Below are 72,089 nucleotides of genomic sequence, written 5' to 3' on the forward strand. Positions count from 1 at the left end.
CATTTATCGTTAAACAATCAAAATTGAGTCTTAATCAAGCTTACAAATGCTCTTTTGTCAACCCGAGTACAAAACATGACCAAATTGCAAGTTTTAAAATTTTAGGGCCGGTGTCGTGACATCATCTCTTCCACATCGTGACATCACCAAAACAGTATGTCACATTATGACCTCCGACCACTCAACATCGTGATGTGACTCACTGTCAATCGACGTTGCCATAAGGTAGGTTGCTAATCGGGACATGGACTTTGTTTTTGGAAAAAATGAACCATTTGGTACCTATTTCAAAACTTCCAATTACAACCACTCAAAATATGCCAAACAGGTTCAATACTCATGTTCAAATTTTCAACAAGACATTCACTACTTAAACATCAATTAAACCTAAACATTTCCATATCATTAAGGCATACCAATCACAAATCATTCAAACATCTATCTTTACCTATGCCATACAATTATGAAACATACCATTTTATTTCATTTCTCTACACTTATGAACTTTGTGCACATATATGACATATATGCCTTAAGTTCAACCATCAACCATAAGAATTAGGCCACATTTTTACGATCATGTTTCAAACTGCAAATGTTCAAATTCATTTCCATTTCATTCAATAACCAATTAAGCTACTATTTCTAACTCATTTCGTACTATTCCACATGCCATTCATATACTTATTGAATATCACATCTTTTGCATAAAAGAATATATATCTCCAACACCATAGGCAATACCAAAACACCAATTCAACATGGTTAAAACAACTTGCCATAAGTAATAACATTTACATGTTAATATATACACCATGTCACCTATATACATGTCACAATTCTTGACTCAAAATGACCAAATAACTACCGAATAGAGGATAGTGTGACCTTTGAAGCGGTTTGGCTTGACGTGTTCCGCAAAGTGATGATCTACAAGGAAATGGGAAAATAAACGGGGTAAGCATATAAGGTGCTTAGTAAGTTCATAAGTATTAAACAAAACTTATATTATCTTTCAATTAAATACAATAAGCTATCATAATTTGACATAGTTTGCCTAGACATGACAAATCACAACATCAATAAGGTGAGTTTTAGTATATAATCAAACCATGTAATATCACAAGTATTTAACATTCCATTTCATGTCACAATAGATAACAACTCAAATCTCATTCAATTAAAGAGTAATGTAATCACATATATATATATATCAATAGATTTATAAAAAAATCATTTAATAATCTTTCATTTGAACATAGAGTTCATTTCATCTCATTTCATATAAATTGTTTCGCCCAATGAACCCTAGTAAATGGACTCGGATACACAAATAACTATACCACACTAGTTGCTCGTCCAAGCTAAATATATTCATTTCAGGTTACCCGTTTGAGCTAAACATTTATAATTAAACTTTCATTGCTTGTCCAAACTAAGTATATATACTGTCAAGTTACCTGTCCGGTCTAAACCTTTAAAATGACATTAGGTTACTCGTCCGAGCTAAACCTATGTCACATGTATTTAAGTATCCACAACAAATGCAAAACCTCGATAATATCTCTAATCAATCCTGTATAAGTGTGCACAAAATCCTATTGGCATGCCAATCATTTCCTAACATTTACTAAGTTCACCCAATCATCTTTTACACATATAAACATTTATTTAAAATTTAGTCCAATTCTAGCCTTTTGAATCAATTCACCACCAATCAACCCACAATCAAATAGACATACACAAATCAAATACATAACAACTTAAATACATATATACCATATGAAATTACCTGGTCAAATCAACAAACAAGTAGAATTTTTAGGGACTAATAGACAATTTTGGCTTTTCTCGATTATCTTTGGTTTGATCAAATTCTCAATCTATACAATTATTCCATTCAATTCATAAATATTGAAAATTTATACACTATATCATGACAAGAATGAACCTATGAAATTTCATTTTCAATACCCTAAAGATTTACATTTTATTCAATTTAGTCTCTAAAATCGTAATAACTATATCTTTCAATTTGAACCTCGGTTTGAAAATCGACTTTAATTACATCCTTAGGGACCCTCTACTATCTATTTATACCAAAATTTCACCTCAATTTCACATTTTATTCACTTTAGTCCTTTTGTACAAAACTAATAATTAAACATTACAATCTAATAATTTTCACATCTAAGCTTAAAATATATTAATTTAATACAAATTTCTTCAAGAAATCAATAATGAAAATTTTAAAAACCTTTAACAATTCTACAAATTGGTACATGGGCTAGCTAAATCAAGCTTTCATGACCTCAAAAACATAAAAAAATACAAGAAAAGGACTTAAAATTACCTTAACATTGATTGTCGAAATTTTTGACGTAACAAACCCTACCTTCCTTTGTTTTCATATGCTTGAACAGTGGAGAAGAAAAAGATAACAATTCCCCACCATCTTATCTGTTTATAGCTTGTTTAAGTGTTAATTAATTTGATTTAATTAAGTTAATCTTACTTTAATTAGTTTAATTGGTCCTTAATCATAAATTAGTGGATTCTTCCATCATATTCCACTAAAACATATTATAAAATGACTTAATTTTCATTTCAAACATTTAGCTAATTGTACTTTAAGCCCCTAAGTCTTTGGCCAATTAAAAACCTATAACAATAAACTTTTACAATTTAGTCCCTGCACCAAAATTAAGATATTAATAGACAAATTTGATGGGCCAAACTTTAATATTATTTTATACTAACTCTGTAAATATTTAGATTTCATATTACAGACTCAATTTCTAGAAATGGGGTTTCAAAACAGCCTTTTTCAGCACCATTGAAAATTGGCTCTCCCACTTAAGAAATTTTGTCTTTGAAATTTACCTAAGAAAAGATTAGGGTGTTGAGATTTCATAGTTTCTTTCGACTCTCACGTAGCCTCTTCTGTACTGTGATGGTGCCACAACACTTTTACTACTGTCACACATTTATTTCTCAATTCTTTTACTTCTAGAGCCAAAATCTTAATCGATTTTGCACCATACATCAAATCAGGTTGCAATTCGATTTCATAGGGAATCATATGAAAGGGATTGGATCTATATTTTTGTAGCATCGATACATGACATTATGAATCTTATCTATTTTCAAAGGTAGAGTTAGTCGGTATGCTACAGGTTCAATTTTGTCAAGAATATCATACGACCCAATAAACCTCGAACTGAGCTTTCCTTTCTTGCCGAAATGTAAAAAAAATTTCCAAGGCGACACTTTTAGAAAGAATTTATCACCAACTTTTAATCCAATGTCTTTTCTTTCCAAATCAACATAAGATTAAGGCGATTGGAAGCAACTTTCAAATAGTCTCGAATAACCTAAACTTTCACTTCTATTTTAAGTATCAAATTAGTTCCTACCAGCTTCCTTTCACACAACTCTGACCTGCACAAAAGATAGACATTTACGACCATATAAAGCCTCATAATAACTATTGTTGTTAGAAAACTCAACTAATGGTAAGAATCTTTCCCAGTTGCCTTCAAATTCAATTACACAACCATGTAACATATCCTCGAGTATTTGAATGACTCGCTCTGATTGTCCATCAGTCTTAGGGTGAGACACCGTATTAAAATTTAGTTTAATGCCCAGAGCTTTATGCAACTTACCCTAAAATCTAGAGGTAAATCTTGAATTTCAGTCTAAAATAATAGAAAAAGGCACACCATGTAATCTCACAATCTTAGAGATATAAATTTTAGCTAATTTTTCAAGTGAATAATCTATTCTCACAAAAATGAAATGAGTCAATTTAGTCAACCTATCAACTTGTAACGCCCCAAAATTTTAATTTTGGGTATTGTGAATGTGTGACACAAACATCTGTCATCTTTAGTGGTTATGTGTTCTGGAAGTGTTTGGGAGGTCCCAAGTTCAAGCTAGGACTTGGGCAAATTTTGGTATTTTTATGAATAAGCCCTATCTTTGGTCAGTAGGCTTTTAAGTAAAAGTTGGCACATAATTAACTTAATGGGCTTGCTGGTCTGGTGGATAAGTGGAGTGTTGGTGTGAGGAAGGTCATGGGTTCGAATCTTTGGGACGACAAAGGTTGTATTTTTGCTCCTAATTTTGGTCAGAGTTGTGCTGAACTGTGTTTCTGAGTGGTGGACGTGTACTGGGAAGTGAGGGAGCGATTTTAGCAGTGAATTAGGGAATTATGGGGGAGAATATCCAAAATCTGATCACTTTTTCCTTTTTCGAAAAAAAGAGAGTCATTTTTCTCTCCATCTTTCTGACGTTTTCTCTCCCCCATCTCTACCAAATTTTTTTCTTCTTTTCTTCTTACTCGATTATCTTTTATTTTCTTTCCTCTATTGCTGAAATTCCCTTGTTCCCCCTAAACCATTCTTTCCTCTTGATTTTGTAGCGTTAAGCAACACTTGTGCAAATTTAGTAAGTTGTTGGGTATCATTTTAAGAAATTATTTTGTGTTCAATAGTCTAATTCTGGGGTGTGGGTAGTAGCATTTCACGAGGATTAAGGCTCTTCTCGTGATTTCCGTAAACGTACTGATTTGAAGTTTTTGCGGTAAGTGTTCATCATTTTATGAGTAAGTATTTTGGTTTCGGGATTTTGATTAATCGCGAGGTAAGAATGATTATGGTGTTATTTGTTCAATTATAGGCTTTGAAGTGCTCGGGGACTATTTTAGTATCAAACAAAACCAGGTGTGTACCCGAAACACAAAAATAACGGATTCGGCGAAATGCCGAAATTACTTGCTTTTTGGACAGCAGTAGTAGGCTAAATTTGAAAATCACCATAAATTGTGGAAATCAAATTAGAGGATGAAAAAATATGGGATTAAATATATTTTAGTCTAGTTTCTCATAGAAGAAACGAAATAAACAAAAGAATTTCATATTATGAGATATTTGAATTTTAGTGAGACAAGGTCAGAATGATTTTGGAATCCCCTGTCCTGACTTTGGAAAATTATTAAAAATTTTATAAAAATAATTATGGTTATAATTTATATGTTTAAAATCTTGAATGAGTCTACTTTCAAGAGAAACAAACGGGAACATCATCTGAATTTTGTACGAGAAGATAATTAATTTTTAGTCCAAAAAGGTCTAAACTATTATATAGCAGAATAGAGGAAACTTTAAAGAATAAACTGTACTTATTGGCTAAACCAAAAATTTTGAAAATTTTATAGTAAGAAGATATCTGAGTCTGGTTTCAGGAAAAATTTTTAGATCTTAATTCGGAGTTCTGTAACTTAAGATACAAATAATTTAGTAACAATGACTCAAGTAGATAGCTTTGAAGGATCATATGAGTAAATAGTAGAAACACATATGAATAATTAACTAGCACGGATTACATTAAAATAGATCACGAGGCCAAGGGCAATTTGGGTCATGTAGGCAACATACGCGTGTGGGCCTACACGGGCGAACATTATGGGCTTGTAGGCCCATTTTCATTGTTTGATTGATAAGGTTGCACGGGTTGCCCAAGTCGAATGTGCACCTACTGTAAGGTTGGTAAGCTTACCTAGACCCCTAATTGACTGAAATGACTGATATGATTAAGCCTGGTGATGTCCCACTGATTTGATACTGTATGCCCTATTTACATGCATGATATTATGTTATAGCATGTCATATCTGTATATTGCATTGCATTGCATTGGGTTGAGAGATTATAATGTTCGGAGGAAGTGTACTGAAAGGCCTCGAGCCTAATTTACTACCAGCTCAGCTGCAAACTACTGTCTAGTGCCGCCTTCGGTACTACTTGGAGTGTAAGGATGGATGGGTTGATTATATCCCCACATGGAGTGTAAGGTTGGATGGAGATGGTGTGTAGAGGCTAGATGCGTAGGATTTTTATAACTGCATATCTGTTATTACTACTGATACTGTGATGGGCTAAAGCCCTACTGTATGACTGTTTTTGTACTGAGATAGACTAAGGCCCAAACTAGACTGATACTGATACTGAAAAGGGCTTAAGCCCAAACTGTGATTATATGTTTACTGTTTGTTCATTTGTATAGGGATTACACACTGAGTTTACGTAAACTCATGCCTTCTGTGTAATTTGTACAGGTAATCCCCAAATTTAGGCAGGTCGATGTGGCGGAGGACTTAGTGGTGGCCACACGACTTTTTTTACACTATTTATTACCTATTTATGGTTTTACTTTTATTTGGGAGTATTTTGTTGTACTTATGGCCTTTACGGATTTTGGTTTAAATTTGGTTTTTATACAGTTTTATGATTTAAATCTTCTAGTGTTAGGTAAAACTAGGGTTTTCAAATGAAATTAATGTTTTATCAAAACTACCACAAATACGTAAACTGTTTAAAAGCTTCCGCAATAAGAAAATGTTTTGAAATTGAATAACGATTTGTAAATGAATAATGTTTTAGAAATGAACGACACAATTTGAAATTATCATAAGATAATAAAAAAATGGTTAAATAGAAAAGAGGATTTAGCGACGACATATTTTTCAAAAAGTACTACCTTGTGACATCGTCAGATTCGACCATAACGTCTAGGCTGGGTCTGGGGTGTTACACAACTATTACCCAGATTGCATCTTTTTTTCGGCGTTAATGGCAAACCTAATATGTAATTCATGGTGATTCACTCCCATTTCCACCCAAGAATCATTATGTATTGCAATAAACCTAACAAAACTTGATGTTCTGCTTTAACCTGCTTACATACCAGAATTTTTCCACGTATCCTGTGATCTCTCTTTTCATTCTTGGCCACTAGTATAATTGTTTCAAGTCGTTATACATTTTATTGCTACTCGAATGTATTGTGTAAGCACTATTATGAGCTTTGTGAAGAATGTCTCATTTCAACTTTGAAATCTTCGGTACACACAAATAGTTTTTGAAAGTATAGACTCTCATTATCGTCGATACTGAACTCATAGGTTTGATCATTTTCAAAAGGTGTTCGTTTTGCTTGCAACACGGTGTCATTTTTTTTGCAACTCTTAGATCTTTTGTAGAAATACGGGTTTAGCTCTCAACTCAGCTAAACTAGAACCATCTCGTTTTAGAGTCAAACAAGCATTCATCGCCTTTAAAGCAAATAGGGATTTCTGAGTCCAAGCATCAACTACTATATTTATTTTACCCGGATGATAGTCAATAATCAAATTATAGTCTTTAAGTAACTCAAGCCACATGCGCTATCTCGAATCCAATTCTTTTTGTGTTAGCAAGTATTTTAAGCTTTTGTGATTTATGAACATGTGACATTTTAGTGTCTCCAAATCTTCAAAGCAAAAACCACTATTGCAAGTTCCAGGTTATGAGTATGATAATTCTTTTCATGTTGTTTAATTTTCAAGAAGCATAGGCAATTGCTTTCCCTTCTTGCATCAGTACACAACCCAAATATTTGAGTGAAACATCACTGAACACAACAAATTCTTTTCTAGATTCAGGCTGAGTTAAAACTAGAGCTTCTATGCGCTTTTAGAAAAAAACCGATATTCTTCTGTAATCATTTCGTTAACAGGAAGGCTATCATTGAGAATCCATTTTACGAATCACCGATAGCACCCTAAAACCCTAGAAAACTTCTTACTTCTGTGACATTCTTCAGAGTTTCCAGTTAACAATAGCTGAATTTTACTTGGATCAACTTTTATACCTTCAGCTGATATCACGTGACCTAGAAATCCTATTTCTCATTATCAGAATTCACATTTACTAAACTTGGAAAATAATTGTTTTTCTTGCAAAATCTGCAGCACACCTCTCAAATGTTAATTGTGGTCATTTTCATTTCTCAAGTAAATAAAAATATCATCTATGAACACATCAATGAATTGGTCCAAATAATATCGTTGACATTATATCGTTGACATTATATCATTTATCAACTCACCGTCATGACATTGCAATAATATTCTTTTCTGTTTATAATTGACTACATCATCATGAATAGTTAATCGATCCATATCGAGAATTATATAAAACTTATCAGACAACAATGACATCGGATTAGCTAGAAACTTACAGCCTTAGATTTTTAGTGGATAGTTTTTAGAAATTTTATTAACAACAACACTTTGTCTTAACAGTTGGTTACCTAGACATCAAACTCTGTCAATTCTACTAATACATTTCTTTCAGCTACTAATGAGGTGCAAATGTATGAATGCATTGACCCAGGGTTAACCAATTCATGCATGAGTATATCTAATAGAGAAAAAATATCAGCAATAACATTGAGAGTAGTAGCCTCCTCTCTGGCTCGAATAGAATAAGCTCTAGTAGGCACACAAGTATTGGATCTCATTGATGTATCTCTAGTTCCACCTCGGTTAATACCAACCCTACCACCAATTCCTTGTCTTCTACTCCTCTGTGGAGCTAACACCAGCTTTGCAACTTGCTTTATACTAATCTCGACTTTACTCAGACAATATTTCATAAAGTGATTAGTGGAACCACATTTGAAATAAGCTCCTTTTCTTCACACTACACTCTCCGAAGTGATTTTTTCCACAGTGCTCGTAAATTGGTTTATTTGTGTTTCGAACACTTCTTGTACATTTCTCTTGGTTTATTAATGTAGTTTGAGGCCTCAAATAGCTCTGTCTGGACATCTCTCTTGGATTTCCTGTAAGGTGGAAGAGTAATTTCAAAAATCTCTTATCTTTTTAGATGGAGGAGTCGAAAAAGTGTTGGAAAAAAATCCTGTTTGAAAAGGGTTTTCTTGCACAGCGAAAAATAAAAATTTTGAAAATCGACCCGATTTGTGGTATTTATAGAAATAAACCCTGGACCAAAATCATACCCATGTTTTGGATAGACGAATCTTTTTATTCTCTTCTTTAAACCAAACGTTCTTCTCCGCTATTCTCGTACCACGAACTACTTCAAGTGTGGGCTCGAACTAATTGAACCCAAACACAGAACTAGAAATTCTTTTCTTTTGTGGAAAGAAAAAAAATTCTCTTTTCAAATAGAAACCTGTAGATTTTTTATTCTGAGAAAACATATTTAATAGCTGAGAACAAATTCTTTCTATTTTTCAATAGAGTAACAATATCTTAAAGTTGTGTAAATAGTTCTACCGATGCCATCTATTTATAAGAACCTTTTTTGAATTGTAGAAGTTTATTTCAACTAGAAAAAAATTTTCTACTTAGAGTAAGGGTAGGGTCGACAACATCCCCTAGTATTCCTACTAGGTTTGCCTCCCCTTCATATTCCATGAGGGGATTTTGGGTCTCTCTCACTTCGGGTCCAATTACGAGTATGTCCTGGACTTCTCGACCCAGTACTTTGTAATCTGATCCAACCTGATTCTGTTTTTTTATTTCCCAAAATAAACTTTAATATTTATATTTAATTAAATAATTTTCTCATCTCAATTTTACCCCTGGTAAAATTATGACAATTTTACCCCTAGTAAAATTTTTGATAAAATATATTTAATATTTCACCATTCAACTTGTTCACTATTATTAAATGATTTGTTTTCATTTTCAATCTTCAAAATACCTCAAAAACATAAACTTTTCTTTAGATCATTTCTGAGTAATCCATGTTCATTTGCAAATGAATCATTTCTCTTTTTCATTTCCATTTCCATTTTGGGAACACCACATTCGTTTCCAAATGATTCCATTTCTCCATTTCGGAGAAAACCATAATCATTTCTAAATGTTTTTAATTTCTCTATTTTTATTCATTTTGTTCATTTCGATTCAAACACGCAATTCATTTCTAGTTTCAACAAGCTAGCAGAGAGACCGATTGGATATATTTAGTTAAGGCTCAAATGAATTATAATTAAGTTTCAACTTTTCACCTAATAATTATAGACATGTTTAGTCATGAAGTCATTCCACTATAGTATCGTGACTAAGCTCTCCCTAACAATATACGATTATAAAAACAACTACTCAATGCTTGTCCAATGATATTGTCATAAGTGTGTTACCCTCATAGGATATCTTTAATCTGTTTAGGATAATATATGTTCTCCCAATATGATCCTATTGTATCTCATGGTAACCATTACATCTTCCTTCATGAAAAGTCAATTGAAATCAATTAGTAATCAAGTCATTCATCATAAAGACGAACGACCCGTGGCCACGTTTGCTTTTCATCAACCATGCAATGCTAATGAGAGGATATCATTTACCCATGTCTCGAGCTATGAATTCCATTGTTTTGAATGACACTACACACTACAGAAGTCGTACACCCAACACATCAACTTTCGGTTCCTTATCTATTCAAACTTAAACTTTTATTTACATCAAAGTGAACGAGTCTTGCATACATAGCCCATCATCCACTCAGGATTTTGGCATGTCACACTATGAGTGTCACAAGGGAATAAATCCATAAATGGATCCAAGATCTATTCTTCTTGGGTCCAGTCCGATGTATTGTCAATCCAACCAGTTTATGTGTCTATCTTTTGGAAGTTATTCGCTCTGATGCCCAAGACAAATCATCTCCCCAATCGGACATGATAAACGGCATATTAGTATTTCAATCAATTTTCTCATTTTTTATTAGACTAAGGACATGTTTAGGTTTGTCTATTAATACAAGTTGTCTTTCCATATCACAATCCGACCATATGATACCGCTTAGTATTAGTTTAAATATTAGACAAATGAGCTACATTTGCTTCCATTTTACTTTGCATGCAAAAATAATTTGAGGAGAATCATTCAAAGTGTATTAATATAATCAATGAATTTTTTTATTAATTAATATATTCTAAAAAAATTACAAGTTCACAAACTAATATACTACACTCAGGGCACTAGATCCAATAAAAAGATCTAGCCAAACTGCAGTTTCTGGTATCTCGACTTCTCGATTTAGCTTGGTTCTTGTCATATCTCATATCTTTCATTTTCTGGGCTCGCTCAGACAATACAAAAAATTCTTTTAGTTCTAATGCCCTTACAAGCATACGAATATCTTCATTAAAACCCAGTCAAAACAAGTATACATTTCAGCTTCAGTAGATACAAGCTCTCTAGGATACTTGCTAAGGCGAATGAACTCGTGCTCATATTCAACCATTGACATGTCCCTCTAACTCAATTCTATGAACTCTCGTTTCTTTTTTTCTAGGTATAACCGGTTGATATATTTCTTTTTAAACACGGTTTGGAAGAATTCCCAATTCACCCGATTTCTTGGAGTTATATATGTCTGAGTTACACACCATTGATAGGCTTCCACTTTAGGCAAAGATACAACACATCTCAAGCAATCTTCTAGAGTACAACTCTCAAGTTATTCTCTAACCAGTATTCAACTTTCACATGATAATCATCTTTCTTGCCTTTAAATTATTCCACTTGGTATTTATAGAGTTTATCAATCGATGAACGATTTACAAATACAGGGTTGGGACCTTGAAGACAAGGCATTTGTGGTTGTGGTTGTGGTTGTGGTTGCAGTTGTGGTTGTGGTTGTAGAGCTTAAGGGGTAGCTCCCATAAATTGGTTGAACAACTAATTCATCATTTGAAATAAGACATCTCTTGCCTCACTCCCTAGCCCTTGCGGAATGGGCAATCTTTCGGTGGCTCCCTATTCAAAAGTAGGAATATAACTTTCTACCTTATCAGACATGGCTTTATTGGATTTAGCCTACATGGTTTATCTATATAAGAAAGCATAGTCAATTCAGATTAGAAGGCATCACACAATTATATGTTATTATGACATGTATTTCTAGACTCAACACGTGCTACGTTGCAGTCTCAGAATCGAATAAACTAAAGCTTTGATACCACTAAATATAACACCCTTTGCACGACACGATTATCGAGTCTGAGTTGCAGGATACTACATTTGTTGCTGGAGCAACTATAGTCAATTTAATATAAAATATTCATTCGCATATGCAATTCAATGTCAAACATATTCATTTATCATTAAATAATCAAAATCGAGTCTTAATCGAGCTTACGAAAGCTCTTTTGTCAACCCAAGCACGAAACATGACCAAGTTGTAAAGTTTTAAAATTTTAAGGTCGACATCGTGATGTCTTCTCTTCCACATCGTGGCGTCACCAAAATAGTATGTTACGTCTTGACCTCCAGCCACTCGACATCGCGACGTGACTCACTTTTGGTTAACGTTGCGACGAGGTAGGTTGCTTGCTGGGACGTGGACTTTATTTTTGGAAAAAATGAACCATTTGGTACCTATTTCAAAACTTCCAATTGCAACCACTCAATATATTCATCAAGAATTAACTTCACCTGAGTCAAAACATGCCAAACAAATTTTTATATTTTAAGTCATATTTAAACTAGTTTCTATCAAAATTCATGCATGCAAAAATCCCAGTCCAAAAATGTCTCATACCATAGACCATACTTAAATGAAAATTACAGTCCCAAATAAAAATAAAACCAAAATAATTAAAGAAATTTTAATAAAAATTTAAGTGCTAGAAATTCCATAAAGAGACCTCCGAATACCGAATCTGAGCCTAGTCTTGAGGATTATCTATAAGGAGTAAACTAGGTGTGAGCTTAAAAAGCCTAGTGTGTGTCCATACAATATAGCATTTAATCAATCAAACAAATATTCATTTATTACACAATTCAACCAATCTATCATGGCATTGCAACATATGAGTATGGCATGCTAAATGTTCCAATGCAATAATCCTACCCATTCATCCGCTACACACCACAAGTTCCCCAAAACCCATCAACCAAACTCCAAAATAGTATGGGCTTAAGCTCGTTGTGGTTAAAACCACCAATATCAGTATGTAGATAAAACTGCCAATAAAAATAATTGCAGACAAGCTGCTAGTATAAATGCGATAACTCACCCAATCACCTCAAATCTCCGATGCAGTGCACTGACAATAGTAATACAAACTTTAAATGCCACATGGTTCTCCACAGAACCCCTACGCCAACCTCAAAAAACCCACCCCATGCAAATGAAATTATGACATACCATCAGTGAAGCATATCATGCTTATCAGTAAAGTTTTGGTACATTGGCATGCTTATCAAGCTTTTTAGTAAACAGTAACAGTGTACGTCTAGCATACTTTCAATTATCAGAATAAGTGACATGTGTAAATGCTTTCAATACGGTCAAAATTAAATATGGCATGAAACATAGTTTCGTACATATCACAATTTCAGTCATGGAAACATACATGCACATAAACAATGATACACAATCTAGCATGTTATATTTTCATTCAGTTCACATATTCGTCACCCAAACAGAACATTTAACAACCAAATTTTGAAATATTTGCGTACCTGATTCGACACCCCACTTATTAACATTTAGGCCATTCAACCAAACCACAGTCTCCAAGCAAACAATATTATTTAAATGCATTAATTTAAATTTAACTTATTTAGTTTTAGGGAAGACCCACACCTGATTAACGTCAATATGAAGCCCTAACTTAGCACCACAGTTCCTAAGACTTAGATCCGACTAATTTTTTTTTAGATTTGTACATTCCCGAGAATAACATGAGTTAGAACTAGCCCAAAATAACCTTATAGGATTCAACCATAATAGTGAAAAAATAATGACCACTTAGATCTATATTCGAGATTCCTGCTTACTTTTTTTCTACTAACAATGGAGATACAAACAGTTTCTATTGTCACTGTTGATCCGGAATGTTCAAATTCGTCCCTTCAATGAGAATAATTTACAAAATCAATATAAAAAGATCATCTAAAGCATTAAACACTATCGATAAAAATAGGAAAATAAGATAAGAGAAACAACATTAGATCTTACTAGAATCGACACTTACGCTTTACCCATTTCAGCTTTATAATGAACGATAGACAAGTAATGATCCGAATAACCACCACGAGGGCCAAAGAGGTTTGGCCAAGGGTAAGAAAATGCAAAAACCAACAGCGTAATTGAAAGACAAAAATTGATGGAAATTAGGCTTGGAGTGGCAGCAAATGCAAGGGAAAATATAGCCACTTCCAACTCAATGTGTGAAAAAAATGTAGAGAAAAGAAAACCAGCAATTTGACAATAATTTGATGATATTGGTAGCAACAAAATTGGATCAATAGAAGAGAAAATAATGGTAAAAAATGGGCTAGCTTGGGCGGCAACAATGGAGGAGGAGAAAAGAAAGAAAAGAAAATAGAAAGTGAAGAAGGAAAAGGAAAAAGAAGAGAGGGACAACACAAGGGGAAAAAAAAGAAAAGTGGAGAAAATTTTTCAATAAATCGAACTCGAGTCTCTAAGCCAAATGCACTCTCTTCGTATTCTCTCTTAGCCATTAGGTCAATGACTCATTCTTGTCATAATTTTACAAACTCTTAAACAAAAATCATAGCGTGACAACTCTTTGTCCACTAATCCAATTTCCTTCTAGCCCGATTTTCGGGATGCGACAACTAAAGTATATTACACTCGGATGCATCGAACTGATTTACTTTCACAAACTATAGAGTTAGTTTGCTTATACAAGCTTTATTCAATGCTTCTCACTAAAGCTGTCGAGAATCTGCAACATGTGTTGGACCTCAGACATCGATAAAGAATAATTCAATTTTCTCACCTGAGCTGTGATATTTGAATTTTCTCTCTTAAGTTGTGATATTTAGGCTGCTCACTCAAGCTGTAGGTCAGGTTTACTTTTGTAACTTTATTCAATGCTGCTTACTCGAGCTGTCGAGAATTTGAAACACATGCTGGATCTCAACCATCATAAAAACATCCCTAACTAACACTTTATTTCTTTTTAGACCTTAATGACTTGTCATTCGTATCCCAATCGTTTACTAAGTTCAACCAGCATCGTTACCAATTCTATATCATTACAAACTCTAAAACTATATATTCACTTTTAACATTTCGAATAATAATCCATATGCATTTTTAAACTTGTAACATCATCATACACATACTACTCAATTATATATCAATTTCAAATTTAATCATTATAATATATCTATTCATATTAGTCATTTATTTGATGTTTACGATTTAGTCATTTTGATGCCAAAAGACATCATTTACCAAACAATTCGAACTAAAAAGTAAAACAAAATAATACAAACATAACATGAATTAATAAGTAAGTCTCGTATGAACTTATCTGACGAAAAAAGCAATAAACAAGGTGATAGGGACTAATCTACAATTTTCCCTTTTTCGCGTTATCCTCCAATTGGTTCAATTCTCGATCTATACAATAATTTATTTCAATTTATCAGTTCCAAATACCTTATAACATCTTATTGTAATCATATATCAATTCAATTTCATTTTTGGATTTTCCTAAATTTTTTCATTTTATTCAATTTAGTCCCTAAAATCAAAATTGTTATATCTTTCAAATTCCACCTTGATTTCAAAACCGATCTCAAATTCATCCTTCTAGAACCTTCTATTATCCATAATTATAGAAATTAAACATCAATTTCAGAATTTATGCACTTTAGTCCCTATGTTAAAAATTAGAACTTAAACTTTACAAACTAGTCCTTTTCCACTTCTAGCTTAAAATTTAACAAATTAACACTAATTTCATCAAGTTTTCATCAATTAAAAGTTTTGACAACTTTAACAGTTTTACAAATTGGTGCGTGAGCTAGCTAAATCAAGCTCCTAAGACATCAAAAACATAAAAATTATAAGAAATGAACTTGAAATCACTTACCAATTGAAGGATTAAAGTTTAAAAACTCCACACCCTTTCTTATTCATTTTTGTTTCATATGAATGGAAAGATGGATAAGAAATGGCTTGTTTTTCCTTTTCTTTTAACTTAATATATATACCTTAATTAAATTAATTGATCTTAATTTTAACTAAACTAAACTAATTAATGTTAATGACAATTTAACAAAGTTAGTGGATGTAAGGTGTCATCCACCACTGTTTGACCTTTTAACAATAACTAATTGTCCAATTGGTCTTTCAATTAATTAAAATTTGATAGAGAATAACTTTTACCACTTTTACAATTCAATCCTTGTACCTTAATTAATCACTAATTCAACAAAATTATCTATCCAAAATTCAATTCACCTATATAATAACTCCATAAATATTCCAATACTTCACTTTCCAACACAAATGACTTTACGGTCACTACACTTTACCTTAACTAACTATCCAATTAATAAATATTTCATATCAAAATTAAATATAATACTATAATTAACTTGTAAATATTAATTAATAATAATTACAGAATCGATCATCGAAGAATGCGGTTTCAAAACCACCATTTCTGGTACCATTAAAAATCGAGTTATTATACTGATGTGATAACTCATTTCTATATTCTAGCAAGTGTGAGCAACACCCTTTAAAAGCAACTGAAGAGTTGTAAGATTGCCAAAACGATTCTAGACAAACTAGAAGACATGTTCGGAAGCCAAGTTGCCTTGGCTCAACAGTCGGCTATTACTAGTTTGATGAATGCCCAACAAAAGCTCAGCAGTCCGATAATAGACCATATGATTACTCCTATGGATACTTTGCCGAGGCCGTGGATAATGAGGCCAATTTGGGCCAAAACACTTAGATTGAGATGGTGTTCAATAACTTGTCCAAAGATTTTGCTGGCTTTTGTGTCGCATATAACCTTAGGAATAAGACCCTGATGCTTACACAGCTTATGAAAGAGTTAAAATCCTATAAGTTAATGTTGAATGGAGATCACCAGCCCAAAGAGCATAAGAAAACATAGTTGTCGCTTCTTCCTCAAAAGGGAAGGGAAAACGCGCTAAGAAAGTTAAGGTTAAGGTCTCTGGGCCACCACAAGTTTATAAGAAAGAGAACTAGGAAGCCTAAATACTTATTTAAGTCTAAATGCTTCTTCTGTAGTAAAAAAGGGTACTTCAAGGAAAACTATAAAGAATGGAAAGAATACGTAACCAATAAGGAAAATGTATAAAACTTTTTATGATAGAAACTTGTTTAATGGAAGATTCAATAGACCACTTGATCATTAATTTGAGAGCCAATAATCACATATGTGTTTCTCTACAAGGATTCAAGGAGATGAAAGATCTTAGAGATAAGAGTCCACTGTTATAGATTGACAATGGGTCAAATGTGGCAACTGAAGCAGTGGGAGATGCACATCTTTATTTTGATAATTTTATAAATATTATTTTGAAAAACATTTTCTATGTACCAATTTTCAAAAAAAAAAACTTGGCTTCTATTTCATATTTATATAAAGACGACTTAACCATGACTTTTAATAATAGTATTGCAATATTTAGAAATTGCAAACTTATCTATAATGGATGGATGTCAAATAATCTCAATTTTATCAAACCAAAGATGTACACATTGCTTGAGACTGAAATTTCGAATAAAAGACTTAAAACTTCTCACTCTAATAAGGCTTACTTTTGGCATTTGGGACTTGGTCATATTAACCAAGAAAAAAATCACTAGACTTGTAAAAGATGACACTTTAAGTTCACTTAAAGAAGTTGATCTCTCACAATGTGAATCTTGCTTGGAAGGTAAGATGACTAAGAGATCTTTTATTGCAAAAGGAACGAGGGCCGTAAAACCCTTAGAACTTGTGCACATTAACATATATGGCCCCATGAGTGTCAGTGCAAGAAGTGGTTACGAGTATTATGTAGCATTTATTAATGGTTATTTTAGATATGGGTATGTGTATCTAATGCATCGTAAGAGTGAAACATTTGATAAATTCAAAGAGTTTCATGTAAAAGTGGTGAAACAACAAGGTTTACCCATAAAGGCACTTCGGTCTGATTAAGGTGGGGAATATTTATCAAATGAGTTCTTAGGGTACCTCATAGAGAATAAGATTATATACCAGTTAACTATGTTGGGCACTCCACAACAGAATGACGTAGCAGAGAGAAGAAATCAAATAGTGTTAGACATGGTTCGTTCGATGTTAAGTTATTCGAAGTTGTCAATCTCCTTTTGGGGATATGTAGTAAAAATGACTTGTTATATTTTGCATGATGTGTCAACTAAGGCAGTATTGAAAACTCCATACGAATTGTGGCATGGCAAGAAGCCGAATCCAATCCATAGTGTAAATAAGTGTCATGCAGGGTTACATTACTTACTTCATTGTGAAGGGCTGAAATGGAAAAGCTATGACATTGTATCAGTGTGAATATAGCTAAACCCCAAAAAAACCACAGAATGAAAAAACACATTGATAAAACGTATCATAAGGGAGAGGGTAGTGTTTGACGGAACAATGGATGTAGTCAAAGATCGCATTCGAGGACAAACTATAGGGATTTATTTTTCCAAGAGTCTGCTTGCTAGAGAGTTTTTTAGGAAACCTATGGTTTTGCATAATGTCTTCATGTGGTTTTTTCATGTAAGGAAAAATAGAAATAAATATTGGCTTATAGGTTCTCTAATGTTTAAACTAATACTAAGCGGTATTACGTGGTTAGGTTATAATACAGAAAGATAATTTATATTGGTAGACGTACCTAAATATGTCCTTAGTCTAATTGGAGATAAGCAAACCAATTGAAAGACTAATATACCATCTATCAAGTCCAATTGGGAAGATGTTTTATCTTGAGCATCAAAGCGGATGACTCTCAAAAGATAGAGACATAGATGTGGCTGACTGAACTGACAATACATCAGACTGAACCTAAGAAGAATAGATCTTGAATCTTTTTATAGATTTATTCACTTGTAACATTCAAAGTGTGGCATACTTTAATCCTGAGTGGATGACGGGCTATCTATGTGTGACTCATATACTTTGATGTAAGTAAAAAACCTGAGTTTTGTAGTATATAGCGTTATTCACAACAATAGAATTCATAGCTCGAGACGTGGGTAAATGATATCATCTCATTGGTATTACATGGTTGATGAAAAGTAAAAGCTTCCACAGGTCGTTCATCTTTGTGATGAAAGACTGGATTACTATTTGATAGTAATTGACTTCTTATGAAAGAAGAATGGTTACCATTAGATAGAATAAGATCATATTGGGAAAATGTATTTGTAATGTCTTGGTTTTTGGGGTTAGAAGTTTTGAGATTTGTAGGTAGGGTCAGTGGCTAGATTGGGCATTTGAGTTTGCTTTCGCGTACTAGTGTCAGAGTGGGCCTGCTGGTTTGGTGGTTGGTTATGTGTTAGTTTAGTTTGGGGTCTCCGGTTTGAGTCTCCAGGTGTGTTAGTGAGGAATTATTTTTGCACCTTCTATTTGTTTTGAGTTAGAGATAGTTATTAATTTTTAACTTTATTTTTGTTATTTTGATTGGTTTATTTTTTATTTTTATTATCTTTACTTTTGGGAAAATTTTTGCTCGTTCTCTTTTTTTTCTCCCTAGACGTTCCCTCAATCTCCCTTTTTGGTTTTTTTTTCAATCGAGAGATTTTCTTATCTTTTTTTTCCTCTGTTGGTTCCAAATTTAATTTTGAGTTCCACGTTGTTGACCGGTGGGTCTCTGAATTGGCTTGGGAAGCGAATCGAATGGTTCGGGTGCTTATATCACAAATCAAGTGTGGGTTTCGAACCTCTTCTCTTCTTTTTTTATTTGTTAATTCAATTTTTTAGTATTTGTTAATCCCGAGTGTGTACTGACCTGGGTATTGGTACCGAATTGCTATGAAATATGGCATCTAGTGAGTGTGTTCTGAACTGCTTATTTTTTACATGAAATTGTTGTTGAATCTGGAGGATTTTTTGTAAGATTTTGTTGTTTAAAGAGTGGTTATTGACTAGGGTTTATTCTGATGTCACAAAACTGAGCTTTCATTCAATTTTAGTATGGTTTTGTGACCACAAGGGTGGCCACACGGGCATGTTCCCCCACACGAGCGGTTCACACAGCTGTGTGTAATTGAGAATTAGGGTTTCTAGGCTAATTTGGGTGCCACACGGTCGAGTGGCTAATTTGGAGAAATTAGTCAATTTTCACATGGCCGTGTTCCTTAGGCACACTGGCGTATGTGTTTGGGAATTAGGGATTTATTGGTTTAGTGCCACACGGCCTGGCCACACGGTCATGTGGCTAATTTAAGGATTTAAAGATTCCACACGGGCGTGTGTTTTAGACACACAGTCGTGTCTGGTGGGCACACGGGTGTGTGAGACCCTTACAAGGCCGTGTCTGCCATGCACTCTATTTTAGTACAATTGGACAGAGAGTTACACGGCCGGATCACACAGCCATGTCCCTAGGTCACACGGGCGTGTGCCTCCTTCCACACGGGCGTGTGTCCCTCCACATGGGCATGTTGACCCCCACACGGCCTAGGCACTTACACACGGCCGTGTGGCCCGACCTCGCCAAATTTTGTTTTGTGTCAAATTAAACCTTGATTGTGGTTTTGTGTGTTCCAACTCCTCGCTAAGTCTTAGCAAGGGTGATTGGGACTTTGGTTCGGCCTAGATTGGTGTGGGTTATATAGGTATACCTTTATTTAAGCAGATTGTTTGATTGTTACTTGAGGTTACTATGCAATTGATTTTGAATCTAGGTAGCTAAATGTACGCAATTCTGGTTCTGAGTGATTGGTGTGTGAGTGGTTGTGTGCGGTGTGCATTTTTTGACTGAACGGGAATTCTATAATTGTTTGACTGGATGTGAGTTTCTATGTCCGAATGACTGTCTGGAAATTTTGTATTTTGATTCTGTACGTCTGTCTGCATACATGCATTTGCATAAAACTTTTGGGGTTTTGGTTGTGAAGAGAAGGAAGACTGATTCTGATCTGATCTGGCAGTTTATTACAACTTATTCATACAGCGGTTTACCGCGCTGTACTACACGTACATCAGCTTTGTTACGTACCATTATCTGATCTAGCAGTTTAAACTGCAACATGTCTGTACAGTAGATTACCACATTACACTGTACTGCATATACGCCAGCCCTGCTGCGTATTAATATCTGAGTGGCTTAGTCCATATACATGGTGTGTAGGGTTGGATGGGCCTTTCGAGGTCCTATGTGGTGTGTTTGGTTGGATGAGCTTAAACAGCTCTTTTGGGGTGTGATCGAGGGACAGAGAGGTGTTTTGGCTGGATGGGTGGGGTTTTATTACTTGACTGCATTCATATGCATTTGTTTGAGAGTACTAGGTGTAAGATTATCTGACTGAATAACACTTGTGACTGAGTGTCTGTGTGAGACTTGGTGTCTTGAGTTGTTACATTCTGTTGGGACATTGGTTCCAAGTTTACGTTCTAACTCTACGTATATCTGTAAGTCTGTTTCACTATTGAATTAAGTTCCGTAATTCTATTATTAGTCACTTGTCGAACTCACACTAAGCTTGTGTAGCTCACCCCCTTTAGTGTTTTCCCTTTCAGGTACATTTACGTGTTCTGAAACTAGACTCGATTTGCGGAGGTCTCAAAAGCTTCACGTTGTTTTTAAAACTGGTTAATAAAGTGTTTTCTGTAAATCTAATTTTATGTAAATGATTTTGGACTGTAAGTTCTGTTATTAATACTGTAAGGTTTTTCGAGTTGTTAAAGTAAAATTTCCCAAGATAACTTCAGTGATCAATGTGACTTCAGAAATTTGGTCTAAACTTTTAGGCCGGGTTTTGGGGCGTTACATTATTTATCCCAAAAGGATTAAGGATATCTTATGAGCGTAACACACTTATGACAAGGTCACTAGACAAGCATTGATCGAGTTGCTTTCATAATGGTTTGTTATTGGGGAGGGCTTAGTCACAATACTATAGTGGAATGACTTCGTGACAAAATTATTTTATAATTAGTAAGCGAAAAGCTGGAACTTAATTATAAATCATTTGAGTCTAATCACATATGTCCAATCGGTCCATCTGCTAGCTCGTTGAAACCAGAAATGAATTGCATATTGAATCAAATAAACAAAAATGGATAAAAATGGTAAAAATATAGAAATGAGAAACATTTGAAAATGAATGTGGTTTTCTCCAAAATTAAAATGACCTAAAACTGAATTTATGGTTTTGAATTAAATGAAGTTTGATTATGGAAAAAATCATTTGGTCAAAGTGAATCCATTAAATGTAGAAATATTAAATATATTTTCTCATATATTATTTTACGGTAAAGTCATCATGATTTTAATGGAATTAGAATTAAGTTGAGAAAATTATTTAATTGAAAAATTAATTAATTAAAATTAATTTAAGATGTTTATCTTGGAAATAGAAAAAAATATATCATGTTGGATTGAATTATAAAGTACTAGGTTAAAAGTCCCCAAAAGTACTTGTAACCCGATATGGAGCGGCCCAAGAGCCCCTTATGTTTAAAGAAAGGGATGAAAAACCTTAGTTTATTTAACTAGAGTGGTCGCCCCCTATACTCCTAGTTAGACTAGGAGTTTGTTTTTCTATTTGAAATAAAATTCTACAATTTAACAAGGGTTCTACTTCTTCTCCCTAGAAATAGATGGCACCAATAGGGCTAAAAACACAACTTTGAGATATTATTATTCTACCCGAAAATAGTGAGAGCTTATTCTCTAAGTATTAATTATATTTTCTGGAATAACAATTATCTCAGTTTCTATTGAGAGAAGTTTTACTTTCACACTAAAAGTAAAGAAAACTATTTATGGTTTTATGCTTGATTCGAATCGTTCGAGCCCACACTCGAAGCAATTTGTGATACAAGAAAGTGAAGAAGGTCGTTCGGTTGAAAGCCAGGAATGACAAGGATTCATCTAGTTGAAAACACATGTGTGATTTTAGTAAATTGTTTATTGCTATAAATATCACAAACTAGCTCGATTTTAAAAACATTTATTTTCTGATGTGTAAGTAAACTATTTTCAAACCGAATTTTTTCCAATATACTATCCTAAGACAGAGGAAAAAAAGAAAATTCATGAGAAAGATTCCTTATGCTTCAGTAATAAGAAGTCTCATGCATGTTATGTTATGCATAAGTCCAAACATTTATTTCGTAGTAGGGTTGAAGGGTCGATATCAAAAGAATCCCATAACAAAACACTGACAAATAGTTAAGCATATACTCAAGTATTTACAAAAAATGAAGGATTATATGCTTGTGTATTCTAGAGGGGATCTTACTGCTATCGGCTATAACAATTTTGATTTCCAAACGTCTTGGGATTCTGGGAAATCAACATCGAATTGTGTCTTTGGCCTAGGCGGCAGGTCCATAGTGTGAATAAATGTCAAGTAAGGTTCCATTATTAACTTCACTATGTAGGCTGAGTATGAGGTATGGATAAAGCCATGACACCATAACAATGCAAAAATAACTAAACACCAAAGAAACCACATTGATAGAAAGTATCAAAAGAAAAACGATAACAATTGACGAAATAATGGATGTAATAAAAATCACATCTAAGGACAACCCTATAGATTTGTTTTACCAAGACTCTGGTGGGTAGGAGTATGGGAAAATATATGGAGGGTATGATAATGCGAATATGACTCATCTACTTTACTAGGTCAAGTGGGAGACTATTGGGATTTAGTGCCCTTAGTGTAGTATTTTCGTCTAAGTAAATTTGTATTTTTCGAACAAATTGGTTTAATGAAATATCCATTAATTACATTAATACCTTTTATATATTGTCTACGATGTTTTTGCACGCATAGAAAAATGGAAGTAATATTGAATTATTGGTTATCTAACATTTAACTAATACTAAGCAGTATTATGTGGTCGGATCGTAATTTGGAAAGACAACTTGTATTAGTAGATGAACCTATACATGTCCTTACTCTAATCGAAAATGAGAAAACTGATTGAAAGACTAATATGTTGTCTATCAAGTCCAATTTGGGAGATGCTTTGTCTTGAGCTCAGAGCGGATGACTCCTAGAAGATAGAGACATAGATGTTAGTTACTGAACTAACAGTACATCGGATAGAACCCAAGTAGAATAGAACCTAGATCCATTTATGAATTTATTCACTTCTGATGTTTATAGCGTGACATACCTTAATCTTAAATGGATGATGGACTATGTATGCGTGACTCATATACTTTGATGTAAGTAAAAGCCTGAGTGCAAATTGATGAGGAACCGAAAGCTAGTGTATTGGATATACAACTTTTGCAGTATGTAGCATCATTCACAATAGTGGAATTCATAGCCCAACTAATGGGTAGATGATATTATCTCATCGATATTACATGATAGATGAAAAGTAAACATGGTCATAGATCATTTGTCTTTGTGATAAATGACTTAATTATTATTTAATAGTAATAGACTTTTCATCAAGAATGATGTAATGTTTACCATAAGATAAAATAAGATCATATTGGGAGAATGGATTTATCCCAAAGATATTACGAATATCCTATGATGGTAACACACTTATGACAATGTCATTGGACGATCACTTATTGGGTAGCTTTCATAATGGTATGTAATTAGAGAGAACTTAGTCACGATACTATAATGGAATGACTTCGTGACTAAATAAGTTTATAATTAATAGGCGAAAAGCTGGAACTTAATTATAAATTATTTGAGCTTTAATTATGTATGTCCAATCGGTCTTTCCACTAACTCGTTGAGACCATAAATGAATTGTATATAGAACCAAATGAACATAAATGAATGGAAATGGTGAAGTTAGAGAAATGAGTCGCATTCACAAATGAATAAATAAATATAGAAATGACTTGGTAATTAAATAATTAAAGTTCAAAAATAGAATTAAATTAATTGGTCATTATGAATCCTTTGAATGCGAAAAATAAATATATTTCTTCATAGATTCTTATACAAGATAAATTTTCATGACTTTAACAAAATTAGAATTGAGTTGAGAGAATTATTTAATTAGAAAATTAATTTAGTTATTTGTTTAATTAAATTAATTAAATAAAAATATTTATTTTGAGAAATAGAAAACAAGTATTAGGTTGGATTAATTATAAAGTATTGTATCAAAAGTTCATGAAGCACATATAATTAGACCTAATACATTATATGCCCAATTCCCTTCATAATATATGTGAGGGGCGGCATCCCTAGTGATATTATCTAGGGTATGCCCCCTTTCTCTCCTAATTAGACTAGGAGAGCGTTTTCTATTAAATAAATATTATTTTTATTCAATCAGGATCTTTTTCTCTCTCCCTATAAATAAATGGTGTTTGTAAAGCTATTAACATAAGTTTTACACAAAAGTTTCATATATTGTTATTTTGCTAGAAAATAGTAAAAATTTATTTTCCAACAATAAATTCTATTTTCTGGGAATTAAAATTTCTATCGGTTTCTATTTGAGAGAATTACTTTCCTACTAAAAGTAATTAAATCGTTTCTTGTTCTTTGTTTGGTTCGTGTTACTCGAGCCCACACTTGATACAATTCGGGGTACGAGGATAGAAGAGAAGGTCATTCGGTTGAAAGCCGGGAACGGTTTAAGTCCGTCTCACACAAAGCACATGTATTTTTTAGAAAAAAATTTATTGCTATAAATATCACAAACCGACTCATTTTTCAAAATTTTTAAACTTCCATTTTGACAAAAAAATCTTTTTCTAAACCGAATTTTTCTAACACAAACAACACTTAAATTAAAGTACGATAGACTAAATTCATAACTTATGCATAATATAAGACTAATAGTAAAATTTAAATTAATAAGTACGTAATTTTATATATGACATAGAATATAATTAAAGTAATATTTATTATAGAAATATATAAACCAATTCTTAATAGGCTTAAGCGGAAAAATTGCCCTCAACTAAAATTAACAATAATCCGACCCATTATTTGAAAATAAATATTAAATTTGTACATAAATTTTGGTGTAATGTAGAATTCAATACATGAATTTCAATTTTGTGCAATTATACACATGACACTTGATTTGTGGTTGATATATAGAGATGGAATTTTGATTTTGATTCAATTGTACACATTTAAATAAATGAATACATTTATTTATTTTCATATTTGATTAATATAATTATTTGCGTATACAATACATCAACGTAAAATAGAGCTTGTAATAGCCTAATTTTGCCCAGGCCCAAAATAAAACCAAAATAATAAAGAGTTTAGACAGTCCATTTACAAGGAAAATGACCCATTACACATCAAGCCCAAATTAAACCCAAACAGCCCAAAACTAACCTTAGCCCACAACCTAAACTAAGTTTCAGTAAAAACTGAAACTCTAGAAATCCTAGCCGCATGATCAGTTGCCCCACTCCTCCACGTCAGTAAGCATGCGTCTGTGCACGACTCTGCCAGCCACCACCGCAGCACGCCTTTGACACCTACAAAAGAAGAAGCCAAACAGAAGCAGACAAAAGAAACAAACAAAACCATAGAAATATAGAGTTGTTCAAATCGACTATAAAAGCCTAAATCTAATGCTTGTAGCTCTCTCTTTTTTTTTTCGAACATTGAAAAATAATAAAACAGAAAAAACACTTTAAGGTGACTACTATTTTTATTTTTAATTTCAATCCGTTATTTTGTTTTTATTTTACTTTATTTTTTATCTAAGAAAATAAACAAAAAAACGAAAAGAGAAACGTACCTGATTCGCCCCGTGGCTCCGTCGACGGAAGTCCCTTCGCCGACGTCGGAATCGAGCTTAAAAAGGGAAGGTTTTTATTTTTCTTTGCTTTTTTTAGATTTTTCATCTCAAGAAACGGACTAAGGGAGGAGAAATGGCCAAAATGGCCTTTGTTCGATTAACTCCAGCAACCGCATGCGACGGTCGATGGCGCCGGCGCTCGGTGGCTGCGGTGGCCCCATGGCCAGCCCTTAGGGGCGTTTGTTTTTTTAGAGAGAGAGAGTTGAGAAAAGGATATTTTTTCTGAAATTTCAAAAAAAAAAAAGAAACAGATTAAAATTTCAAAAAATTGGTCTTTATAAATTCTGTTAAACGACGTTGTTTTGTGGAGTAAGTTCAAAGGCCAAAACGACGCCGTTTTGGACCTCTGACCCGCGACCCGACCCACTACATGGCTAGGATCCACGTGTTTTGCTTGGAGGGGCTAATTGCATGTTCAGCCCCTCCGCTTTTGCAGCATAGCGCAATCTGATCCTTTTTAGTTTTTTTTTATTTGGGTTGTGATTTTTGTTGGTAATTCGAATTAGTCCTTAGACCATGTGTAGACCTTCCGTTAAAGCGTTGCGTTTTAGGACTGGGGAATATTTCCCAGATGGTCCCCCGAGCTTTGAGAGCGTCTTATTTCAGTCCCCTGTAACCTGTTTGTAAATTTACAATTAAAGCCCCGAATTTTAATTCCATTTCAACCTCGTCCTCTGTCCATTTAGTTTATTTATTTTTAAATAATACTCTTCTATCATGATTTATTTTAAAATGGTTATATTTATTATTTATTTGAAGCTATTTGACATTAAGTTTATTTAAATTTTATTTGTATATTATTTATTGTAAGCTCATGTTGTGTATCTTCCAAATTTTATGTACGTATATATTTTAAAATTATCTCGCATGTTTTTTTATGTATTATTTATTTTTTAATTATATTCTTTGTTATTTATTTGTAGTTTTTTATTTCATTTATTTGGATCGTTTATCATTTGTTTTGAAGTGTCTTTAAATCATTCATTTTGAGCTATTGTTTTCTTAATTAATTTATGTATTGTTTCGTTTTGTTCATTTTGGTTATTGATATTTGTATTCGATGTATGGTGTAATTATTGCCATTATGTGTTTAATTCGCTTATTCGTATTTTTGTGCTATGGTAATTCATTCATGTACCCTGTTATTCGAAAAATTGTTTCTCCATGTTGTAAATTGTCATTCCATCAACGTAGCCCTTTTTAACACACTATTTCAAACCTTACATTTATTTTTACCCAAACATACAAAAATAAAAAATTCAAAGTAAGACAATATTTTGCGTTTGGAAAATCGAGAAAACGTGCCCTAACGTGCTGGGTTTCGATTTCTCGTTCGACCAAATAGCCAAATATCCTTTTAAAATTTCAAAGTAAGGAAATATTTTGTGTTTGGAAATTCGAGAAAACGTGCCCTAACATGCTGGGTTTCGATTTCTCGTCCGACCAAATAGCCAAATATCCTCTTAAATTCCAATCCATGTTATTCGAGTTTTTTTTAGGATCGTATTTTTAAAAACTCTTCAAAGTTTTCAATCTTCGACACTAAGACACTAATTAATCAACTAGGTACCAATTTTGGGCGTTGCGATGGTGCTAATCCTTCCTCGTACGTAACCGACTCCCGAACTAGTTTTTCTGAATTTCGTAGACCAAAAGCATTGCTTTAATAAAATCAAATCGTTTATTAAAAACTTTTCGAGGTGACTCGATCACACCTCATCAAAAAGGATTGGTGGCGACCCACATTTTAATTTTCGTTTTCAAATCCAAGCCGACCCCGTTTTACCAAAAAAATGGTGTCAACAGAGCTAATTTGATAACTTTTGTTAATATTTTGTGAAAAATGATCAAATCAAAATTTTATATATAAAATCACACAAAATCAAATTTCATGTATGATATTACATGTTAAACCTAAATTGATATATAAATTTAGTATTTATCCCATTATTTATTATTGCAATAAACTGCTCAAACATCTAATTTTTCACCTAACCGGGCGCTGGATTAGATGAAAATTGATGATATTATAACATCTTTTTTAATTAAGAGTTCAAATAGGTGAAAATAAATGTCTTAAGAATTAATTGCAATAAACGATAAGAGTTTAGGCACTTATTAATTTTAAGGGTATTTATTTTCTTACTAAAATATTTAAAGACTATAATTTTTAAATATTAAATATTTCAAATTAATAAATATATTATTGAAATTGTGATAATGTTACATGTAATAATACTCATTACTAAAACAAACAGAATTTTTATTTTTATTTCAAAGGATATATTTTTTATTATTAAACTATTACCTATTTATTATTTGGCTTAACGGTGTAAAACCTCTCAAACTTTTTCAAAAAAGCAATTAAGCTTTTTTTTTTTTGCACTCATTTGGGTACTTGAACTTTCAAAATGCATAAAAAGACTCTCAAATCTTTAACAAAAAAATCAATTAATTCATGCTTTTACTAAAATTAGAAAAAATTTATAAAAATCGTAAAATAATAAAAATTGTAAAATTTTATAAAGTCGTAAGAAAATTATACAAAATGTAAAGAAATATAAATTTAAGTAAATTTTTTATAAAAATTATCATCTGAAAAGAATCATTTTATTATTTTTCTATAACTTTTATTGATTTTTATTTTTTTATCATCTTTCACCACATGTCACGTGATGACTTTAATTAAAAAAACTAGAGGTCGTTAATTTTTATGAATTTTATAAAATTTTACATTTTTTAATTTTTACGCTTTTATAAAAAAATTAATTTTAATAAATTTTATATTTTTATATTTTATTAAAATTTAATAATTTTTCTAAATTTTATTATTTATTATTTTTATAATTTATTTTTCTAATTTTTAATAAGAACATGGGTTTAATTGATTTGTTTTGAAAAAGTTTGAGAACCTTTTGATGCATTTTAAAAGTTTAAGTGCTCAATTGAGTGCAAAAAAAAAAAAAAAAAGAGGGCTTAATTCCTTTTTTAAAAAATTTAAGGGCTTTTACACCCTTAAGTCTTATTATTTAAATGTAAAAATATTTATGATAGTTAATAGTTTAAATAAAGTATTTATCCTAATTAATAATATTTATTATTAAAATCGAGTTGAAGGAAATTTTAGCTCAACAAAGCATAGGCCCAAAATAATTTGAGCTGAGATAACTCAAGTGCAAGATTGTAATGATCCGAATCTAAAATAGTTGTGATCTAAAATTTTAAAAATATTTTGAATTTTTAATTAAGCGAATATTAATAATTAATTTAAATATAAGATAATATTTAAAATAAAATTAAAATATAAGTGAATAAATGATCATTATTTAATATATGAAAATGTATTTATAAAATCATGTAATTACATAAAATTGATCAATAATAAAACTAATTAATAATAATTTTTTCTGTTAAATTATAAATTAAAATAAATTTTAAGAAACATTAATTTTGAATATAAAATTTATTTTAAAACAATGTATTATAAATATACAAAATTAATAATTTTCAAATTTAAATTTAATGATTATATAAAATAACGTAAACTACATAAATGATCTAAGGCTTCTTTTGGATGCAGAATCAGCCATGGTGAGATGGAATTTTGAAGGAATATTCTTTTTCCCTGCACTGTATTGGTGTTTGGAGAAACAATGGTGAGATGCAGTTGAAGGTTTGAACCTCACTGCCAGCCTCATTTCCAACTAGAGGTAAAAGCTCCAGCTTAAACACGGTGGGCAGTCAAGTTTTATTGCAGACAAAAATGCCAATATTTTTATTTATTATTTTACAATTTTATAAAGTATATTCTTTCCCAATCTTATTTGTTTTCAGATTTGGGAAAATCTTTAGACGTTTTCTTTTTCATTGAGGTTAGGTTCCCTCAATTCTTTGCCAGAAATTTACTTCTCCTTACTTCCTCACCAAGAACAGAGATAAATCCTTTGAATCTAAGGTAACCCATCTAAATATTCTCCCAAGATTCAAACCTTTTCTATCTTTGCTTCTATCGTTCATTGATTTTAACTCAATGCTTCCACCAGTTGTTTGAATTATTATTTTCTGTTTACATGATTATCATGCCTGGATCTAATTTAAAATTTTTATTTTTTTTCTCTCAACTGAAGAGCTGGAATTGTTCAGTTATCTATTGTATTGATTTGGTTCTTGTGATTTGATGTTGTTCAGATAGTTTCAGCCTCTGGTTGAGTTAATCGCTTTTCAGTTCTTTTAGTTCTTTTTGTGTGTTCAATATGCCTGAGTTCCTAGATTGAAATCAATGCAAATAATAAAGGTAATTACGTTGTAAAAGTGGATGGAGTCGACATATCACCTAATCCTATGATTAGTGGGAAACCGGCCACCTTCACGGTCTCATCTTCTACTGGTAACTTTCAGCTTTTGCAATTTCTAAATGGTTTTTGACTTCTTCTTTTTTTTTTTTTGTGAGCTTTAGGGTTTGTTTAGTTCTCTGGATCATAAACTAAAGATAATAAAATCTTTTTCTAAGTTTGTTGTGGGTAAGATTAGAAGTGTGTAAGGATAATTTTTATCTATGTTACTTAAACTGGAGTATGAATACAATTGTTTCTTCAGTTTATCATGTATTTAAAGGGTCTTTGAAGATCATATATCATACCATGTTTAAATTTTAGGGACATTAAGCATGAAGGTTAAACAAATCTAGGTTAAAAGCTTCAGGTTTTCTTTTAATTAAGAATCTAACCTTCAATGTATTGACTTGTATGAAACAGTGGTTGAAGCTCTTGTCAAACTTAACCCTAAAACCCCTAAATAACGGTCTCAGTACTATTCAAGTTGCAGCACAACCCCAAAATCCATATCATTAATTTATCAATTCTTTTGAAACCCTCTTGATGAAAGTTAATTCTTCCTAGTATTCTTTCTGATTTACAATACCCTACATTATTATCCAATTTATCTAGTAAATACATTTCTAATCTTAGTGGACTATGCTCTTGCATGTAAAGTTCATTCTTAATTGCTCAAATTGTGCTGTCTTTTACCGGCAAAGCCATTTCTTGGCATTGAGAACCTTCGTCATTTGTGTCAATGAGTGCCTTTTTATATGCAGTACACTTGGTGTATATTTATATGAGAATTGCCTTTTGTTTTCACATCCACGGTTCATAGAGGGGGCCTTATTTGGCATCTTATGAATGCATTTTTGCAGGTCAAGCTATCACTGGTGGCAAAGCGGTGATTGAAGTTTACTTCTTTGGGTTTCATATCCATCAAGAAACTCATGACCTTTGTGAGGAAACATCTTGCCCTATTACAGTTGGCAACTTTGTGCTCTCTCACAATAAATTTTTACCTGGTTTTACTCCACCTGTAAGTTTCACTTAACTGGGACACACTTTTTGTTTTCGAAGCTATGTTCAAATTATAACACTTGTGAGGTTCCCTTATAACTTGAACTTTTGAGATATTCAACTAACCTATTCTTTTATATATTCAGTTAAAGAAACCACCGATTGTTTGCAATGCTTCATGATTGATCTTAGTATCTCTCTTTTCTAAGCCTCACTTCAATATTTATATTTGTATGTACATTTGTATTATATAAATGACTCAATATCCTCAAGTTTTGCTAGGCTCAGTAAGAAAACCTCATAAACACTTTTCATATGTGACATCTTTTGCTAATACCAATCTGAACTTTCTAATAAAATGGATGGTTACATTCATATATCTATATTGTGTTGTACTTACTTCGTTGCACAGGATATTCTCTGAGGTTCAAGTAAGAATAAGAAGACTGTAACTTGTTTTGATTTCAGATTATGCTACCCTGGCTTTATTCTGTTAAATCCTTGCCTGTTTGATATTCTTTAGTGAACGATGAGCTTAGAGACCTTAAAGCAATGATATCCTATTTCCTGAGGTCTCATTTCTCTGTTGGGCAGTATCCTCTCTGAGTAGCCTTAAACTGATAGTTTATGAGTTGTTTGCCACTTGGCCTTTTATGTTGCCATCTTCCTGCTCCTGATCTGTTAACCTGTGATGTGCTCCAACCATTAGCGAAGCTATATAAAGAGTAATCTGAACAAAAGAAAACAATCTGGAGTTATCGAAAAAAATAGTCTCAAGGAAGAAATAACTTGAACTTATATTTTTAAAATTTTTAGCGTAATGAATATTTCAAGGGATTTTTGTATTCCACCTACTGGCTATCGTTTCTCTTTAAAAGTAGAACTCTAACGCCTTTGTTCAAACCAAGGACCTCGTCTTGCACACAAGCTGATGAACTTATAACCAACTCCGTCTTTCACTGCAGTCATATATGGACTATTTCAGCTCCTTTTTTCTTGTATTCTGCTAACTGGTTTGCTATCATTCCATTAGTTAATCTTTCTTAATTGGTTTTCTTTAGAGCTTGTTTTCACTTGGGATTTTTGTTAGATTTCAGAATGTAGTCAATTTGGTAATTTCTCCCTCTATCTAGTTTTTCATATGGAAGATATGCTCCATTTGGTTGATTACTTTTTTATTATTATACTTGGTTACATACTTAAACTGTCAATAGTGACCAGAATCCAGAGGTTTATCCTTTGTAGCACCTATGTATTAGCTCCATTTAGCTGCCTTGGTGGTTCTATCCCAAAAGAACTCCGGTGGGAAGTGAAAACAGATCATATGGGTTTCAAACTTCTGAGATCCTAATTAGATTCTTTTAGGCTTCATTCACCAACTAGTTACATTACAATTGACATAAATAGGTAATTATCTTTACTTTTTATTTTGCAGGGTTCCTACAAGCTTAAGATGACATTATCAGGTGCGGGAATTAAACAGTTAACTTGCATTTCCTTCGATTTCAAAATCAGTTTTGGTGCTTCTGAATCTTCAGTCTCTGATAGCTGATCAACCGACTAAGTATATATATGAAATGTGGAATGTAGTAGGATGTTATATCTTATTTATTGCGAACAGATCTCACATTCTACAATATTTTGTACTTGTATTCCGTATTATCGTTCTTGTGAAGATGTCATTTACATGGAAGTCACTCCAATCTGCTGAATCATGTTAACAATGTTAATTTCCCTTAATATCAAATCATTTTACATGCTTGTATATTCTTTATGATACAAAAGGACCCTGTAAACAAGGGATTTTGGGGGGGGGGGGGGTTAGAGAACGAGCTCTACGACTCTGGGGCTTGAGATGTTGATATTCAGCTCAAAATAATAAGGCTTATTGGTATTATAAGCTTTCAAATTTTTTTTTCAAAATAATCAATTGAATCCTTCTAAACTTTTTACATCCAATTGAGTTTTTGAATTAACAATAGATCCTTTTACTAACATCGACCGTTAATATTTAATGATAATATTTAATCATCAAGTATCTGGAAAAAAAAATCTTTAATCATGCCCATTCTTCGTTACGCTCTGTGATTGAACGAACATTTAGAGTGTAGAAAAAAATGGCCAATATTAAGAGATATTCCAAGTTATTCATTCAATAAGCAAGTTTTAATAGTTATTGCAACAATGGTTTTGCATAATTACATTCGAAGACATGCTTGGTCAAATGATGAGAATTTTCGAGAATTTGAGAATATACTTGACATGCCAATCTCTTCAAGCCAGTTTGACAGAGGTGAATCGAGTTCTTCTAACAGAGAAAGTGACCTTGAAATCACGATGTTAAGGGAAACCATTGGAACTAGTTTAATGAATCCATATTTGTAAAAACATTTTGTATCATAACCTAATTTCTAGTAATAATGAAATTTGTTATGTCTTATGTTACTATATTTTTTATTATTAAAAATCATCCGTTTAGATACTTTAAAATTTGATCCAAGTATAATGTTACTCTTTGTGAAAATAATATTTACCATTGTTATAAAAAAATTTAACTATAAAAATTAAAATAATTATCATTTTATCTAATAAATAATTTAAATTAATTATATAATTCATTAAAATATTGGAAGATACATTTTAATATTTTATTAAATAAATTTATAAATTCACATATTTTAATAATTTTAAAAAAGTAAAATAATTTAAAAAACTTCTATTATATATCAATTCTAATATGATGTCCTTAATAGTCATTTTTTATTCTCACATCACCGCTACAACTGCGTTTGAATCCAAATACACACTCCACCATTGTTTCTAATCTCACCGCTACAGTATCCAATCTCACCGCTACAGTAACTAATCTCACCGCCACCGCTGTTTTTAACCTCACCGGATGTAAAGACACTGCCCATCCAAACTAACCCTAAGTTTCATTTGGATTATATCACTTTAAAAAATTACAAAAATAAATTATATTTTTGTGTTTTAGTCCAAATCAGTCAAACACAAACGACAATTGATATGGCCGTTAATTTAATTTCTTTGCTTCCTTTTCATTGTTTCCTAGGGGTGTTTGCACGACAGCTTCACCAGTTCTTTCTGGTTCAGCCGCGCTTCCATTGTCGGCTAACGTTTGCAGACCTATAACCTTAGAATGGTCGCTGTTGCATGCCACACCAGCCAAAGTGTTGCAAACAATCTTCCTTGCTACATTTGAGAAACCTTGAATGATGAATATGTTGAATGAAATCTAGCAATTCTTGTTTACCTTTAACTGGTTCAGCAACTATGGATGTGAAAACGGTACCCCGTTAGAATATGAACAATGGGTTCATATTCATTTTCTTGCCCACTTTTCCGAGCTACCTCAAAATCCCAACAATTCAAACCAAAAAAATTCTCAGTAAAAGAGGGCATATATTATATATATATATCTACATGAACTTGATTAAACCAGAGTAAAAAAAAACACAATTATTAAAAGATCCTGTTTATTTATTGACTTTTCATTCTTTTTTAACATTTTTCCTGTTTGGTTACTGAGAACATGTTGGTTTTTTCACTCAGCAATAAGGTTTAAAAACAATCAAAATCAATTGTTGAAGTGTTTGAAAGATTAAAACATAATCAAAACAGAAAGAAATTTGAATGAACAAAGTGATTTCTTCATTACCCGAATAAGAACATTGTTACATACATAAATAGATCTAAATACATTGAAAGAAAACAAGACTTGCTTGTGCAAGTGTCTAAAGGTTTACATCAACATAATGACAACCTAATATGACTATAAAATCAGCTAAGCACACAATTAATCTTAGCTGACCAAAGCAAAAAATGATTACCGCATTAACTAGCAAAAGTCAACAAAATAAAACAAGCTACTGTCGAATTACACAGTGGACACTAGCATGCATCTGCTGGTTTCTTGGTTCTCTTCATGCAACGTTTGCCTTGCATGGTTTCTTGCATGTTGCTGCTGTTGTTGCCACCTTTGAACACTCGTCCTTGGCTACAAAGCATCAAACCCCGATCTTATCCTTCAAATCTTCAAATCTTGAAGCAGTTAATGGTTTGGTCAACAAATCAGCAAGTTGATCTTGCGAGCAGCAGTGAACCAAGTTTACTTCTTTGGACATTTCAGCCTCCCTCACAAAATGATATTTGATTTTAAAATGCTTGGTCTTACTATGAAAAACTGGATTTTTAGCAATGGCAACATCAGATTGATTGTCAACCTTAATCATTGTGGCCTCCTTTTGATCAGCATTCAAATTGCACAATATTTTCCTAAGCCAAATGGCTTGATTTACAGCAGAGGCAGAAAATGGCTTGATTTACAGCAGAGGCAACAGTAATATACTCAGCCTCAGTAGTGGATTGAGCCACTGTCTGTTTCTTCTTCGAGCTCCAGCAAAAAACACCTAAACCAAAAATGAAGAAGTAACTTGATGTACACTTCATGTCATCAGCTGAGCCAGCCCAGTCACTGTCTGAATATCCCACTAGTTTCAACTCCTCAGCTCTTTCAAACTTCACTCCACAGTTCAAAGTCCCTTTGACATATCTTAGGGCCCTTTTTGCTGCTTTAAAGTATGTAACAGTGCAGCAGTGCATAAATCTTGATAGAAGACCAACAGCATGCATGATGTCTGGTCTAGTTGCAGTCAAGTAGAGCAGGCAACCAACCAGGCTTCTGTAATTCTTTTAATCCACTCGATCTTCATCACCATGGCTTGTGAGCTTTTCTCCTAGTGCCACAGGAGTGCTAGTAGGCTTGCAATTTGACATGCAAAACTTGCTCAAGACCTTTGATGCAAAAGTCTTCTGGCTTATGAAAATGCCTTGCTCGTTCTGGTTCACTTCCATACCAAGAAAGTATGTCATCAAGCCAAGATCAGTCATCTTGAACACACTTTGCATTTGCTTATTAAATGTCTCAATTGGCTCCTTTTTGCAACCAGTGACCAACAGATCATCAATATACAGTGACACGATCAGCAAAGTCTCATCTCCTTCCTTTTTAACATAAAGAGTAGGCTCACTAGTGCTCTTTGTGAACTCGAGCTTTGTCAAGTAGGCATCTATTCGATCATACCAGGCCCTTGGAGCCTGTTTTAGGCCATACAGGGCCTTCTTGAGGTTGTAGACCTTTTGCTCCTCTCCATGAACCTCAAAACCTTTAGGTTGCTCTATGAATATTTCCTCCATGAGAAATCCATTTAAAAATGCTGATTTGACATCCAGCTGATGCACCTGCCATTGTTTCTGAGCTGCTAAGGCAAATAACAGCCTTATAGTGTCCAGCCTTGCAACAGGAGCAAAGGTTTCAAAGAAACCGACTCCTTGCTGTTGACTGTATCCTTTCACAACTAATCTGGCCTTGTGTTTGTTCAGTGATCGATCTGCATTGCTCTTGATCCTGAACACCCACTTGACTCCTATGATCTTTCTATTTTCTAGTCTTTCAACCAGCTCCCAAGTGTCATTCTTTTGTATCATTCTTAGTTCAGCTTCTATTGCCTCTTGCCAGCATCTTTCTTTTGAGGCTTCAGCATAGCAGGATGGCTCAAACATGGTCACAGCACATCTTCCATAGATGTCTACCAATGTTCTAGTGCCTCTGACAGGCATATCATCAAAATCATCCACAGCTTCACTTTCAACTTCAGCATGCTGGAGATCAAGGTCCTGCAAGTCTTCTTCAGCCAAGCTTGCATCTGTCTCATTCCACTTCCAACAGCTTGCTTCATTAAACTTGACATCTCTGCTCACAATAACTTTCTTGGTTGATGGATCAAAGATTCTATACCCCTTTTTCACACTGTTGTAGCCTACAAACACCCCTGGCACAGACTTTCTTTCCAGCTTGGTTCTTTTCTCTGCTGGCACCAATGCATAGCACAAGCATCCAAACACTTTCAAGTGTGATACAACTGGTTTCTATCCAAACCAGGCCTCAAAGGGTGTTTTACCCTTAACTGCTTTAGTTGGCAGTCTATTCAGTAAGTAGACAGATGTGTTTACTGCTTCAGCCCAGAAGTTGTTTAGCATTTTGGCCTCAAACAGAAGGCATCTGGACATATCGAGGACAGTCCTATTTCTCCTCTCACAAACACCATTCTGCTGTGGTGTGTAGACAGTAGTCAGTTGGTGTAGAATGTCAGCTTCATCACAGATCTTCTGGAACCTCTGAGATACATACTCAGCTCCATTGTCTGACCTTAGGCTTTTAAGCTTGCTGTTGGCTTGGTTTTCTGCCAAAGCTTTGAACTTGCAAAAGAAGTCAGTAACATCTGACTTTTGTTTCTAGAAGCTTACCCAACAAAACCTGGTGCAGTCATCAATGAACAGGGTAAAATACCTGCAGCCATTTAGTGAGATAGTCTTCATTGGTCCACAGATATCTGTATGAACCAACTGAAGTTTCTCCTGGGCTCTCCATGCCTTGTTGATTGGAAAAGGCAGTCTGGTCTGCTTGCCAAGCTGGCAGTCTTCACATACTTCTTTCTTTGGCTCGAACTTGGACATTTCTTCAACCACATTTAGTTTTTGCAATTGCCCGAGTGAGTTGTAATTCATATGCCCAATTCTTTTGTGCCACAAACTTGCCTCATCAGCCTGAGCTGCATATGCTCTTGCTTGCAACTGATTCACATTTACATTGAAAGTTCTGTCTTGCATAGCTACTGCTGCTAACACTTGGTCAGTAGCATATTTGATTATACAAGTTTTGCCTTCAAACAGGAGAGAATAACCTTTCTCCAGTAGCTGACCAACACTCAACAAATTTTGGTCAATTTCAGGTACATAAAGAACTTCAGAGATAGTTTTAATACCTGACTTGGTGCAAATCACAACCTTGCCCTTGCCTCTAGCCTTGAGAAGCTCACCATTTCCAATTCTGACTTTGGACTCAAAAGATGTGTCAAGCTCCTTAAACATACTTTCATCTGAAGCCATATGATGAGTGCATCCACTATCAATTAGCCAAATCTTGCTGACTTTGCTCGAGCTTGCAAAACAGAAGGCTGTGAAGACATGTTCTTCCTGTGCCTCGATGTCCTCAGCAGCTTGAGCTTGATTCTGATGTTGTGACTGAGCTTTTGGTTTGTTTTTGCACACTCTTTCAATATGGCCAAGCTGTTTGTAGCCTCTACACTGAATATCAGGCCTGTACCAGTAATATTTCTCAACGTGAGTTGTTCTTTTACAGTGAGCACAGAGTGGAAATTTCTTCTTGGCAGCTTCATTCTTCACTTTTTCTTTCTTTTCTGACCAAGGCTTCTTGCCTTTGTGATTTGAGCTCGAGCTTGTGCTTGTGCTCTCTCTGCTCCTAGCTTGAAAAGCACCCTCAGAATACTCCTCCATTCTGTTTGCTCTTCTTTGCTCTTATGCATAGAGAACATTTATCAGCTCTGTCAAGGGAATAGCTGATAAGTCCCTCGAGTCCTCCTGGGAAGAGATCTTTGATTCATACTTCTCTGGTAGGGTTGTTATGACTTTCTCAACTACCCTCTGATAACTAAAATCATCCCCAAGCAGTCTTATGTTGTTGACAGTAGCCATAATTCTGTCAGCATACTGCTTGATGGTTTCTGAGTCTTTCATTCTCAAATTCTCAAAATCCCTTCTCAATTTGATCAGTTGTTGCTGTCTGGTTTTGTCTGAACCCTGAAACTCCTCCTTGATTTTATCCCAGGCCTCCTTTGTTGTGTCACAGGCCATTATCCTTATGAAGATAACATCTGAAACTCCACTTTGTAGGCATGACATGGCCTTGTACTTCTTTGCACAGTCTTCATTATACTGCCTTATCTGAGCTATCGTTGGATTAGCTCTCAAGGGTGGTGGCTCAGTATCATTTTGAACAACATTCCACAGGTCATGTGCCTGTAGGTATGTTTTCATTTTTACAGCCCATATATTATAGCTTTCACCAGGAAACACAGGTGGAGGTGGTGGTGAAAAGCTCATCTTCACACAGCTTCCAAACACCGAGCAACAAAGATAGCTCTTGTTTCTTTTCTTTCAAGCACTTAGCTTCAACAAACACAGCACACAACAAGAGGCCCTCAAAGACAACAGGCTCTCGATACCATTTGTTGGTTTTTTAACTCAGCAATAAGGTTTAAAAATAATCAAAATCAATTGTTGAAGTGTTTGAAAGATTAAAACAGAAGCAAAATAGAAAGAAAATTAAATGAACAAAGTGATTTCTTCATTACCCGAATAAGAACATTGTTACATACATAAATAGATCAAAATACATTGAAAGAAAACAAGACTTGCTTGTGCAAGTGTCTAAAGGTTTACATCAACATAATGACAACCTAATATGACTATAAAATCAGCTAAGCACACAATTAATCTTAGCTGACCAAAGCAAAAAATGATTACAGCATTAACTAGCAAAAGTCAACAAAATAAAACAAGCTACTGTGGAATTACACAGTGGACACTAGCATGCATCTGTTGGTTTCCTGGTTCTCTTCATGCAATGTCTGCCTTGCATGGTTTCTTGCATGTTGCTGCTGTTGTTGCCACCTTTGAATAGAACAAATGTTCAAACAAAACCTAACAAGATAAGGAATCTAATTTAGCCATTCTAAAAGTTAAAACTTCAAAGAAATTGAAACCCATTAGTTGTTGTCCACTCAGCAGCCCAAACATGACTAAAAGTTCCAATATTTTCCAAGATGCAAAGTTCAATACTAACATTCAAAATTTTCTCGACAACCGAACAACAGTTAATATGCAAACACCAAAGGAAAAGAAAAAAGGAGAAAGACCAAGAAGAACTTACTTGCAAAGAAAAGCCCCCAAAAAATTGAAGAACTTGGCAATTTAATCCCTGGGAAACAATGAAAAGGAAGCAAAGCAATTAAATTAACGGTCACATTAGCTGTAGTTAGTGTTTTAATGGTTTTGGACTAAAAAAAAAAGATAACTTGAGTGACTATTTTGTTTTTTTTTTAAAGTTGGGTGACCCAACAAGAAACTTACTAATAATCAGGGGATCATCTATGTAGTTTACTCTATAAAATAATAGTGATATAATAGTAATAATACATTAATTAAATAATATAATAAGTCAAATATAATAAAATTAATTAATAATTTTTTTTCAAATGATTAAAAATGATTTATTATGAACTACTAATAATATAATTACTAAATTAATTTTAAATCGCATTTATCACTAAAATTATCTAAAACATAATTTTTTTAGGGTTAATATATATTGTGACCCCTGAATTTGTCCTTTTGCTTCTAATTGGTCCTTTTTTTTTTGACTTTATTGGTTCCTGAACTTGTATTCCATCAATCAGGTTGGTACCTTTACACTAACACTATTAGTTTGTGTTGACGTGATACTACTAGCCAATTTGGTGGTGCCATGTGGCAGCCTCTCAGTACGCCACGTGACAAACATAAATTTAAAATATATAAATTAATGAAAAAATACAATTTTTTTCATATCAAATGAACATAGATAAATGGTTGTCCAAATACATTTATGTCTAGACAACCATTTGTATAAGTTCATTCCATATGTGTTTTTGGTGATTTTTATATATATTTTATATAATATCAATTTTAGGTTATTATTATTTTGAAAAGCATATAAAATATAAAATTATAAAATTATATAAATATATAAAAGCTTATAAATTTATAAAAATATATATTATACAAATTTATAACATATATTTTTTTTATATATGTTTATAAAAGTTAGTGAATGAATTTTTTTTTGAAGAGAAATTCATAAGACCATACAATTCAGGAAAAAAAATAACAAACACTCATTGTACGCGGTAAAGGATAAGCTCCATCAACACAACAAAAGCTTCAACTTCAGCATCAATAGAACATTATGGCACGTTGACAATCGGCTCTGTCAAAACTCAAGCACAACATATCAGGAGTGATTGCAATCACTTAATACAATAAGGAAATCAACCCCAGATGGTCCAAAATAGTGGGCATAAATCAACAAAAGAACTGAGCGTCCACCAAACTAGAGGGGGCGGCAACAAAACCAACCCTAAAATTACTCGCAAAAGCAAGACTACATACATAAGCAAGACTAAAAGGCGTACTACAAGAGTAGACAAAAACTTCTAAAAGTGAAGACTTATTAAATAATGGAAAAGCAAACAAAAGTATATATAAAACTTAAGATAACACGAGTCCAAATTGACTCATGAAATCATTTATTATTCTGAAACTCTTAAAATAGAAACAGACTAAAAGGTCAACAAAGAGCTACCTATTTTCTAAAAGAAACTGTTGGTGGTCAGTGGTGTTTCAACGATGATAGGCACCGTCATTTGTCCATTACAACTTGTGAAGACAACAAGGATACCCACAAAATAGATCAGTAAACTAAAAAGAGAGAAGACGCATGGAGTGAATGAAAAGAAGAAAGAAAAAAAGGGTTGATGAGTAGGAGAAAAAGGCGGGCAGTAGCTAACCCGAAGGCTAAGCCGCTAGGCAAAAACAAAAATAAGCAAAAGATTTGGAGAAAAAAATTTAGGGTTTTTTTTAACTTAGTGAATGAATAATTTAAAATGAATAAAACTGCTTTTACATATTTAAATTTTTTTTATAAATTTATATATTTTTCAAAATAATAATAACCTAAAATTTTGAGTTTTATAAAAAAAAATTAAAAATTACCAAAATCACATTTAAAGTGGACTTGGACAAAAGGTTGTCTAGATAAATAGTTGTCCAGATACTGAAGTATCTGGACAATAACTTGTCCAAGTTCATGATGTAAAAATATAATTTTTTAATTATTTTATATTTTTTTAATTTATGTTTGCCGCATGACATATTGATAGGCTATCATGTGGCACCACTGGTTTTTCTAGCAATGCCACATCAGTACAAACTAAAAATATTAGTACTAATTTAGTTGACGGAATACAAGTTCGAGGACCAACTAAATACAAATGGACAAATTCAAAGGCCAAAATATATATTAACCCTTTTCTTTAAAATAAATTTTAATTAGATTTGGGTTAATTTTACAAATCTAATTATTTAATGTTTACGGATTTGGGTTTATCTATATATTATTATACTCTAGATTTGAGTTTTTAAATAACAGGTTTATATTTATTTAAGTTATAGCTTTAGAGAGTGAATTTAAACTTTAATATAATATATTTGAGTTTTGATTTAAATATAAATATTTTAAATATATATAAATTTAAGAAGATAACATGCTTTAACTGATCTCTCTAATCATCCCAAAACTGAAACTGACTTTGGGTGAGTTTGGATGGGCAGTGCGTTTACTTGTGGTTAGTGTAAAAATAGCGGTGGCGGTGAGATTAGATACTGTAGCGGTACTGTAGCGTGAGACAAAAAATAAGCTAAATGCACTGCACCCAATCGCCTTCCAAACCCACCCTTAACAGAATCAATTTCATTGAATTGGCTTAGGTTGTATCATTAAGTGTTTTAGTCGGCTTTTGCTCATTTAGTTTTGGGTTTAGAGTTTATAAATCTAATAAAAATATTTTTAATATATAAAATATAATAATGATAAAAATAATGCAAATGTTAATGTGGTAATATAATCAACAATAAACGGTAATTGTGGTGGTAAAAGTATTAGGGAAGCTCTTGTATTTAGGGGTGAATTGCATTTTGGCTCCTCTACTGAAAAATAGACAAATTAACCCTTTTGTTAATTTTTTTTTGTTAAATGATGACGTGAAACGTTAATTTAAATGATTAATTACTAATTTGTTCTATGAACTATAGATAAAATATCATTTTGATTCTTTTAAGAAAATTGCTTAACAACAATTCTAAAAAATTAAAAATATATAAATTATTAAAATATATTAAAAATTATGTTAAAAATTCAAAAAATTTAGGAATTAATGCTTACAAAATTTTTCATTTTGGTTCTAATTCAAAAATTTAATAAATTTTACCTTCAATATTTGCAAAATTTGTCAATTTGGTCTTAACTCTAAACATTAAAAAAATCATTTTAGCCCTTTGTAACCCATCGACTAACACATGTAAGATATTAAAATAAGAAAAATATTACACTCTTTCAAGTCACTTGCAAAAGAACTCTAAAAAGTTGAAAATTTAGGGTAAACTACACCAATTGTCCCTAAACTTTGTTTAAAATTACATTTCGGTCACCCAACTTTCAAAACTAACATAATAGTTACTAATTTTGTCGAATTGTTGCATTTTGGTCGCTTGCCCGTTAACTACCATTAAGAGGATGACGTCACACGTTAATTTAAATGGTTAATTATTAATTTAGCCCTTGAACAATAGCTAAAATTTTACTTTGATACTTTTAAAAAAAATAACCATAATTCTAAAGAAATTTAAAAAAATTCTTAAAATGTACAGTAATAATATTTTTAAAAGGTATTAAAATATATATTTTAAAAACATCCATATTTTTTATCTTTTGTTATCCTTTTTTCTTTCTTTTAAGACATAAACACATATTTCCATGAAAACAAGATCAAACAAAATTTTATTAAAGCCAAAACTTACATTCAAAGAATTTTTTTTCTTTTATGAATCATGGTATTTTTTTATTGAAAAATTAATTGAGCTCTCTTTTAATAATAAAGAAACATTTTCATTTTCAATAAGATTCTCGATTTTATGAGAACTATCTAATGCAATGAAACACTAACTTTACCTTTTAAATATGCTCTCCAATGCAATTCTATAAGCATCCATTTCAATAAAATCATGGTTTTATAACTGTAAAAATAAATCAAACCAAATAAACAACACATTTACGTAGAAACAATCTTTCGATTTTGCATCTCTTTTTGGCGATGAAGAAGAAGATAAAGACAATGAGCTCCTTTCGCTACTTCTCCATATTTGGAAACGTGTTGATAGTTTTGAGATTTTATTTTAAATTAAAATTTCACTTTTTATATTTTATTTCTTCCCATAAATTTAAAACATTGTTTTCTAAAATTTCAAAACCCATGGATTTCTTGTTCAAAACCTAAAATTTATATTAAAATTTAAAATCTAGAAATTTTAAACTCATTAAATTAAAGCTTCTTAGAGTAGTAAATATTAATATCTTCAAACTAGGAAATTTGTAATAGTTAAGGGGATGAAAAATGAGTAATCGAAATTTTATAACAATAATTACACACCATAAAGAGATACAAAAAGCATAGGTGCAAAAATTAGTATTCACTAAAGTAGAAGAAAGTAAACATTAAATAAAATTTTATGTATCTTTTAGCTCGAAGCATGGGCGACCAAGATAAAACTAAACATTAACAAAAGCATGAGAAATTTGAAAGTGAGTAATCAAAACTAGAGGTGATCATGGGTTGGGCTACCCGGCCCGGTCCGACGGCCTGCCCGAAAAATGGGAGGGTTCGGGTAAAAATATAGGCCCGAAATATGGGTTTGGGCAAAAAAATTAGGCCCGTTTAGAAAACGGGCCAGGCTCGGGTAAATTTTTTTGGCCCGAGCCCAGCCCGGCCCGGCCCGAATTATATATTAAATATTTTTTATTTTTAATCAAATATATATTTTTTATTTTTAATCAAATTTATATTTTATATATATTAAATATATATATTTAATATGGGCTAGGCCAGGCCGGGCTCGGGCTTAACAATTTTCTCTTGGGCCGGGCTTGGACAAATTTTTAGGCCCATATTTTGGGCCGGGCCTAAAATTTTATGTGGGCCCAACCCGAACCCGGCCCGGTCCGACCCATGATCACCTCTAATCAAAACTTTTAGTCGATTTTTTTTTTTTTGCTTCAATCAAGTTTTTATTTATTTATTCTTGGCTTCAATCAAGCATGAGAAATTTTTTTATTTTTATGGGTTTTATAAAATACGGAATTAAGTCTTGTAAAAGACAATGGTTTCTAAGTTTCAACTCAAAAGTTTGATAAAATTTTAAAGATTTTTTTGTAACTTTTAAGATTTTTTACATATATATTTTGAACTTTTAGAAATTTTTATTTATAATGTTTATTTTAAAAATATTTTAACATAATTTTAATATTTTTAATAATTTATATTTATTTTAAGATTTAAAAAAATTAAAATTATTGTTAAGAAAAATAAAAAAATTGATATTTTTAGCTATAAGGAAGAGACCAAATTAATAATTAAAATTTAAATTAACATACCTTTGAAATGTATAAGAGTTAATTTACCCATTTTTCAATAGGATAGCCGAGATGGGATCTGCTTCTAAATCCAAAGACTTCTTTAATACTTTTATCTATTTTAGTAATTCAAAAGTTACGTAGAATAGTTACATATTAGATTATGATATAGAATAACTACTTGTATGTTATATTATAAATGTGGTATAGAACTGATATAATATAATATTTTATATATTAAAAATTTAGCAAAATTTTAAAAATTAATATTGTGTTAAATTGTTATCCATATTCATAATCAAAATATTTATATTAATAATTTCTTTAATAAAGTTTATATATATCATTAATTATAAAAATACATATAATGCAACATTCTATAATTGTATACTATAATGAGATTCATGACAAATAGATTTCCTTGTTATAAAAAGATCATTCTTTTTCTACTACTTAACCTGAGATTTTTACAATCTGGATTCCATGGAATTGACAGTGATTAATGTTTCAGCAAATGCTCCTTCAAAGACATGGATGCCATCGCTTATGAGTTATTATCAAGCGAGGTATAAAAAGTAATGATTTAACTCTGACCACCATTTCTCCTTCTCAGATGCTCCAACACAAGTTTTTCACCAGTCAGCTGTTCAACCAATCCTTACATTTCAAGGGAACTAAATTTAGAGCCCAAACAATCAAGTGAGAAATTAGTACCCTAATTATATCAACAAAAGCATGAAAATGAATCCAAAGTGGCTTAGCCTAATTGGTTTATGCTAATAAATTTGGATTCGACTTAAGAAAATGAGAAGAAGAATAATGAGATTAGTACCATTTGTATAATCTCGACAGTCATGAAGCCCAATTCTCAAATCAACCTCCCATGTGTTGTTGAAGTCATAGGCCTTATCAACAGCATTCCCTTCAGCATATCCAACGAACCAACATCTGCTCCTCGGCAGCTTCCTTAACTTCCTTGTAAGAACCACTCCTATTCCAAGTGTTACTATAATTATATCCCAAAATTTTAACTAAACCATAATCGCATGTACTATATATAAGTTTTCAATTCTGGAAGGTTGATACATCTGATACATTGATGAATTGTGATAGTAATAAATAAAATTTGGCAGAAGTCTACTATAGCAAACCTGGTACTGCTCTACCAGACAGAGCAGCAAGTGCCGTGTATATGTTCTCTGGATCTTCAGGTTGAAAATCAAAGACAATGACCTACACTTAAAATTTTCAGATTCAGATTCAGATTGAATATCCCTAAAATTTTAAACAAATATTACCAAAGATAAATAATAAAGAATTTATTTGAATTAAAATGGAGAGAGATGAGTTCAAAGGATGATAAGGGCTGTTGTACTTATTGCAGCTTGCTTCAGTTAGATTTTTCAGACAAAGCTAGCTCCTACTAGCAGAAAAATTATGGGGAGGTAATGAAGAGGAAAGAACCTGAGAAAGGAGAGGAGAAGAGGGTTTGATGATGACCATGAAGTGTTGCAAGTCCCAGACACTGAGGGAGTAAGCAGTTGACATCGAAAGCTGGGCTGGTCCCTTTGTAGCTCTTAGTGCCACTGCTGCCACATAAACTTCATCTTTGCTTCTTGTCAGAGTTGATTTTGTGAATAGAAGAGCTGACATTTTGCATTTGGATATGGAACTTGAACCGTTAATACTATTACTTTAAAAGAGATGAATGCAAACAAGCTCGGCCCACAACTAACGGGCCTTCAAGAGTCTAACCAAATTATTGGACTACATGTCAAATTTTTTTGGAGTGGAAAACGGGTAAATTCAAGACTATTTATATGTATAAGATTTCATTTGTGAATTATAAAAATCATATTTATGAACAGAGATTAAAGATGTAATAAAAAAACAGGTATGAAGAGCTCCTACTATTCTAACCTGCTCAATGGGTTTTGATTACTTTCGCTTGAGGATTGAGAACAATATTTGTAAGAATGCTTTAGTAGCGTTAGAAGAGTGCTACGAGCAGTGTACTGCTAAAGAATAAAGATAAACACAGCAATATAATTATGTAGTTTATTATCTTAATACTTTGTATAGCTAGTGATTCAAGTTCTAATACTAACTAGATTAGCCACTTGACTTTTACACTTAAGATCTAGATTTCTCCTCTAAATTTTTCATTTGAAAACTTAGGTTGAAAATCAAGTAATTCACCTGTTTTCAAATGCACTGTCAGCTATATAAGCATTCGAGACTTGCTAACATGCTAGATTAATTACAGTCAATCTTTCCATCAAAATGGCGAGATAATAAGCTCAAAGAATATATTCAATAAGTCCAAGATAAGTCTTCATCTTCAAGATATGTTACCAAGTTTACCCAATCTAGTTCAATCTCCTCAAAACAAGGATGCCAATTTGCTTAACCCTATCCAAATTAATTCTTCAATATATATTTTTATAGATGGTTTGGACTTCATAGTTGGACTTACACATTCAAAATATCAGCAAAAATCACAACTCAGAAATTTTGTTTACAAAAATTTTCAACTCCTAATAAGTTACGAGACTGAACACTACTAAATAACAATGGGCGTTGCACTAGGTACTCATCATAGCAACTTCAATGCTTCAGATTTAGACTAATTTTGATTCAACATTTAGGTAACATTTTGAAACTTACATTTGAATTTTAAAATTTAAACTTGAAATTCTAGATCATTGCTTGGGAATAAAATATTTCAAATATAAGAGTTTGAATTAATTCACATACATTATTTTAATAATTTAAATTTTGGCTTCCACTAGATTTAAGCTTTATTTCATTCTTATCCAAAGTAGCTGTAGAAAGTTTGATAAGTTTTATTTCATTCTTAAATTTTGGGGGTTAAACTAAAAAAGTTAGAATTATATTAAAATCTTGAAAAATCAAATATAATCAGAGTTCAAAAACTGTAGCTATACAAACTTGATATAGTTTTAATTCATTAACAATTTGATATAGTTTGATTCAAGAAAGAAAATTTTATGATATTTGGATTTTAAAATTTCAAATTCCAAATTTTAAGATCCAAAATTTATGATTTATAAAATTGAGCTTGGATTTGCTCAAATTCAAATCCATAATTTTATTAGATATCCAAACAAAAAAATTGATTAGAAAATTTAAATCTATTTCTTTTTGCCCAAATCTTGATTTCCAAACACCACATAAATTAATTAATATTTACAAAACTTCAAAATTAATAAATTTAGTGAAATTTTAATTAAAGCATTTGAAAATGATTTTTTTATAAAATTGTTAAAACAAAAGTTTTTAACATTGAATAATTTTGGAATAAAATTTTATTAAATGTATATATATATATATATGAAAAATAATTTTATATATTCAAAAGCTATTAACATAAATGATAAAGAATTCTTTTCTTTTTATTCTAATAACACTCTAATACAACTAAATTACTAAACTAAAAGTTAATAATATTTGCGGATTGAGTTTTATCTCAATTGTCATAGGTATTATTATCAACGTAGGAGGACGTTGGTTTGAGTGAGATGAAGCGCATTATCCTCCTATTCATGAGTTGGAGAGGGGATATGGATAGTTCTAAACATTGTGCCAAAAAGAATAGATATGATCAAAATCTACAATGAGTTTGTTAAAAAAAAGTTAGTAATATTTACTTATGAAATATTTTGGCTTTTGTATATTATTTGCCTCTTTAATTTTCTAATTCCACGCATAATTATTTGAGTTGAAATTTATTTTTTTAATAATTCATCAATAAATTAATAATTATTTTTTTAATTATTTTTAATAATATTAATTTGCAACAATTGTTAAGTTGCGTAAAAGAATTTCAAGGCTTGGCTGAGACTGACAAAGTACAATATCTCAAAAGAAAGATGGATACTGTGATCGAGAGGCTATCTTTCCTAGTGGTAGCATTGATAGATCAACTAAAAAGGTACGACGCAGGTCGACGGAACCTCCTGATCCAGACGATCCTGTAGTGGATGATAAGGGCATAAAAGTGAATACTACTAATGTCACAACAAAGTCGTGGAAAGATAAACTTTTGGGCAATACGACTGCCTTGGTGAACACAAAGAAGGAAGAGGATTTTGAACTACTAGAGGGGGATGCTAAAAAAGAGATTGTAGATGGCATCCCTTCCATCCTTTTTTCTAAGTGAGTACACCGGTTCATTGCAAAACGTATGTCTTGGACCGTGATTGTCAAGTTGCTAGGTAGAAGGATTTTGTATCATACCATGTCCAGCAAATTGCAATAAATTTAGAAGAAAAAATGCCGTTGCAAATCCTAGATTTGGAGAATGATTTTTTTTCGTCAAGTTTCATGATGACGACGAGTACCTTGTTGCTTTGTCGAGAAGACCATGGAAAATTTTTGGCTAAATACCTCACTATGCAGTCGTGGACACTAGCATTCTCGACTGACCAAGTTCAACCCAAAAGTTTAATGGTTTGGATCATTGTCGAAATCATTTTTTTGAAAACAAAAATTTAGTTGTCGACTTTAAGACAAAAATTGGAGTCGCCACCGATCCTTTATTTAGGTGTGATTGGCTCACCTTAAAAGCGATTTTGGTCTGCGAAATTTGAGAAAACAGGTTCGGGAGTCAGTTACGCACGAGGAAGGGTTAGCACCCTCGTAACGCCCAAAATCGGTACCAAATTGATTATTTAATGTCTTGTTGTCAAAATTTTGAAAAGATTTTTAAAATATGATCATTGTATTTAAAAACTTGTATAAACCAAATTACATATTAAAATCCTCTTATTTAGGGCATATTCGATTGTTTAAGTTAGGTGAAGAAATCGAAACTCAATATGTTAGAGTACAATCTCTCAAAATTCCCAAACTTTGAATATTACCTTTTTTTATAGGAAAATTTTCATCTCAAGAAGACAATATGTCATACCCAATACATTAGGACACAACATGTTGAATTTCTAAAAATAATTTTTTTATTCATGCGTTTTGAAAAAAATATTCTCGGTTATTTAGGGTTAACAAGAAAAATTGGAACCCAATACGTTAGGGCTCAATCTTCTCGAAAATCTCAAATATCGAATATTACATTATCTTGAAAGCCTTTGCACAAAAGTGATTTTAACGCTTTGATGAAACCAGATATATATATATATTTAAAAAAGAAGATAAAATGTTAATATACAACATAAAACAAATACTTTAATATGAATTATATATGTATACAATATATAAGTAAATTTAAAAATATGTGTATGCATATATTAAAACACATATATATAAGTTTACATATAAAAAGAATGAAACATATAAAACAAAAAACATATAATAATTTCTAAAAATATGTATATATATATTATAAAAATACATGTATATGTGCATGGATTATAAAATAAGAAAAATGTATATGTATTATAAAATATAAATGTATATGTATATACATGTATATAAGAATTGTGAAGATAAAATAATAATAAAATAAAATATAAATAAAATATATACATGTATATCTTCTACAAAAGTTTAAAACATATATGCACATATATTTTAAAAATAAAAAAATGTATGTATGTCCATGGAAATAATAATAATAATAATAATAATAATAATAATAATAATAATAATAATAATAATAATGGAACATAAGATAACATTAAATTAATTAATTAAAAAAATAGCACAAATAACAAAAAGGACTAAATTAAGCCTAAAACAAAAGTTCGGGGTCAAATTTGAAAATAAATAAAAAGGGAGGACCACTTTTAATGCGCGAATGACAAGGAGGGATTAAAAGAGAAATTATCCCTTCTCCTCCAAAACGCGCAGCTTCAAGGGATCATATTGTGAATCAAAACAAATTTCTGGGCTAAATTTAAAAAAAGAAGAACTTGATTGAAAAATTATTTAAAAGAGGCAGGGTTGGAAGCGCAATTAGCCCATCGAAGCAAAACACGTGGATCCTCCCTTCGGGTCGGGTCGACACGCGGGTAAAGAAGGGATTGACGCCAAAACGGCGTCGTTTTGGCCATTGAACTTAAAACTCAAAACAACGCCGTTTTGAATATGGGTATTTAAGCCCAAAAAATTTTAAAAAATTCATTTCAACCTTTTTTTTTTAAAAAAAACTTCAAAAACCTCTCCACTCTCTCTCAATTCTCTCTCAACTCCCCAGAATCCGGCCATGGCTCCGGCGTCGGTCCACCGTGGCGACGGTGGCTAGAAAATCAAATTTTTTTTGGTTTTTTTCGACTCCCCTGCTAAAACAAAGTGTCGTTTGTCCTTGGAAACGACGAACCTCGGCCTCCAGATGGCGCCAAACGCGGCAAAGTAAATAAGTTTCTTCCTTTTTTTATTTTTTGGTAAAAAATAAATAAATAATAAAAGTAAAACAAACGAAAAAAATCAACTACCTCTCCACTTTTCTATCTTTTATTTCTCTTCGTTCGTATCAAAAAAAATCCTCCTGTTTTCTTTTTTATAATCGGTTTGTATAACCGAAATAAAGAAAAATAAATAAATAAAATACCAAAAAATACAAAAAGAATCATTTTTTCTATTATTGTTGCGCTGTATACTGGTGTTGGATTCGCTTTTCTCGCAGGTACGTAGGTCGTGGAAAAGGCGCACGTGCGCGGAGGCCGGTTTTGAGACGTGCGGCGATTGGGGACTGTGTTGGAGGCCGTTTTAGGGTTTCTGTCATTTTTTTTGTGTTTTAGGTCAGTGGGTTGGGTCTGATGTTTGGGCTTGTTTTTTTTATTCTTTTTTATGTTTATTTGGGCCCGGGCATATTTGGGCTTGTACAGCTGCCCTTCTTTGCTCGTTGTCGTGTAACGAGAATAGAGTAAAGACTAAAAAGCCCAATTATGTCCTGTCTTACTGAGCCTCGACTTCTTCAGTGCTTCTCTTCTTCAAGTAGCCTCGTTCTAACCCACTGCATCTTCAGGGGTATAGGACCTAGTGCTTTAATCCACTCCGCTGCAACATCAGGGGAATAGGATTTGTAACTTGTAGTTTATTAACAGAATCTGCTATCTTCGATCTGTTCTACTACAACTTCAGAGAGATAAGATGTATCCCTTTAATCCGCTCCACTGTAACTTCAGAGAGATAGGATTATTGGCTTTAATCTACTCCACTGCAAATTCAGGGAGACAATATTTGCCGTCTTCAGTCTGCTCTGCTGCAACTTTAGAGAGATAAGACCTACTATCTTCAATCCACTCCAATGCAACTTTAGGGAGATAGAACTGGATGCGATCTTCGATCTTCTTCGTTGCCAATATAGGAAGACAAGATCTGCTATCTTTGATCTACTTTGCTGCCAATATAGAAAGATAAGATCTGCTATCCTTGATCTACTTCATTGCCAATACAGGAAGACAAGATCTGTTATCTTTGATCTACTTCACTGCCAATACAGGAAGACAAGATCTGCTATCTTCAATCTATTTCGCTACCAATATAGGAAGACAAGATTTGTTTCACTGCCAATATAGGAAGACAAGATCTGTTATCTTTGATCTACTTCACTACCAATATAGGAAGACAAGATCTGCTATCTTTGATCTATTTCACTACCAATACAGGAAGACAAGATCTGTTATCTTCGATCTACTTCACTACCAATATAAGAAGACAATATCTATTATCTTTGATCTACTTCACTACCAATATAAAAAGACAAGATCTATTATCTTCGATTTACTTCACTACCAATATAGGAAGACCAGATCTGCTATCTTAAATCTACTTTGCTGCCAATACAGGAAGACAATATCTATTATCTTTGATCTATGTCACTACCAATATAGGAAGACAAGATCTGTTATCTTCGATCTACTTCACTACCAATATAGGAATACAAGATCTGCTATCTTTGATCTACTTCGCTGCCAATACAGGAAGACAATATCTGTTATCTTCGATCTACTTCACTACCAATATAGGAATACAAGATCTGCTATCTTTGATCTACTTAGCTGTCAATACAAGAAGGCAAGATATGTTATCTTTGATCTACTTCACTACCAATATAGGAAGACAAGATCTACTATCTTTGATCTACTTCGCTGCCAATACAGGAAGACAAGATCTGTTATCTTCGATCTACTTCGCTACTAATATAGGAAGACAAGATCTGCTATCTTCAACCTGCTCCACTGCTGCTCAGGGAGATAAGGCTTTATGATTTCACCGATCCGTTCTCTGGGAACATGACCTGTATGATTTATTTCATGAACCTAATTATGCCTAGAGATTAGGATGTCATGATCAGAATGAATCAAATGCTCCTAATTGGACGTGTATGAATGACATTTGAATGAATGCAGAATGAAAATTTTTCGAGAATGATCCTTCTTTATAACTTAGGTTGTTATTACTCAAAGTTTATTAAGGCTTTATCATTGTCGTGTTACAACGTCTTTTTGCTCGACTGGCATCTCCAAAGAAACACTTGACCAGATTGCCCCCATTGTAAACCTCCAAGTTTGATCCATTGGGATGCAAAATTTGTACCATCTTTCTCTCGCTGTAACCCAAGGGTAAAAAGATCTGGCCTTTTCTCAATCTTCTGCTATCACAATTCAAGGATACAGAATGTGAAACTCTTTGGTCTCTTACACCATTCCCAGGGTGTCATACTAAATGCTTATGCTCAAATGAAGAATTTTTTCTCCGAGGAAACCTCTTTCTATTGCTTGGTGATCATTGCTTGCTTGTTCATTTAAGCTTTGTCACCAACCTGACATCTTGCCATTTTGTTCAATCAATATTTTTGACAACAAAATCCAAAGAGAAAGTCTTAATTTAGACTCTTCCTTCTCAAATTTCCAACCTTTAAGCTTGGTGCGTTCTAAACAATAGTCCTGTTCCAGATTCTCGTATTATTTAGAAACTTCTAGAGTAATATGCAAAACTTCCATTGTGAAAGTTTTATTAGTCCATTAATCATTATTCTAATGCAACATGCTTGTAAATGATCATAACAATAGGTAAGAATAGAATTGATTTAGAGCATAAAATGAATAAATTATCAAAGATATTAATAATAAAAGAGGAATTGATTGGGAACACGTATCTTGAAAAAGAATGAAGTATTCCAAGAACAACGAATTCAAAATAAATAAATAGTATGAAGACTAAGTGCCCCAGATATCGCAGCCTGAAATTTTCTGTGCAAACTTTCTGAAGACCATTCTAAGTTTGGCATGTGTTTAAGAGATTTACAGTACTTTGTCGATGCCCTAGGATGCCACGCACCCTTTCCTGTTGATTCAGGTATAGCAAGACCACTACATGCCCCATTCTGATCAGTATCTGAGCTGCTCTGATAATTTCAAGTGCCATTTTGATCAACATTTGAGCCACCCTTTTCAGGTTTTCAACTCAAATCCCCTTTGGTCTCAAGGCGCCCTTTGCGGGTTTTCGCCTTGGCCTCTCCTTTTCTTTTCTTTTTATTTTTCCTTTCCTTTTCTTTTTCCATCATTTTCATTTTCATTTTCATTTTTTTTGAAACTCATAGGATTAGGCAAGTCTTTGTTATCCCTTTCGATCAGAATCAATGAAATCTTTCATACAAGATCTTTCTTATCCACTTTCATTTTGTAGGCGAATGATCTTATTTGGTATCTGGCTTCTTGCATAGAGCTTTCTGGGCGAGATTTGTTTTTGGCACATTTAAATATGACGAAAAACTTTGGATCCTCCTATTCAATTAGGGTAAAATCCAACAAAGAATGCGGAGAGATGGCAACTCGACTTCAATGGGCAAAGCTATGATAAGTCAAAGAGAAAGGCATTGTCCCGACAAAGAATTTTCACCGCATCATTCATTATGTTAATCTTGAAAATACTGTATATTTTTGATATCATGCTATTGTTCAGATTACAATGACAGTTCTTAACCCGGGCATATCCTGATATGACCATACGAAGACATTTTTGAATTCTTGAAGTAACTCAACAAGGTCTTACTTTGTCTCTTCGGTTATGCATATTCCCTCAAGGTCACAATTTCCATTGTCTCCTCACGAAGTAAAATTTCCTTCCTGCTCTACCATCCTCAATAAGTCCAGAGATAGGGTACAATCTATGTCATTTTCAAAGTCACGAGATCCCTCTAAACACATGCCTCGCTCAAAAGGAAACTCTAAGTCTGTAGCAGCGTCACTCATGTCATTGATATCTGGGGCCCTATAGTAAGTACCAAAGAATATACAAAAGAATGTATGGATTTATAAATAATTATTTATACAATATGATTATGAATGAATAAAAGAATGATGTGGAAGAAAATCCAAAAGAATGAAAGAATAATTATTCGAAAAGAATGAAAGAATATTGGCTCAAAAATAAATGCAAAGATGTATTTTATTAGAATAACGACGTTCAGACATGAGCCTATTTCATAAAGAAATTCTTATTGCCTCTAGGCTAAAAGCAATAAGTGTGTTTTGAGCATTACTCTAGGCAAGCTTTAAAGACTACAGAGATTTCTTTTGTAGTCTAATTATTTAAAACACTCCCAAATTTACAATGGCCAACATCTAACAAGGCCCCTTCTTCAGTTGTGTCTCTATGTATGGCATTGATGTGAACGTTTCCTACCACTTCTTCATACATCGCATTCACTCCATTATCAATCATGATTGGGTAGTGGATTTCCTGCACTAGATGAGTCATCAAACTTGACAACACCCATGTTGATGAGTCTTTCAACTAGTTTTTTGAAGGCAGTGCAATTCTCTATTGAGTGCCCTGTAATTCCTACATGGTAGTCACATTGTGCGTTCGCATCATACCATTTGGGATACGGAGGTTGTAGAGGTTCCACATGAAAAGGGGAAACTACATGTGCATCAAACAAATTTTGATACAATTCCCTATACGATATTGAGATTGGTGTAAACTGGAATTTCTCAGTCTTCATGCCGGAGTCTTGCCTTGATGAATTTTGTTGATTACCAACCACCTTTCTTGGCTGACTCACAGTAACTGATTTAGAGTAACCTGGGTTGTTCACCTCATTTTCTCTTCTCCTTGAGGCTGACCTTTTGTTACTCTCTTCTACATCAATTTTCCCTCTTCTTATAGCTTTCTCAATCATTTCACCTTCATAATATGTCAGAAAAGCTTTTTGTAGCACTTCCTAACATATGCGTAATGAATGGGGCTTTCAGCTTATTGACAAAGAGCATTGTTGTTTCTCTTTCCAATAGCGGTGGTTGAACTTGGATAGCAACTTCCCTCCACCTTTGTGCATATTTCCTAAAACTTTCGTTCGACTTCTTTTCCATATTTTGAAGGGTGATTCTATCAGGAACCATATCTGTTACATGACTGTATTGTTTCATGAACGCTTGCGCTAAATCCTTCATGAACCAATCATGGTACGACCCAACTGATTATACCATTTAGATGTGCCCTTGTAAGGCTATCCTGGAAGCAATGTATTAGCAACTGGTCATTATTAACATATCCAGCCATTCGCTTGCAAAACATGGTGATATGAGCTTCAGGGCAACTAGTTTCATTGTACTTTTCGAATTCTGGCATTTTAAACTTGTGAGAGAGTACTAAATCTGAGACTAAGCTCAGATCTTTAGCGTCAATCCCACGATAGTTTTCAGTGATTTTTATTGCCTTAAACTTCTCCTCGAGCCATTTGCACCTTTCTTCCAACTATTTTGGCAATTATTCCTTTATTCTTTCTTTTTAGCCACATCATCAAATTCAGGAATAGCAGAGTTAGTAGGCTTATTTTCAGGGTTAGAGCCCGATCCAGCCTAGAAGTTTGAAGCACCGGCCTGAAACTGCTGAGGCCTGATTGTGACAGAAGATTTGTGCGGGTATACTTCAGCTTGGGTTCGCACATGTGGAGGAGTAAATCTTGGAGGATAGAGGGGTTCATCATCGTTTCCCTCTTCGACATTAGCCATAGGGCCCTTTCCCTTATCACTTCCCTTAGTCAACAGTTGGGTCAACTTAGCCATCATATCTTTTTGGGATTCCACCATCTTTTCTAACATATCTTATTGAATTTTATCTAATCGCTCATGCAGTTGTAGCTGGAGTCAGTCTTGCATTTCCTTCTGGTACTATTCCAGCTTTTCCAATCTCTGATCCATGTCCTTAGTTTTTTTGCTCGAGTGCCGTAACGGTGTTTGGTTGGTTGGTTGGTTTCCAGGTCAATTAAGCAATGATTTTAGTTGATTAAGATATTTTAATAGTCTTTGATGCATATGATGTAATGTAATGCAAATGCATGAAATGAATGCAAAAAGAGACGTTGATTCTGGTTCAATTCTTTACTAGAACAGCTTCACTAGAAAGTAAATCTCTTTACATAAAGTAGATATATATGGCTTCGCCCTCGTACTCTAAGCGAAGACATCGACCATTTGGATATTAAGATGCATCTCGCGAATTTCAGCTCCTTTTTGTTTGATCTAGGTCTTAACTCCGTTCTCACTCATGTTCATTAGCTTCTTTAAGAGGTTGGGACATTTGATGACTCTTGAATAATCTTTGTCAACTTGAATCCTCAGGCAACGCAGCAAAGTCGTATACTCCTCTTGTTAGACTATTACACCTTTCATGTCACGTTTTCTTATACTATACTCGGACAACCGTATTATCTTCCACCTTATCAAGAAATTCGTTTTCCGTGACAAGCTCTCTATTCAACAACCGAACATGAATCAACACCTCTTTTCTATAATGAAATGTCATGGAATCAATATGTCATGCAGTCAAAGCAAAATAAACCAAAGTTAGTATCACACATAAAGACATAATTCAATATGAACATGAAATAATAAAAGCACCTATTCAGGAGTCCACTAGGGTTTGGTATAGTTCTACCTAGGGCAAGTTCCTAAAGCTCACTATATGAGGTTTAGTTTCTAGAGCAAAAGTAACTGAACGAACAGATTCCTCGATCCTCACCCATTATAGGCTCATATGGATCGAGTTCAGTTAAGGGGAATACATTTCCCTATGGCTGCACGGAGATGAAAATCTCACGAAGACATAGGTACGGATGTATCCCGAAAGCCGTCCACTACCCTGCACGGAGGTGAAAAGCTCACGAAGGACTAGTTTCTCGCTCCCACTTAAAGGGGTAAAACTTGACCAACCAATGCAATGCAAAATGCAAATACAAATTAATCGACTCAAACCGATCATGCAAACATATCATGATGAAAATCAATGAATGCGAAGGGAAATCATGATTTTAAAACAAAATTTGATTTTTCGATCACAAGACAAAAATTAATCAATTTATAGCTCGACATTCTAGTGTCACTAGCGGAGTTGTCAAGCTGCCGAAACCATTTTTTTGAAAACAAAAATTTAGTTGTCGACTTTAAGACAAAAATTGGAGTCGCCACTGATCTTTTATTGAGGTGTGATCGGCTCACCTTAAAAATGATTTTGGTGTGTGAAATTTGAGAAAACAGGTTCGGGAGTCAGTTACGCACGAGGAAGGGTTAGCACCCTCGTAACGCCCAAAATCAGTACTAAATTGATTATTTAATGTCTTGGTGTCAAAAGTTTGAAAAGATTTTTAAAATATGATCCTTGTATTTAAAAACTTGTATAAACCAAATTACATATTAAAATCCTCTTATTTAGGTAATATTCGATTGTTTAAGTTAGGTGAAGAAATCGAAACTCAATACGTTAGAGTATAATCTCTTAAAATTCCCAAACTTTTAATATTACCTTTTCTTATAGGAAAATTTTCATCTCAAGAAAACAATATGTCATACCTAATACATTAGGACACAACATGTTGAATTCCCAAAAATGATTTTTTTATTCATGCGTTTTGAAAAAAATATTCTCGATTATTTAGGGTTAACAAGGAAAATTGGAACCCAATACGTTAGGGCTCAATCTTCTCGAAAATCCCAAATATCGAATATTACATTATCTTGAAAGCCTTTGCACAAAAATGATTTTAACGCTTTGATGAAACCAAATATATATTAAAAAAAAAGATAAAATGTTAATATACAACATAAAATAAATACTTTAATATGAATTATATATGTATATGTATTTACAAAATACGTATATATATAAGTACAATATATAAGTAAATTTGAAAATATGTGTATGCATATATTAAAACACATATATATAAGTATACATATAAAAAAGAATGGAACATATAAAAGAAAAAAACATATAATAATTTCTAAAAATATGTATATATATTATAAAAATACATGTATATGTGCATGGATTATAAAATAAGGAAAATGTATATGTATTATAAAATATAAATGTATGTTTATATACATGTATATAAAATTGTAAAGATAAAATAATAATAAAATAAAATATAAATAAAATATGTACATGTATATCTTCTACAAAAGTTTAAAACATATATGCACATATATTTTAAAAAAATAAAAAAATGTATGTATGTCCATGGAAATAATAATAATAGTAATAATAATAATAATAATAATAATAATAATAATAATAATAATAATGGAAAATAAGATAACATTAAATTAATTAATTAAAAAATAGCACAAATAACAAAAAGGAGTGAATTAAGCCTAAAACAAAAGTTTGGGGTCAAATTTGAAAATAAATAAAAAGGGAGGACCACTTTTAATGCGCGAATGACAAGGAGGGATTAAAAGAGAACTTATCCCTTCTCCTCAAAAACGCGCAGCTTCAAGGGATCATATTGTGAATCAAAACAAAATTCTGGGCTAAATTTGAAAAAAGAATAACTAGATTGTAAAATTATTTAAAAGAAGGGCTGGAAGCGCAATTAGCCCATCGAAGCAAAACACGCAGATCCTCCCTTCGGGTCGGGTCGACACGCGAGTAAGGAAGGGACTAACGCCAAAACGGCGTCATTTTGGCCACTGAACTTAAAACTCAGAACGGCGCCGTTTTAATAGAGATATTTAAGCCCAAAAACTTTAAAAAAATTCATTTCAACCTTTGGTTTTTTTAAAAAACTTCAAAAACCTCTCCACTCTCTCTCAATTCTCTCTCAATTCCCCAGAATTCGGCCATGACTCCGGCACCGGTCCACCGTGGCGGTTGCCGGTCGCTGGTGACGGCACCTCAGTCCACGAAGGTCGAAAAATCAAAATTTTTTTTGGTTTTTTTGGACTCCCCGGCTAAAAAAAAGTGTCGTTTGTCCTTGGAAATGATGAACCTTGGCCTCCAAACGGCGCCAAACGTGGCAAAGTAAATAATTTTCTTTCATTTTTTTTATTTTCTAGTAAAAAATAAATAATAAAAATAAAACAAACGAAAAAAATCAACTACCTTTCCACTTTTCTATCTTTTATTTCTCTTCGTTCGTATAAAAAAATCCCCTATGTTTTCTTTTTTAAATCGGTTTATATAACCGAAATAAAGAAAAATAAATAAATAAAAATACCAAAAAATACAAAAAGAATCATTATTTTCTGTTATTGTTGCGTTGTATGCTGGTGTTGGATCTGCTTTTCTCGCAGGTACGGAGGTCGTGGAAAAGACGCACGTGCGTGAAGGCCGGTTCCGAGACGTGCGGCGATTGGGGACTGTGTTGGAGGTTGTTTTAGGGTTTCTGTCATTTTTTGTGTGTGTTTTAGGCTAGTGGGTTGGGTCTGATGTTTGGGCTTGTTTATTGTTTTATTCTTTTTTAGGTTTATTTATTTGGGCCTGAGCATATTTGGGCTTGTACAATCATGTTACCGAGATTGTCAGGGGGTATGTGCACCAATAGTTTGCTACAGTTTATTGGAAGTGTAATCGGCCTGGTGGTGAAGATCGACCGTAATATAGATAATAGCTCTAGAGGGAAATTTTCTAGACTTGCGGTCTACGTTGACTTGGGAAAGCCTCTAGTCTCAAAAGTTAAAAACGATGGGAAAACTCAACGTGTCGAGTATGAATCCTTACCTATGGTTTGCTTCGATTGCGGGAGATTTGGGCACAACCGAGAGTTTTGTCCACACAAATCGATGGGAAAACTCAATGTGTCGAGTATGAATCCTTACCTATGGTTTGTTTCATTACGGGAGATTTGGGCACAACTAAGAGTTTTCTTCGCACAAATCTGGTCAAGGTGTTGCCTCGGAGAAAAAAAACAACCAGTCATAAATACGAGGTTCTGAGATGCAAAAAAAAGTTGAGGAGGAGCAGTTTGGTCCTTGGATGCTTGTTGAATGCAAACAGAGGAGGAAGCCTTGAATGACGGCGAACCCCAACAATGACATAGATGGTGGTGTAGTTGGTGGTTCCAGATTCGGTGCCCTCAATGTTAATCATAAAGAGGAAAAAAGAAAGCAATCTTGTGGATTAGATGGCATTAATGAAAGCCGAAAATTAGGAGCACAAGATGCGGGCATAGAAGATATGGTAAGAGAGGAAGGTTCGGTAGGTTTTCCAAACAAAATGAAGACCTAAACATTCTTAAGCCTTCCAACAAAAAATGTGCATCCGCTTTCGGAAAAACTGTTAATCCTTTTGATGACGGATCACAGATGGGCCGAAAAATCCTAGACAATGATCTAGATCCAATTCAATTTCAAATAGTGGGCTCAGATTTGAACAGTAGGAAAAATGTGGCGATTAAATTTTTGGCTAAGTCAGGAAATACTACTGTAAACAAAGAAATGAATCATCCCTTTACCCTTGAACTTAAATGAAACATGGGGGAGAATTTTGGCCAATACCCACTCGACGTGAACAGTGAAAGATCAGGCGAGAACACATGTCAAGAGCCAGTTAATAGTTCAAATGATGACCCCTCATATCTTCCGGTTGCTCTAGCCATGGATGGCATAATCTAGGGGTTAAGTCATACGGCTGGAGAGAATACGAAAATGTCAGGAGATATAGATGGGGCGCAAGGTTCAGAGGATGAAACTCTGATGGATGTTGAATCGTTTTGAAATCCTTGGTACCATTCTCACATTTCTCCATCTTTTAATGGTGTCTTTTAATTTTCTTCTATTTTTCTGGAACTGCCTGTTAAACTATAAGCAAAGTAACAGAGAAATGAAGAAGCTGAGAAGAATAATATTTTTCATATATCGAATATGCATGCTTTTGCATGCATTTATACACAGATGAAGACTAACTGACACAGCCAAAATAACTACTAACTAACTAATATCAGCTTAACAAACTAACAACTTTTGCAGTTACAAATAGTTACAAACTAACAACGGTATTACTCTTAACATTCCCCTAACTAGTTGATTTCTGAGTTTTGAGTTCATTGAGAGACAAGACTCCAAGAGCATGTCGAAATGAAGAGAACAACTTAGGAGTAATTGGTTTAGTTAGAACATCAATAATCTGTTGATCAGATGGTATGAAATTGACTTGTAAAAGCCCTACAAGGATTTTTTCCCTAACAAAGTGATGATTTATTTCAACATGCTTCTTTCTGGCATGCTGTGTGGGATTCTCAGCCACAGCTACTGCAGAAGAGTTATCATACCAAACCACTGGTAACTTGGATAACGAAATGCCCACCTCAGTCAGCAGTTGCTGAAGCCAGAGAAGTTCAGAAACGCAATTTGCTAGGCTGCGATATTCTGCTTCAGCTGACGACCTCAATACAACTGACTGCTTCTTTGAACTCCAGGCAATCGAATTTAGACCTAGAAACACCACATACCCTGAAGTTGATCGACGATCTTCAACAAATGCGGCCCAGTCCGCACTAGAATAACATATCAGATCTAGCTGACCTGGTGTAAGCCACAGTCCATAATCCATTGTGCCAGCTAGATACCTTAAGACTCGTTTGATGGCCCTCCAATGAGTTTCACTTGGTGAGTTCATGAACTGACTTAGCTTATTAACACTAAACGATAGCTTAGGTCCTGTGATACATACATATTACAGCATTCCTACAACACTTCTATACAAGTGAGCATCCACCAACTGAGAACTGCCATCCGAGGCCACTAACTTTGGAGTGCTTACCATGGGAGTAGGTGTGGGAGTTGGCCCGACCATTCTAGCTTTTTGAAGTAGTTCAGGAACATACTTCTATTGACTAAGTAGTATTCCATGTGTAGTGCGCTGCACATCAATGCCCAAGAAAAAATTAAGTGCTCCCATATCCTTGAGAGCAAATTTATTATGCAGATGAAGAACCACGTCTGCCATATCTTGATCCGAATTGCCCGTGAGAATAATGTCATCAACATAAACCATGAGCAGCATAGACTTCTCTTTAGTTCCTCGAATAAACAGTGAAAAATCAGCTTTGGATGCTCGAAAATCAAGCTGATCAACAAGATACTGCTTGAGAGTTTGAAACCATGCACGAGGTGCTTGTCATAAGCCATAGATTTCTTTGTTCAGCTTACAGACGAGTTTCTGACCAGAAGTATCAACAACTTCAAAACTAGGGGGTTGCTCCATATACAAATCTTCAGTAAGTTCACCTTTAAGAAATGCATTATTAATGTCAACTTGTCACAATGACCATCCTTTCATAACAGTGAGAGCAAGGATAGTGTGGATTGTGGACACTCGAACCACCGGACTAAAAGTGTCACAAAAATCAAGCCCTGCATGTTGAGAGAAGCCTTTTACGACCAACCGAGCTTTGTACCTGTCTACTGTACCATCAACCTTCTTTTTGACCTTGAAGAGCCACTTGCATCCAACCGCTCGTCGAGTCGCTGGTAAAGAACATAGGGTCCAAGTGTTATTGCGAGTCAAGGCTTGTAGCTCATTGCGGACAGCGGTCTGCCAGTACTCAGAGGCCATTGCAGTGTGAATATCAGAGGGTACCTCAGATGACGGGCAAGGTGTTGTGCTCAAGTAGACTTTTGGTTTGAAAATTCTGACCTTACTCCTGGTGGTCATAGAATGTGTGTTAAGTGGAACCAGTTGTGGACTTTGTGGTCTAGGCAAAAAAGGCGGGGTAGGTGTGGCATGAGATAAAAGCTGAGGTGTAGATGGCCTAGGTGAGTCAGTTGGATTGGACAGGTCTTGTGTTATATTGTGGTGATCAGAATGTAACACAGGTGTTGCATGTGAGGGACTAGGTGTTGTAGTGGGATGTGGCGCAGGTGTTGCATGTGAGTGGCTAGGTGTTGTAGACTAATTATTAGATGTAGTAATAGTTGGGTTGCTAGTACAGGGTATTTGACTAGGATCTAGTACAAAGAGTTTGGCATTAGACTGTGACACAGGATTAGACGTGATAGGGGTTGGGAAAAAAGTTTTATATAGAAATGTGTTTTCATGAAAAGTGGCATGACGAGTAACAAAAATTTTACCAGTTGAATCCTGGCATTTGTAACCTTTATGTATTGGAGAATAGCCGAGAAACACACAGGGTGAAGATCGAAACTGAAGTTTTGTTTTGTTAAAAGGCCGTAGGTTGGGAAAACACAAACAACCAAAGGTGCAAAGAAAAGAGTACTCTGGCTTTATTTTAAATAGCTTCTTATAGGGTGATATATCTCCTAAAGGATGAGAGGGTAACCTGTTGATTAGAAAAATAGCACTGCAAAATGCTTCATTCTAGAACCACAAAGGCATAGCAGCATGAGCAAGCATAGGCAGACCCGTTTCAACTACTTGCCTGTGTTTACGCTCAGCAAGACCATTCTGAGCAGATGTATATGGACACGAGAGACGTTAGACAATCCCTTGCTGTGTTAAATAGCTTTTTAATGCCTGAAACTCCCCTCCCCCATCTGTTTGTAGCATTTGAATTTTTGTGCCAAGTACTCTTTCAACTTGGCAATGAAACTATGGAAACACAGTAACAATTTCAGACTTTTTCTTCAAGAAATAGAGCCATGTATAGTGAGAGTATGCATCAGTAAATGCGACGTAGTAACGATAACCATTGGACACCATTGGAGCCGGTCCCCAAACATCAGCAACTATCAACTGGAGAGGTGAACTATATGTAGTGTTGGACTCAGAAAAATGAAGCTTATGCTCTTTACCCAAATGACAAGCAACACACTCAATTACTTTATTATTGTCAGCAAACTAAATATTACATCGTAGAGGAGCCTTTGTAAGAATAGCTCGACAGGGGTGGCCTAACCTAGAATGCCAAACATTGAGAGGAAGCATTTTGCTAGCTGTAAGACATTGAGCCTGCTTAGAAGTCAGTCCACCTGCAATAGGCTTGGGAATATGAAGCCGGTACAAACCATGATGCAAAGAACCTTTCAGAAGAACCTCCCTGGTTTGCAAGTCACGCACCTAGCACTGAGTAGGAAAAAACTCAAACATTACTCTGTTATCTTTTGCAAACTTGGAGTTAGACAACAAATTTTTAGTGATGCTAGGCAGAAAAAACAATGATCTCATGTACAACGGTCTAGATCGAGTAAGTAGAGATGACTGCCCAGTAGACAAAACCGGAAGAGCTGAACCATTTCCAACAAACACCTTACCTGGACCTTTGTATGATTCACTGTCACTAAGTGAGGTAGCCGAATTTGTAAGATGATGCGTAGCACCTAAGTCTGGGTACCAAGAGTTATCTGCCACAGTTTCAGGAGTTGCCACATAAGCTTGAGGTTGAGCTATACTAGATGCCGGCATGTTGACCTGTGGAGAAGTACTTCCAGCAAATGAATTAGGCCAAATAGAAGTAGGAGGGGTGGGAAAACACCAACCTGGTGGACACCACTGAACATTTTGCTGGGTGGGTGGTGACCACTGTACCGTAGGAGAACCGAGACTGATCATACAAAAATTTTCTTGTGGGGGAGGTCGAAAGTTATTACTTTTGTAAGAGGAGTCAAAATGATAGTAGCAACGATCGACAAGATGTCCAGCTTTGCCACATAACTGACATTAAATCCTTGAGTTAGAGGAACGCCCCCTCCCACGCCCCCGAGAAGCAGACGATGGCCTATAAGCAGGTATTAAGCCATTATCAACAGAAGTTTCTGAACTTTGATAAGAGACCACGTTTGCCGAACTAGAAATGTCACAGTTGATAACCTACTGGCGAGTTTCGGTATCAAGAACATGGAGGTGACTCCTTGAACTGTGTAGGGAACTTGACTGGCTATAACAATAGAAATCATAGATTCATATTCAGAGGGCAGTCCATTGAGAATTGCTGTGACATGCTCATGTTCGCTAATAACTTCACCACACCTGGCTAGATTGTCACAGCAGCTTTTAACTTTCATCAAGAATTCCGTCATACTCACATCACCCTTGCGTTGAGAGTGCAAGGATCTGCGATAAAACATCAGTTTGGAGGTAGTTTTACTGCCATATAAAGTGACAATGGCATTCCAGATTTTAGCACTGGTGTCCATACCAATGAGATGATGTAGGAAGGTTTGACTGATTGAAGAAAGCAGCCACGATGCAAGCGCACTGTCTTGCTGTTCGAAGCGCTCAAACTCCGGGTTTGCATGAAGATCGCCATCTCCATCAGAAACAAATTGGGTAGGAGGAACTTGCTGCACATCCAAGAAGCCTTGAAGCTTATGCGCTTTTAGTGCTAAAAGAACCTGTTGTCGCCACAACATATATGTATTATCATTAAGAAGAACACTAATCTTCTTTGTAGAGAATAAACTATTTTCAACAACCCCATCAGTGGCACTGCATGCCATTTCGACAAGACTAGGAAACTGCACTGCGAACAGAAAACAACAGACTTAAAGAAATGATACCAGGATAAAACCTATATCTGATACCATGTTAAACTATAAGCAAAGCAACAGAGAAATGAAAAAGCTGAGAAGAATAATATTTTTCATATATCGAATATGCATGCTTTTGCATGCATTTATACACAGATGAAGACTAACAGACGTAGCCAAAATAACTGCTGACTAAGTAATATCAGCTTAACAAACTAACAACTTTTGCAGTTACAAATAGTTACAAACTAACAACGGTATTACTCTTAACACTACCAAGGGTGTGGACACCTTTGCTTTCATAATTTTTTGAAAAAATATAGGGAAAAGTTTTTTTCCAGATATTGTGACTCTTTTTGAAACACGAATTAGTGGGAATAAGGCTGATTCAATTATTGCGAAATTGGTTTTTAATAATTCGTTCAGAGTTGAAGCTTCTAGTTTTGAGAATTTTTAGATGTTCTGAAAGTTCATTCGCAGTTTATGCATATGCGCATCCATAATAACGTAAACCGTTTTTCTTTTCTCTTACTGCTGTATATGCTAGTCGATAGCAAGGTACAAGGAAACAATTATGGGAGAAATTGGGTTGGCTTGCTACTAACCTTAAGGAACCATGGTTGATTGTGGGTGACTTTAATATTATTATGAACGACGAATAGAAAGGCGGATTTGAGTCGCACCGAGCAGGATGCAATCAGCTCAGGTCTTTCTTTTTTTAGCATGGACTACATGATTTAGGGTTCCAAGGCTCGATGTTTACTTGGAATAGGGGCAGTTTTTTCCAGAGATTAGATTGCTCTCTTTACAACGATCTTTTGCAAACATTCGCACTAAACACCAGTGTTCGAAATTTGTATAAATCAAAGTCTGACCATCGTCCTATCCTTGTTTTGACTAATCCGATAAAGGCAAGCATGGGGAGAGACCCTTTCATTTCTTAGCAAGTTGGTTAATACATCCTAAATTTTGTGACGTCATCAAAAATTCATGGAAACTAGAAGATGATATTGCAATGAACCTGGAGAATTTCACTCAATCGGCCCAAGCATGGAATAAAACCATTTTTGTGCGAAAGTAGAGAGCCATGCTAAAATTGGAACCTATACAGAAAGCATTGGAGCATTGTAATTCTGTGCGACTCAGAGCAAGAGAAGCTGACATTAATCTTAAGATTGAAAATGTTCTAACTCAAGCAGAATTCTTATGCTTTCAAAAATTAAGAAGTGACTGGCTTTCTAATGGAGACAGAAACACAAGCTTCTTCCACAATCGAACCATGAAGCGGTGCAAACAGAACAAAATTGAGGCTTTGAAGATTGATGGTACTGGGTGGTGCTACGATGATGAAATAATAAAGAGCCATGCTATTGAGTATTTTTTTCAAAGTTGTATATTTTAGAGCAATACTCGATCGGGAACTTCCCTGTCCAGGGTCGTTTCCCAAAGTTTGAGGATTGTCTCTTAAGTGTACTGAATGTTGTGGTTACTATGGATGAGATTCGACATGCGGTCTTCAGCATGGCACCTTTAAAGGTACGTGGGGTTGATGGATTTCATGCCAAATTCTATCAAGCCAATTGGGATATAGTGGGCAACAGTGTATTCAAGATAGTTAGACATGTTTACATAGGAGGACCTCTGGATCTAAGACTAAACAAAACCCTATTGGTCTTTATTCCAAAAAATTTCAGTGTGGAATCCATCAATTAGTATAGACCCATTAGTTTATGTACCGTTTTATACAAAATCATTACAAAGACAATAGTCATCCAACTTCGAAAAGTCATGCAAGTCTTAGTAAAACAAAATCAATCTAGCTTCATAACCTCGTGTTGCATTTCAGACAACATCATCATTGCACAGGTGGTAATTCATACGATGAAGTACACGAAAAGCAAAAAAGGGTTGGATGGCAATAAAAGTGGACATAGAAAAAGCTTATGACAAAATTTGTTGGAACTTCTTGCAAAACACTTTGAATGATACCGGTTTGCCAAAAATTCTTGTTCGAACCATCATGCATTATGATATTCACCATAGCAACTGTTCATGCATTTGGCGGTCTTTAGCTAATGTTTGGGATGATGTTAAAAAATTACTTATATATTCCATACGAGATGGTAGATTGGTTAAAAAAGGAATAATATATGTGCTATATCTCTCAACAAGTATAGGAATAACTTCAATATCAAAGCATCTTCAGATACTTCGGCTAATTTGAAAGAGTTGCTTACTTCCATGAATAAGGGGAGATGAAGGTGTAGATCTTTAGTAGGCATCCCACTAAATTGTCCCACCGTTTGAAGCATTTGAAACATCACTCACTTCAATTCAAACTGCGATGCCTCAATTTTGGGTCTTACAATTCCCGAATTGATTTCATTGAATAAAGGCGTAGCATATTAGCGGATGGCACGGTCTTTGTCATCAGCAACTATGACCAAATTTTGAGCATTAGCAATTTCGTCTCTTTGATCTTGTTGTGCAGGATTCATTTCTGCAACTTGTCTATAAGCTATTTGTTCTCTTTTTCTCTATCTAAAGGTGCGTCCAATCTCAGGGTCAATTGAAAGTAGATCAATAATTTGGTCTATGTTCATAAACACCTGAAAAATTAGAAAAATAAAGTTAAAATTACTAGAAATATAAAAAAAATTGCGAAATAATTAACTTCACAAATAATCTAAAACAGTCCCCAGCAACGATGCCAAAAACTTGTTCGCAAAATTATCGAATGATGTGCAAGTGTACACAATTGCCAACAAGTAATTAAGTAGTGAGTAAAGAGTATCGTCTCCACAGGAACTTTATTAAGGAAAATATTGTGCAATTAACAACTAGCAAGTTGGTGATGGAAATAATAAAGAGAGAATTTAGTTAACTAATAAACCTAATTTAAATTAACTAAGTGTGCACAACAATTAAAATGTAACACAAAATGTAAGCAGCAAATATTAACAAGTTTTAGTCACAATGACATGAAGGGATAGAATAACTACTTTCCCCTAACTTATGATCATCGAAAATAATGCTAATGAATGTTATGGTGAACCCGTGGCAATTTAGCAATTAACTAACCCTTAATCTATAAGCTATAAAGTCTCATTTTTAACCTTTTAGTTTCTTTAGCATATTTCTATGTTTAATTAACTTCAAGGTTCATATGCAAGCATCATACCTGAGGGTTATGCAATGTAACAATATTGCTAAATATCATTACCTAATTCAATTATTAAGAAATCAAACATGCACCATTCAAATAGTGTGTCCACTAATTACCATCTTGTTTAGAATGATAAATTAATTCATATACTTCCCAACACTATTTGAATGGTAATTAGTGTGTCCATTAGTAATTGAAATAGGTTCATATGCAAGCATCATACCTGAGGAGTTGCTTGATTTTCTCCATAGATTGTTGGTGGTTGCAAGATTCTATTCATGGTTGATTTGGTGGTTGAGGTAGGTAGAGACTAAGTCTCATAGATGGTTTGGGCTCCCCTCTTCTACTAATGGACGGTTTGGGCCACCTTTGATGTGTAGACTTGGTCCTCATGGATGATTTGAAGTCTATTAGGATGCTTTGGGCCTCTTGGACGTCTAGGCTTGTAATTTCACTTAGCATTGGGTCAAGTTGAAGCTATGGAGTCGAATCATGTTGTATTGAGGCATCTAAAGTGTATATTTTTGTCCTTGACCCTATCAGTCCAAGGCTACAGCAATGTTGTGACATTGCACACCAACATGTGAATTTCAAGTCTTTCTTTCCTCTGAGTCCACCAACTACCTTTATGGATGAAAATTTCCTATTTTAGCATTTAAATCGTCCAAAGTGAATTATTCCAATATGAATTTTACAATGAACAAAAATTACAACAATTACACCAAAATTTTCCATCAATCACCTTTGACTTGAAAGTGGAATTGATAGTTGGTTAAAATGTATAAAAATAACTCTATATTTTAGAGTTATCAAGACTGCATCGCCAAAGTGGCTGGAAGCAGAATTGATCAATTGGTTGTTCTTGTTGATCCACCACCATATGTGAGGAGTCTATTGAAGGAGGATATTCAACTTTCTTTGCACACAGTGACTGAAGGATACTTTTTTTTTCTTGGATTATTCGTCTTGTATAAATATTCTTTTTCTACCAAAAAAATGTCTATGGCTTATAAAATCAAATTAATTTTAGAAATCATCATATATCCTTAAACGATATTTACTTTATATATATAATAAATAAATGATAATTATTTGATACATCGCTAGTGGGAGAAATTATTTTATGAAATTTCCTTATCACATCATTTATGATATCTACCAATTAAAAATAAAT

At 33.6% G+C, this 72,089-nt stretch overlaps 2 protein-coding genes and 1 long non-coding RNA gene across 4 annotated transcripts; 1 reads left to right on the forward strand and 2 right to left on the reverse strand.

Annotated features, from left to right (window-relative positions):
* The first annotated feature begins 30,470 nt into the window (after positions 1–30,470).
* LOC105802763 (uncharacterized) lies at positions 30,471–33,715 on the forward strand. Its single transcript, XR_001136285.2, has 3 exons — positions 30,471–30,569; positions 31,809–31,969; positions 33,386–33,715. It is a non-coding gene; the product is annotated as an uncharacterized LOC105802763 (long non-coding RNA).
* Positions 33,716–39,348: 5,633 nt separating this feature from the next.
* Positions 39,349–39,933, reverse strand: LOC128042476 (uncharacterized). The gene has a single exon (XM_052633821.1). It carries the CDS (start codon positions 39,931–39,933, stop codon positions 39,349–39,351), a length of 585 nt encoding a protein of 194 aa, XP_052489781.1.
* A 6,546-nt stretch (positions 39,934–46,479) lies between these two features.
* Positions 46,480–47,776, reverse strand: LOC105802751 (uncharacterized). 2 transcript variants are annotated; one of them, XM_012634581.2, is made up of 4 exons: positions 47,579–47,776; positions 47,266–47,347; positions 46,947–47,105; positions 46,480–46,771 (listed from the first exon to the last, which is right to left on the reverse strand). In XM_012634581.2, exons 1-4 carry the CDS (start codon positions 47,765–47,767, stop codon positions 46,698–46,700), a joined length of 504 nt encoding a protein of 167 aa, XP_012490035.2. In that variant the 5' UTR covers positions 47,768–47,776; the 3' UTR covers positions 46,480–46,697. The 2 variants fall into 2 exon arrangements, with proteins under 2 accessions (XP_012490035.2, XP_012490042.2); XM_012634588.2 differs by having other exon boundaries at positions 46,480–46,788.
* Between the last annotated feature and the right edge of the window lie 24,313 nt (positions 47,777–72,089).

This window comes from Gossypium raimondii, chromosome 7 (genome assembly GCF_025698545.1).
Source record: "Gossypium raimondii isolate GPD5lz chromosome 7, ASM2569854v1, whole genome shotgun sequence".
In the NCBI taxonomy this organism is placed as follows: domain Eukaryota; kingdom Viridiplantae; phylum Streptophyta; class Magnoliopsida; order Malvales; family Malvaceae; genus Gossypium; species Gossypium raimondii.

What these genes read in the sequence shown, in the direction of transcription:
- LOC128042476 (XM_052633821.1), bottom strand. Translation starts at nt 39,933, where the DNA reads ATGAGCTTTTCACCACCACCTCCACCTGTGTTTCCTGGTGAAAGCTAT.
- LOC105802751 (XM_012634581.2), bottom strand. Translation starts at nt 47,767, where the DNA reads ATGTCAGCTCTTCTATTCACAAAATCAACTCTGACAAGAAGCAAAGAT. An exon ending in CTTCTCCTCTCCTTTCTCAG is followed by an intron (nt 47,348 to 47,578) that starts GTTCTTTCCTCT and finishes TTTTAAGTGTAG; the next exon opens with GTCATTGTCTTTGATTTTCA. An exon ending in GTCTGGTAGAGCAGTACCAG is followed by an intron (nt 47,106 to 47,265) that starts GTTTGCTATAGT and finishes CACTTGGAATAG; the next exon opens with GAGTGGTTCTTACAAGGAAG.